The 56340-nt window shown below is 41.7% G+C and overlaps 2 protein-coding genes and 1 non-coding gene across 9 annotated transcripts; all 3 read left to right on the top strand.

Annotated features, from left to right (window-relative positions):
* The first annotated feature begins 2775 nt into the window (after positions 1 to 2775).
* MTRF1 (mitochondrial translation release factor 1) lies at positions 2776 to 36339 on the top strand. Of its 7 annotated transcripts, none has more exons than XM_089304103.1 (11): positions 2988 to 3036; positions 5262 to 5687; positions 7528 to 7619; positions 9351 to 9432; positions 9526 to 9669; positions 10000 to 10107; positions 17715 to 17887; positions 22488 to 22605; positions 26779 to 26915; positions 27742 to 27840; positions 36200 to 36339. In XM_089304103.1, exons 6-11 carry the CDS (start codon positions 10038 to 10040, stop codon positions 36311 to 36313), a joined length of 711 nt encoding a protein of 236 aa, XP_089160229.1. In that variant the 5' UTR covers positions 2988 to 3036; positions 5262 to 5687; positions 7528 to 7619; positions 9351 to 9432; positions 9526 to 9669; positions 10000 to 10037; the 3' UTR covers positions 36314 to 36339. The 7 variants fall into 7 exon arrangements, 5 of the variants coding, with proteins under 5 accessions (XP_017198992.3, XP_051705985.3, XP_089160229.1 ...); XM_089304104.1 differs by having other exon boundaries at positions 2997 to 3072; XR_016213226.1 differs by lacking the exon at positions 9526 to 9669 and having other exon boundaries at positions 2776 to 3036; positions 22492 to 22605.
* Positions 36340 to 41184: 4845 nt separating this feature from the next.
* LOC127492261 (small nucleolar RNA U3) lies at positions 41185 to 41393 on the top strand. Its single transcript, XR_007921399.3, has one exon. It is a non-coding gene; the product is annotated as a small nucleolar RNA U3 (small nucleolar RNA).
* Positions 41394 to 50345: 8952 nt separating this feature from the next.
* Positions 50346 to 55728, top strand: KBTBD7 (kelch repeat and BTB domain containing 7). The gene has a single exon (XM_008260021.5). The coding sequence runs from the start codon at positions 51387 to 51389 to the stop codon at positions 53442 to 53444; it is 2058 nt and encodes a 685-aa protein (XP_008258243.1). The 5' UTR covers positions 50346 to 51386; the 3' UTR covers positions 53445 to 55728.
* The last annotated feature ends 612 nt before the right edge of the window (positions 55729 to 56340 follow it).

Genomic DNA, 56340 nt, shown 5'->3' with positions numbered 1-56340 from the left:
TAAATAATTAAAAAAGAAAAAAGAAATGGAGCATCTGGGACTTGAACTGGCACCTATGTGGGATGCTGGCACCACAGGTGGCAGCTTAACCCATTACACCACAATGCCAGTGGCTAAACTTATTTTTAATTCTAGACAAACTTTTTGAAGTAGCCTCCTACATGGACTCTTTGGAATTGTTCCCTTCTGGAACAGGGGTTCCATGTGATCAAAGATTTTTGTCTTTTCTGTTCAATGCCAAAACCTCATACCTTGAGCACTCAATAGCACATAACTGGTGTTTCATATGACAGTGAATGAATAATTGAAAGTTTTCTTTTCTTCTTTTAAGGGGAGGGACCACTGCAGCAAGCTCAAGAGCCATAGATCACCGAGATAGATTGCCTGGCTTGCATCTGTGCTCCAGTACTTACTAGGTCTTCTACTTTGGACAAATTACTTAAGTTCTCCGTGCCTTTTTCTCCACTCCTCTGCAAAAGTAAGCATTTAGGGGGAGGGGTTGAGGGCATGAGAATTAAATGAATTACTAGAATTAAGTAATTGGAACCGGTGCTATGGCACAGTGGGTAAAGCTACTACCTGCAGTGTCAGCATCCTGTATGGGTGCCAGTTCTAGTTTCAGCTGTTCCTATTCTGATCCAGCTCTCTGCTATGGCCTGGGAAAGCGGTAGAAGATGGCCCAAGTGTATGGGTCCCTGCACTTGCACAGGAGACCCAGAAGAAGCTCCTGGCCTTGGATTGGCCCAGCTCTGACCCTTGTGGCCATTTGGGGAGTGGACCAGTGAATGGTAGCTCTCTCTCTCTCTCTCTCTCTCTCTCTGCTTCTGCCTCGCTGTGACTCTGCCTTTCAAATCAATGAAATAAATTTTAAAAATTAAGTAATTTAGAATATTATCTACTACAAAGCAGATAGCCGATACCTTGACTAGGTAATACTCATAAATGTTAGGTATTATTTCGTGTTTATGGCTAATTCTCCTATTAAGTATATGATCATAACTTAAGAAAACACTTATTTGGGGCCGGCACCATGGCTTACTTGGTTAATCCTCTGCCTGCGGCGCCGGCATCCCATATGGGCACCAGGTTCTAGTCCTGGTTGCTCCTCTTCAAGTCCAAATCTCTGCTGTGACCTGGGAGTACAGTGGAGGATGGCCCAAGTGCTTGGGCCCCTGCTCCCGCATGGGAGACCAGGAGAAGCACCTGGCTCCTGGCTTCGGATCGGCGCAGCGCCAACTGTAGTGGCCATTTGGGTGAACCAACAGAAAAAAGAAGACCTTTCTCTCTGTCTCTCTCACTGTCTAACTCTGTCAAATAAAAATAAATAAATAAATAAAACTTGTTCAAGAAAATATTTTAAGTCAGTAATATGGGTTATACTTTTAAAGTTTTTGTTAGAGTTTTATTTTACTAACTCCATTCAGGTCTCCCATGTGGGTGATGGGGGCCCAAGCACTTAAGCCATCATTTCCTGCCTCCCAAGATACATTAGCAGGAAACTGGATGGAAGCCTTAACCTCCCCTTGGGGTATTTTTGCCTTTGCTTTTTAGGCAGAAAGCAAAGAGAACAAATGACTTGTAAATGTGATAACCAATATTACACTGGAATATTCAAAGTAAGGCAATATATCTGCATTTTCCTGTGACTGAATGGCTTTTAAACTATTTAAACGGGGGCTTACAACCTATAAATTTCACATATGCATGCAATATTACCTATAGAACCACTAACTTATTTTTGCGTTCTATTATGGCCTTTATTTATTTTTAAGGATTTTATTTATTTATTTGAGAAGTAGTGTTACAGATAGAGAGAGGGAGAGACAGAGAGAAAAGTTTTCCATCAGCTGATTCTCTTCCCAAATGGCCAAGGAGCGGGGCTGGGCCCATCTGGAGCCAGGAGCTTACCCCAGGTCACCCATGTGGGTTCAGGGACCGCAGCACTTGGGCCCTCTTCTTCTGCTTTCCCAGGCCAGAGCAGAGAAAGTAAGTTGAGCAGCAGGGACAGGAACTGGTAGCCAAATGGCATGTCCTGCAGCAGACAGAGGATTAGCCTACTATGCCACAGCGCTAGCCCCTCCATACCGCTTTTATAGTCTCTCTTGTTCATTAGTTTCTCAAGCAATGGAAGCTGAAACTACAAGCAGTTACCATAATCTCCTGAATTCTGGTATGATGGAAAGGGGGTTCTCATTTTTAAAAGCCGCTGCTTTAGGGGCTGGTAGTGGGTAAAGCCACCACCTGCAGTGCCAGCACCCCATATAGGCACCATTTCGAGTCCTGGCTGCTTCTCTTCTGATCCAGCTCTCTGCTATGGCCTGGGAAAGCAGTACAAGATGGCCCTGCACCCATGTGGGAGACCTGGAAGAAGCTCCTGGCTTCAGATCAGCTCAGCTCTGGCCCTTGTGGCCACTTAGGGAGTGAACCAGTGAATGGAAGACCTCTCTCTCTGCCTCTGCCTCTGTAACTCTGCCTTTCAAATAAATAAATAAACTTAAAAAAAAAAAACACTGCCTTAGGGGTTCCTAATATAGAAAGGAAGTCTAGTAATTTTATCCATAATACTCGTGTGTTGTAAATCTTGATCTCTTAATCAGATCCAAGGAAATGCACCTTCTTAGTTTACCTGTGACTGTGAAAACCAAAGCTCCACCTTTGGTTCAGGTGGGAGTGGCGATGAGGGTGCCTGTGGCAGGATAAACTACAACTCCCAGGATTCCTTGGTAAGAACTACAAGGAGTTGTGGTTTATTCCTTTCTAGGTCCCTCTGTCCCTCCCACCATCTCAACTCATACCCTGGGCTCCCGCTCTGGAAAATATGGCAGGTGGCAGTCTCACAAAAATTTCTTTCTCTCCTTATCATTTTTCTCATTTTAGCGCATCGCAATGGCACACCCGCAACTACTCAGGAGAAAGGTCGGGACGGGTGAGGAGCCGGAAGCAAGTGGTAATCCGGAAGTAGTGGATCAGGAAGTGACAGTGACCTAGAGCGTCTCGGGCTGCAATGTTTGGGTGCCACGGAAGGTTCCGACCTCAGTAAGGAAAGCTAACCTCCTTTCTTCTTTTTCTTAGGTACTTACAACTCTTTCCTGATCTGAAGAGGACTTTTTTCTTTACCCATTTGCCCTCCACTGCCGTGTTGCTTCCTTGTGTAATCGCTCCATATATACTGAGTTATAGAATGAATTGCACGTGCGGCTGGTGCGCCGGCTTAGCGTCGCTTCAGACGTAGCCACGATGAGAATTGTTCCTAAAATATCAGGGTAATACTGGTACTGTGATGGATGATGGAAAGTTTTTGGTGTTCTCAGATATAGATAACTCTAGAGAATAAACGTCTTGTTTTGTTTCTAAATGTTGGTGTTCATGACCTTGAAAAGTTATACCGCTGTTCCCAAGATGGAAATCTTATCTAGAAGTATTGTAACAAAAATCAGTTTGCATCCCTTTGTTCTGTCAGCTCTCAAATGGATACACTTGCCATGATGAGCTTGAGTCTAATTGTAAAGAACAAAGAAACTTTTGCTGGTGCGTTAACATTTGTAGCTGCTGGGCTTTGATGCTTTCTTCCACAGACCGTTTGCAAATGTGATTCAGTATGTTTAATCTGTCAGTAGAACCTTGAAAACTTTGGATATTATAGAGATCATTCTGAATGATAATACCCAGCAGATTTAGGGATCAAATGAACTAATATATGAGTGTATCTCCTTGCATAATAGGAAGATCGGAGACAGTAAGGGTTGATTCTAATAAATTTTGACCCTTGTTTCAACTTGAACTGCAGGATTTTAGGGACAATGTATTTTTCCTAGAACACCTTTTTTTCCCATTTATCAATAAAACTATTGTGTGCTTTTGTTAGCTCTTGATTATTTCTGTTGAAAGGGAAGAGAACAGATAATTATTACATTATCGCACACAACCAATACTGCCTAACCTGTAATTTTTAAAGTACCTTTTTAATTCTTTTTATGAAAGCAATATGTGCTGGGACTGGTGCTGTGATGCAGCAGGTTACAGCCCTGGCCTACAGTGCCGGCATCCCATATGGGTGCCAGTTCGAGTCCTGGCTGCTCCACTTCTGATTCGGCTCCCTGCTAATGTGCTTGGGAAAGCAGTGGAGGATGGCCCAAGTACTTGGACCCTGTGCCCATGTTGGGACCCAGAAGGAGCTCCTGGCTTCAGATTGGCTCAGCTCCAGCTGTTGTGGCCATGTGGGAAGTGAACCAGCAGATGGAAGATGTCTCTGTGTCTCTACTTCCCTCTGTAACTCTCTTTCAAATAAATCAAATAGATCTTAAAAAAAGGTAATACATGCTATCTCTGTAGATTTGGGAAAGTTGAAAAATATGAAGTAGGCAAAAGGTATCCCATTGCTAGAGAGCAATTTAACATTTGATATGTTCCTTTTTAGTTTTTTAAAACTACATACTTTTTAAGGATACATACCATATATTGTAGAACTTTTGAAAACACAATTGAGATTTTACTGTTTTACACTGTGTTTTGACTTAATATAATTTTCATCATTGTCCTTTTTCTTAAGACCGCCTTTCTTGGTCTACTAGTATTTGAAGTTTCCTTCCTTTAGGATCTTTAGGCTAAAAGGGAAGTACCTTTGAAAACTGGTTCCAGAACTGAGAAGGAAAAGCACTGAGCTTAAAACAGGCATTCTGCATTCTACTGCCAGGTCTGCCTTTATCCAGTGAGTGAATGGTTATGGTAAAGTTACCTACCTTCCTCAAACATATAGATACCCATGAAGAATTAGATAGTAGTCAATGTTTCCTTCGACCTTTAGAGCACTATGACTGTGAACCATGTAACGTTTGCAGGATTGCTTTGTAGCTTTCAAATGCTTATTTACACACTCTCCAGATTCGGCATGCTTTCTAGTATATAGCTGATTTAACCCAACCTATTGGTATATTTGCTAGTTTTACTCATTTGTCTTAATTAATTATATCTTTTGGGTGGATAGAAAGCAGTGCTTTTAAAAAATATTTATTTATTTGAAAGGCAGAGTGACAGAAAAGTAGAGCCAAGGAGAGAGACAGAAAGAGATGTTCCATCTCCTGGTCCACGTCCCAGATGGCTGCACAGCTGTGATGGGGCCAGGCATCTTCTTTTTGTGGGCTATTGAGTTTGGAAGTGGCCGAGGTGGTGAACTAAATAAGATTTTTTGAAGCTCCTTCCTGTTTTGTGATGCCATGTATCTTTAGAGTTGATTTTCTCAGACTGTACTTATTGTATTTCAGATGCTGAGATGAATCGTCACCTGTATGTTTGGCTTTTTAGACATCCATATGTTAGTGGTTTCTCCCAGTGTCACGTCCATCTCTATTCTCATCAATTTAGACAGAAACATCTGGATACAAAGCTGTGGGTTTTTAGACAAAACAGAACTCACATTCTCCATCAACTGTTAAAGAAAAATTGGTCGAGGAGATACTGTCATAGAGACACCCAAATACTTTCGAAACACAAAGCACTACAGAAATATATGGAGGACCTGCATAAGGAGTACCAAACACTTGATGAGTGTTTGCAGCGGATCTCTGTGAATGATGGAGGCCGAAAGTCCTTGACCCGAAGACATGCTGAGTTGGCACCGCTTGCAGCCATATACCAAGAAATACTGGAAGCACAACAAGCAATTGAAGAATTGGAATCAATGTGTAAAAGTAAGTAAAAGATATGTTTGTGTAATATAGGATTGCTTTTCTAAATTAAAGTTTAATCAGACTCAGTATTTTTAAAAGCCTCCAAGTAATAAGCTCAATACTTGGAAAGGACAGGATTGTGTTCTCAGGGTCTTTGAGATACTTCAGGTACTAAAGATCAGCTATTAAGTGACAGGCTTCTTATAGTACGTCCCAAGAAGTTCTCAGGGTCTGGGAGATTTGATATTAGCCTTTTTAGAAGCATTTGTTTATTCAACAGATCTTTATTGGATGCCGCTTTACATACCAGAGACAGAAATGTATGATTATCAAATTGGAGTAGATTTTTTAAAAAATATTTATTTGTTTATTTGAAAGCCAGAATGAGAGAGAGAGTGAGCAAGAGAGCACTTCCATCCACTGGGTCACTACCCAAATGGCTACAACAGCCAGGTCTGAACCAGGCCAAAGCAAAAAGCCAGGAACTCCATCCTGGTCTCCCACATGGAAGGCAGGGGCCCAGGCACGTGAGCCACCTTCTGCTGCCTTCCCGGGAGCATCAGCAGGAAGCTGGCGCAGAAGCAGAGCAGCCAGGACTCACACTGGCACTCTGATATGGGGTGCCGGTATCATAAGCTGCAGCACCACATGGGCCCTGGAGTAGATAATTTCTGAAGACTCTGCTAGCTGTACAGTTCTGCTTTTCTATGGTAATAATAACAGTTACACTTATTATATCATACTGTATGCCAAGCACTAAGCTAACTACATTACTTTGCAAATATTTTTGCATTTGAATGGTCAAAGTAACTATATATATATATTTTTTAAAGATTTATTTATTTTATTTGAAAGATTTACAGAGAGAGGAGAGAGAGAGAGAGGTCTTCCATCCACTGGTTCACTCCCCAATTGGCTGCAATGGCCAGAGCTGTACTGATCCGAAGCCAGGAACCAGGAGCTTCTTCTGGGTCTCCCATGTGGGTGCAGGGGCCCAAGGACTTGGGCCATCTTGTACTGCTTTCCCAGGCCATAGCAGAGAGCTGGATCGGAAGTGTAGCAGCGGGGACTCAAACCGCTACACCACAGCGCTGGCCCCTATTTGGGTTTAAATTTAATTACTGAATCCTTTTGAAATCTGTCTGATTAATTATTTGCTTTCTATAATTCTGAACATTCAAATCAGAGGCTTTGAGGAACAAGATCATACAGTTTTTACAATGAGCTTTTTAGACATACTTACCAAATACAGGGGCACTTCAAAAAGTTAATGGAATAACTGAATTAAAAGGTACATTTATTTTGTTGCAAAAAATTTTTGAAATCCAGGCACTGTTTTTCATTATACACATTTTCTGTGAACATTTTGAAGACTCCTATGCATTTGTTGCCTTCCCAACTGAAATAAAAATTAGTAGGCTTGAGGCCGGCGCCGCAGCTCAATAGGCTAATCCTCCGCCTTGCGGCGCCGGCACACTGGGTTCTAGTCCTGGTCGGGGCACCGGATTCTGTCCCGGTTGCCCCTCTTCCAGGCCAGCTCTCTGCTGTGGCCGGGAGTGCAGTGGAGGATGGCCCAAGTGCTTGGGCCCTGCACCCGCATGGGAGACCAGGAGAAGCACCTGGCTCATGCCATTGGATCAGCGTGGTGTACCGGCCGTGGCGGCCGTTGGAGGGTGAACCAACGGCAAAGGAAGACCTTTCTTTCTCTCTCTCTCTCTCTCACTGTCCACTCTGCCTGTCAAAAAAAAAAAAAAAAAGAAAAAGAAAAAGAAAAAAGAAAAAAATTAGTAGGCAACACTGAGTTGGCTGTTTAAGAGTTTCTCTGTAATCATTTAAAAACTTTACTCTTACTGATTTTTAGGTCTAAATACACAAGATGAAAAGCAGTTACAAGCGCTTGCACTGGAAGAAAGGCAAACAATTGATGAAAAACTCAACATGTTATACTCTGAGGTATGTTTTAGGAAATACACCAATCTGAACAGTGTTAAAATAAAGGAAAGCTGTTCTTGCTAGACTAACTTTGGTGCTTTCCAAATCTTGGCTTCTTAAGGGTTATTTATAATACGTGATTAAGTTGGATTTTGTACTGTGATTGGTTGCAGAATGAGACTGAAGATATTGTTCTTTCAAAGAATAAAAGACCACCCTCCCCTCCAAATCAAATTTCAAAGCTGAGTCTATTAATTTGCCTGGCAATTTACTTACATGCTAGTGAAAAAATTGATTGGACATAGAGAATAATCAACATATTTTAAGTATTAGAAGGGTTGGGGTATCTGGGTTCATGGTGATTTTGTTCATTAAGGATTGAAAATACACACTCTGGGTAGAATGGGTTGAAACCAGTGGTGCAGAGGCAGTTGGTTAACACAAGTCGTTAGCTTGTACTAGTAAGTGTCTGGCATACTGAGGTCTCTCAAGGTTCGTGATACTGCATCAGCCTAGTTGCTGTCTTCTAGAGGTCTAAGTGGGAAATTCTGGTGTCTTCTTTCTAGCTCAGTGGGCGATTTCTCTATAAAGACAATGAAGAGCACAGTACTGTATTATGTATTTCCCTCTGTCCTATTTGCCCTCCTTCTACCTTCAATATTCTTACTCTTGGTATCCAGGAGAAGGACTTTTTGAGGGGTTAGAGGGCTGAAGCAGAGATATCAATTATTTTTATCGTGAATTTAACCAGTTAAGCAAAGACAGAAATAAGATATATGACTCTTAGTCTAGTATTTTCTCCCACAGACGATATAATTTCTAGCAGAGATGGAATATTTCAGAAATTGGTAATAGGGGGAGCCATGTCATAAAGGTACTTGAAAAACCTTTTAGTAATAATGAAAATGATTCTCTTTTCTTCCCAAGAGGAAAAGCCTTTTAGTAATAATGAAAATGATTCCCTTTTCTTCCCAAGAGGAAAGTTGATTCCTTTGTTAGGAAGCTTTTTTTTTTTTTTTTTGACAGGCAGAGTTAGACAGTGAGAGAGTGAGAGAGACAGGTCTTCATTTTCCATTGGTTCACTCCCCAAATGGCTGCTACAGCTGGTGCGCCAATCTGAAGCCAGAAGCCAGGTGCTTCCTCCTGGTTTCCCATGCGGGTGCAGGGCCCAAGCACTTGGGCCATCCTCCACTGAAGGAAGCTTTTTTTAATTTTTTTTTTCTGGTCATGGTTGGAAACCTATTTGAACCTTTTTTGGAGTCTTGAACACAGTCTTTTAAAAATGAGGGGCTCTGCTGAGAAAGCACGGCTTGACGTGGTGCCTGCTTTCATGTGTGGCGGGGAGGATGTGCAGTCACATGGAAAAGTCTTCATCTTCTTCAAATGAAGTCTTTCAAAGCCTTGCTTCACTCAGATGAAAGAAGCTACTGTTCAAAACTAATTATAAGAGGCAGACACTCTGCACTTTGATCTAAACTTCTGCATTTTAGAAAATTAAGATATTCTGATAGTATTTTAGAAAATACCCTGAAAAATAACCTCATTGTTAATATGAATTCATAACCTAGTTTAGGCCTAATTAGATTTACTTATTATAGCATTTTAAGACTAATCTCACTGGGGTACTTACTATATGATTTTGTTCCTAACTAATTTTTAAAAATATTTTGAAAGCTTTCTCTTAAGTTGAAATAACAATAGTACACTGAAGAAAATGCATACATCAACATTGATTTTTTTTTTCTTTTCCAGCTTTTCCAGAATCTAGTGCCAAAGGAGAAATATGACAAAAATGATGTTATTTTAGAGGTGATATCTGGAAGAACTACTGGAGGTCAATCAAATAATTTTATCGTAAATGATCTAAAAATACTTGATTTTAAAAATTTTTTAAATTTTAAAGATTTATTTATTATTTATTTGAAAGGCAGAGTTACAGAGGCAGAGAGAGAAAGAGAGAGGTCTTCCATCCACTAGATGGCCAGATGGCTACAACTCCCCAGATGGCTGCAATGGCCGGAGCTGGGCTGATCCGAAGCCAGGAGCCTGGAGCTTCTTCCAGGTCTCCCATGTGAGTGCAGTGGCCCAAAGACTTGGGCCATTTTCCACTGCTTTCCCAGACTATAGCAGAGAACTGGATTGGAAGTGGAATAGCCGGGACTTGAACCGGTGCCCATATGGGATGCTGGCACTGCAGGTGGCTGCTTTACCTACTTTGCCACAGCACCAGCCTGCAAATACTCAATTTTTACCTTGATTTGATATCAGTGTGATTTTAAAAGTCCATCAGGTGTATATAACTTCAGATAATAGTTACTCCTCATTTCCTAAGGGGCCTGTATCTGAGGATGGTGCACTTAGAAATTTCTGCCAACTGAGTATTTTTTCTGTTTTCTTTTAGGTGATATCTGCCAACAGTTTACCCGAGAAATATTTGACATGTACCAAAACTATTCATGTTATAAACATTGGAAATTTGAACTTCTGAATTATACACCAGCAGAATATGGTAGGCATATATGTGGATTGTGTCCATAAAAGATGTTGAAAAGTATTTTACCTTTGATGTTGATTAAAACCATGTTGTGCCTTTTTTTTTTTAAAGATTTATTTATTTATTTGAAAGTTAGAGTTACACTGAGAGAGAAGGAGAGGCAGGGAGAGAGAGAGAGAGGTCTTCCATCCACTAGTTCACTCCCCAAATGGCCACAACGGCCAGAACTGCACCAATCCAAAGCCAGGAGCTTCTTCCAGGTCTCCTATGTGGGTGCAGGGGCCCAAGGACCTGGGCCATCTTCTACTGCTTTCCGAGGCCATAGCAGAGAGCTGGCTTAGAAGTGGAACAGCCAGTACTAGAACCGGCGCCCATATGGGATGCTGGCACTGCAGGTGGCAGCTTTACCTGCTACGCCACAGCGCCGAACCCAATGTTGTGCCATTTTTTTTTTAGAAAAAATTTACTTATTTATTTAAAGAATTTATTTCAGAGCCAGAGATCTTCCATCCACTGGTTCATTTCCCTAATGCCCTGCAACAGCTGGGACTTGGACAGACTGAAGCCAGGAGCCTAGAGCTCAATCCAGGTCTCCTACATAGGTGATAGGGACCCAGCTTCTTGAGCCATCTGCTGCCTAGGGTGCGTGTTAGCAGGAAGCTGGATCAGAAACAGAGCCAAGACTTGAACCCATGGATTCCAGTATGGGATCCAGTTGTCTTAACTACTGCATCAAATGCCCACCCAGAGTCTCGTTTTGTTTTGTTTTGTTTTTTCTTTGTTTGTTTTTGAGGCAGTGAGACAAACAGGCAGAACTCTCATCAACTAGTTCAATCCCCAAATGCCTGAAACAACCAAGGGTGTGTTACTCCAAACCTGGGAGCCAGAAGCTCAGTATATGTCTCCCACATGGGTTGCAGGAGCTGTTACTTGAGCCATCACCACTGCCTCCCAGAGTCTGCATCATTAGGAAGCTGGAGTCAAGAACAGAAGCTGGGTACTGAACTCTGGTACTCTGATACAGGACATGGGCCTTTAAACTGACATCTTCACTACTAGGCTAAACATCTGCCTCTGTTGTCCCATTTAAAAATATTTGGTCTGTATTTGCTAAACACTGTGACATAGGCTCAACAATCACAATGGTCTACTATAGTAGAGTTCTTAGCTAGGGGAAGAGAGTAAAAAAAAAAAAGGGTAGCATACTCCTAGGAAGGAATTAGAGAAAATTCTCTTTTGGAAGATAGATATTTATTTTGCCTTGAAAAGTATTGCGGGGCCAGCACTGTGGCATAAGGGGTAAAGCCACTGCCTGCAGAGCTGGCATCCCATATGGGCGCCAGTTCAAGTCCTGGCTGCTCCACTTCCAATCCAGCTCTCTGCTATGGCCTGGGAAAGTAATAGAAGATGGCCCAAGTTCTTGGGCCCCTGCACTTGGTTGGGAGACCTGGAGAAAGCTCCTGGCTTCCAGCTTCAGATCAGCACAGCTCTGGCCATTGTGGCCAATTGGGGAGTGAACTATCAGATGGAAGACTCTCTCTCTCTCTCTCTCTCTCTCTCTCTCTGCCTCTCATTCTCTCTCTGTGTAACTCTTTCAAATAGTAGAAGATGGCCCAAGTCCTTAGGCCCCTGCACCCATGTGGGAGACACAAGAGAAGCTCCTGGCTCCTGGCTTCAGATCGGTCTAGCTCTGGCTGTTGCAGCCATTTGGGGAGTGAACCAGTGGATAGAAAAACGTCTCTCTCTCTCTCTCTCTGCCTCTCTGTAACTCTGCCTTTCCAATAAATAAATAAATCTTAAAAAGAAAAAAAAATGTTGAACAAGCTTTGATTGAAAAGGTATAAAGAATTATTGAAGATTTTATGAATCTGAATATTATTTGCTACAATATTTTTTTTTACAGGCAGAGTTAGTGTGAGAGAGAGACAGAGAAAAAGGTCTTCCTTCCGTTGGTTCATCCCCCAAATGGCCACCACTGCCCGCTTGTTGCACTGATCCGAAGCCAGGAGCCAGGTGCTTCCTCCTGGTTTCCCATGCGGGTGCAGGGCCCAAGCACCTGGGCCATCCTCTGCTGCCCTCCCTGGCCACAGCAGAGAGCTGGACTGGAAGAGGAGCAACCGGAACAGAATCCGGCGCCCCTACCGGGACTAGAACCCTGGGTGCCAGCACCGCAGGCGGAGGATTAGTCAAGTGAGCTGCGGTGCCGGCCTGCTACAATATATTTTTTAGGAAGATTACTTTGACATCAGTATGAAGGATAGATTAAAGAGGCTAGATTTACGAGAGACTGCAAAGAGGTGGTTAGAACAATCCAGGCGTGACTAAGCATTCAGAGTAGGGATACATGTGAAAAAAACTTTCAAAGGATGAATGGGCAAAGTTTGATAACTAGATACCAACGGGGCTGTTGCTTGCTCAGTGTGTCCTATATATATCCTTATAACCTTGTGAAATGGATATTATTAATCTCATTTTACAGATCAGAATCTAGGCTCAGAGAGTAAGCAACTAATCTAAGTTCACACAATAAGTAATGGCAATCCTGGGATTAAACTGAAATCTGTTTAGTCCAGAGCTATACTACATCCCATTAACCTGTTATGGCACACGGGAGATGAGCCACAGGGATTCTGATCTTTCTAGCTGAGAGGATTGTGATATTCATTCATGAATGGAATGGAAGTGGGAATGTAGAGCCCATTTGGGAAGAATAATGATGGGTGTTTTTTGAATTATTAAGACTGAGGTTATATTGAGCATCCATTTAGGAATACTAAGTAAATTTTTATGTTGTATAACTAGAGCTTTTGTGAGAGAACAGAATTCAGGAGAGACTTGATAGCTATTAGCACAGAGGTAATATCTGATTTTGGGAGAGCGAGTGAATAGAAGAGGGAACATTTAGGGCACCAAGCCCTGGAGAATGGCCAAATTTAGAATGATAGAGCCGTTGATAAAGAAAAACGAGTCAGATAAGAATAAAAAGGATGAGGACAGTATATTTTTATGGAAGCAAAGGAGAGAATTTCAAGAATATAATCAACAATATTATAAAAGAGAGAATAGAGGAGAATGTCATTAGTGACTTCTGAAATATGTATTTGAATAGAATCTTCAAGAATAAAATAGGGCTGGAATTGTGGTGCATCAGCTTAAGCTGCTGGTATCCTATGGAAGTGCAAGTTCAAATCCCAGCTGCTCCGTTTCCAATCCAGCTCACTGCTAATGCACCTGGAAAGCAATAGATGATGGCCCAAGTACTTCCACCCATGTGGGAGACCTGCATGGAGTTCTAGGCTCCTGGCTACCTCCTGGACCAGGCCCCTCTGTTGCAGCCATTTGGTGATTGAACAAGCAGATGGAAGATAACTCTCTCTCTCCATCTCTGTCACTCTGGCTTTCAAATATTTTTCTTTTAAAAAGAAGGAATAAAAGGGTCATGAGCTTAATAACAGGAAGAAAGATTGTGTTCTAGGTTTGTAGAACAGCATAAACAATAGTAGAGAGACTTTCAGATACACTGGTTCACTAGCAAAATAAAATAATATTTTAAAAAGTGAAAGTAAGATTTTTTTTAAAAAGATTTATTTTATTTATTTGAAAGGCAGAGTTACACAGGAAGAGTTCTTCCATCCTCTGATTCATTTCCCAAATGCTACAACAGCTAGGACTGGGCCAGGCCTAAACCAGGAGCTTCATCCAGGTTTCCCAAGACTTGGAGCCATCTTCTTTCTGCTGCTTTCCCAGGCAAATGAGCAGGGTGCTAGATCAGAAGTGTAGTAGTCGGAACTTCAGCGCCCTATGGTATGCCAGCATTGCAGGAGGCGACTTAACATGCTGAGTCACAATGCTGGCCCAAAAATTATTTTTTAAAAAGAGGCCTTTAAAATATTTCACTTGATTGCCTTTAAAATGAAAGACTAAGCATAAACATCTCTCATTGAAATTATAAAACAACTTTTTTTTTTAAAGATTTATTTTATTTATTTGAAATACAGAGTTACAGAGAGAGGTAGAGACAGAGAGAGAGAGAGGTCTTCTATCTGCTGGTTCACTCCCCAGATGGCTGCAACAGTTGGAGCTGCGCCGATCCAAAGCCAGGAGTCAGGAGCTTCTTCTGGGTCTCCCACATGGGTGCAGGGGCATTTGGGCCATCTTGTACTGCTTTCCCAGGCCACAGCAGAGAGCTGGATCGAAGAGGAGCAGCCGGGACTAGAACCTGCCCCCATATGGGATGCCGGCGTTTCAGGCCAGTGCTTTTTTTTTTTACAGGCAGAGTTAGAGACAGTGAGAGAGAGAGACAGAGAGAAAGGTCTTCCTTCCGTTGGTTCACCCCCGAAATGGCCGCCATGGCCAGCGCGCTGCGCTGATCCGAAGCCAGGAGCCAGGTGCTTCCTCCTGGTCTCCCATGTGGGTGCAGGGCCCAAGCACTTGGGCCATCCTCCACTGCCTTCCCAGGCCACAGCAGAGAGCTGGACTGGAAGAGGAGCAACCAGGAAAGAACCGGCACCCCAACCGGGACTAGAACCCTGGGTGCCAGCACCGCAGGTGGAGGATTAGCCTAGTGAACCGCGGCGCTGGCCCAGGCCAATGCTTTAACCCACTGCGCCACAGCGCTGGCCCACAACTTGTAAAATATTGATTTTTTTGGCTATTACTAATTAGGAGAAGAAAACCATGTTGCTAAGTAAAGACTGAAATAGAAAAAAGGAAAAAAATCTCTACCTTAGGTATTTACATATATATTATTTTTTTCATTTTAATAGTAGTTGCAATAGAGAAGAAATTACAGGTATCCACAGAAAATCACACAGCACTAAAAGCTGAGGCTTACTTGCATGCAAAAATTCATCTATGACACAACTTTTAGTCTTGTAGTTTTGTGATTAAGGAACAGAGACAATACTCAGCCATTATGTAAACAGTCCGAACTAAATGATTACAAGAAACTCTTTGTGGAATCAGTGGAGGGTTTTGGCTCTTAATAAATAGTATATATCTGATACAATTATTCTGTAAACCTGTTATCTAATGATTGAAATATTTTCGGAGTTAAAGAGATTCCTTGGGGCTGGGGCTGTGGTGCAGCGGAATAACGCCCTGGCCTGAAGCTCTGGCATCCCATATGGGCACCGGTTCGAGACCTGGCTGCTCCTCTTCTGATCCGGCTCTCTGCTATGGCCTGGAAAAGCAGTAAAAGATGGCCCAAGTTCTTGGGCCCTTGCATTCGCGTGGGAGACCTGGCTCCTGGCTTTGGATTGACACAGCACTGGCTGTTGCGGCCAACTGGGGAGTAAACCATCGGATGTAAGACCTTTCTCTCTGCCTCTCCTCTCTTTGTGTAACTCTGACTTTCAAATAAATAAATTAAATCCTAAAAAAAAAAAAAAAAAAAAAAAAAAAAAAAGAGTTCAAAAAAAAAAAAAAAAGAGAGAGATTCTATGGAATCTGTTGCATTGTCTCCCCATTCCCAACAGAGATGGTTATAATTGTGTTTTGTTATTCTCTACCCAGCAGTTGAATTCAAGAGGTCACTTAAATTAAGTCAGTTGATTCAGGGTGATGGTTAATTTTATATGTCCAGAAGTCATACCTTTTACCCTGACTGTGAAGAGTAAATTGAGGGGAGCTCCTAACATTATTATAGAGCTCAATGGTCACTCTTCTAAAGGTCAGAGCTTATAGTGAATGGGAAAACCTAAGAGCAATGAGAGTAATTGGATCCCAGGATGGCAGCACTCAACTGCCAAAGTGAGAGGTACACTGTTGCTGTGTTGGACATCAGAGTCAACGCAGCAATCACAATAGTCTGACTTTTGCAAACTTACAATGTTGATCGTGGTATTGCTAGAAGTAAAATATATAGAAAATCTCCTAATTTCTTATTTGATCTGATAAGAGAAAAGTTCTAGGTCAAGTGAACGAAAGTCAAACCTAAGTCATAAGATCAGAGCCACTGCCTCTCAGTTCCCAGACTTGAGCCTGTTTACAAACCCAAAACCCCTTGAATGAAGGGGGAGATGAGTCTCTTGAAGAAAGACTGTGGTACACTGCCAAAAAGCACTTTATACTACTAATCTTTCTTCCAGCCTCCCCAAAGGGACATATGGCATTGTAGCATAGCAATGAAATTATTTCCTGGGGAAAAAGGAAATCAAATTTTTTTAGGTAATAAAATTATAGTAAGGAAAAAAATAAAAGTCAACATAATGATTATTCATGGGGAAGGGAGGAATTATGACTGGAAAGGGCACTATGGGAGGGTTTATGGGGTGGGCAAATTTCTTTATTTTGACCAGAGTGGTTATCACGAAATCATGTTTGATTCTTATGATTTTCTCTATCTGTATATTATTGTATCATTCAAAAAGTTTGTTTGAAACATATTACCTAAGAAAAAGGTAACATAGGCATTAAGAATTTTCAGTGATAATCATTCTATTCCAGTTAAGCAAGAGCTAACTTTCAACAAATTCTTGAAAACTTCGAAGAACCTATAGAAGTATTCAATGTTATGACAGTATTGTGTTTTTGAGCATTTTTTTTAAATATGGCCCAAGATTGCACAGGGTGGTTCAATGCAGAAAAGGACCTAGTGTTTTTTTTTCTTGACTATAATAGAACTTGTTCATTATAGAAAATTTATTTTTTATTTTTTAATTTTTAAAAGATTTATTTATTTTACTTGAAAGAGTTACACAAAGAAGCAGAGGGAGAGAGAGAGAGAGGTCTTTCATCCACTGGTTCACTCCCCAATCGGCTGCAATGGCTGGAGCTGCGCTGATCCTAAGGCAGGAGCCAGGAGCTTCTTCCGGGTCTCCCACATGGGTGCAGGGCCCTAAGGACTTTCCCAGGCCATAGCAGAGAGCTGGATCAGAAGTGGAGCAGCCAGGACTTGAACTGGTGCCCATATGGGATGCTGTCACTGCAGGTGGCGGCTTTACCCACTACACCGCAGTGCCAACCCCTCATTATAGGAAATTTAGAACCAAACAGACAACAACAACATAAAAAGAAAGAAAGTAACATTTAAAAAAATCTGTTATTCTTGGATCAGCGCTGTGGTATAGTGGGTTAATTCACTGTCTGCACCACTGGCATCCCATATGGGGACTGGTTGAAATCCTGGCTGCTCCACTTCCAATCCAGGTCCCTGCTAATGCAGCTGGGAAAGCAACGGAAATGGCTCAAGTGCTTGGCCCCTGCATCCATGTGGGAGACCTGGAGGAAGCTCCTGGCTCCTGGCTTTGGCCTGGCCCAGGCCTGGCTATTATGGCCATTTGGGGAGTGAGCCAGTGGATGGAAGATCTCTCTCTCTCTCTCTCTCTCTCTCTCTCTCTCTCTGTGTGTGTGTCTTTGTCTCTTCCTCTTTCTCCTCTGTAACTCTGACATTCAAATAAATAAATCTTTAAAAAAAAAAAAAACAACTGTTATTCTATTCCACAGAGATAACCAGAACTAGTATTTTGTTATGTTTTCTTTTACATATTGATTCATGAACATTTGGATAATGTAGTTTTGTATCTCAGGCTATCTCACTTTCAGGCTTTAGGTTAGAGACATTTAGGATTTCAATCCCTCTGGAAGTAGAATTCATTACTGTTTCTGGATTTTTTCCCTAGGTGGACTACATCATGCAGCCGCTCGAATTTCTGGTGACAGTGTCTATAAGCATTTGAAGTATGAAGGTGGGATTCACCGAGTTCAGCGAATCCCTGAGGTGGGCCTGTCATCAAGGATGCAGCGTATTCACACAGGGACCATGTCCGTCATCGTCCTTCCTCAACCGGATGAGGTAACTACAACGACGCCTTGAAATCTCCCTCTATGAAAATGGGTATTGTGCTGAGACAACTTACCTCCTAGAAAAATCTGCTGTTGTTTTTTATGATCACAGATTAGATTTTTATTATTATTACTATTCTTTCTTTAATTGAGAGATAGAAATAGAGGGAGAGACAGAGAGAAAGGTCTTTCATCTGCTGGCCCTCTACCCAAATGGTCACAAAAGTTGGAGCTGGGCCAAACCGAAGCCAGGAGCCAGGAACTTCTTCCAGGTCTCTGATGTGGATGTAGGGGCCCAACCACTTGGGCCATCTTCCACTGCTTTCCCAGGTATAGCAGAGAGCTGGATTTTAAGAGGAGTATCTAGGACATGAACTGGTGCCCAAATGGGATGCTGGCACCACAGGCGGAGGCCTAGCCCACTCCTCCACAGTGCCAGCCTCTGTGGTTACACATTTAATTCAAGAATAGATTATAGGTGCAGTCATAGTCATATTGCATCTTATCAGAAAGCATGTATGCCAGATTGTCCCACTTTTAGTGAGGTTTAGTTTGATCATTTAATTAAGATGGAAACTACACAATTATCTCCATTGTAAAAGTATATTTTTTCCTTGGTAATTACTGAGTATTCTCTAGGGTACATATATCCTATTCCCAACCACCTCTCATTCATAGTTTCTATTTGTGTCATTCAAAAATTTATTGACATTCTACTGCCTTCTCTTTCCTACCTCCTTCTGCCTACTTTCTTTGTCTTTTGCTGGATCTCAGTGTAAACTGATGAATCAAGTTTTATGTACTGATCTTGAGATTCAGATTAATGTTATAATTCAGTGTGCTGTAATCATTATTCTTGCTGACATTCAAATAATTCCAAATTTGACTCTTAGTAGGCTTTTTAGTGTAACCCTTTTGTCCTCTTGAAATGACCCCATTACTCTTTGAATCTTGATTTTTTGGTTCAATTAGTTTCTCAGGTCATCTTGTACTATCTTGTCTCAAATCTGGAGTCAGTCAGGTCTTTATGGTGTGGGACATACACAGAAATCAAGATTTGGGTAGATATGCTCCTATTACTGGAGTATCCATTCTTTTTTTTCCCTGATTTTTGATTTATTCATTTGAAAGAGTTACAGAAAGAGAGGGAGAAAGAGAGAGAGAGAGAGAGAGAGAGAGAGAGAGAGAGATCTTCCATCTACTAGTTCCTTCCCCAGATGGCCACTACAGCCTGGGCTGAGCCAGCCAAAGCTAGGAGCCAAGAGCTTCTTCCAGATCTCCCGTGTGGGTGGCAGGGGCCCAAGTACTTGGGCCATTTTCCATTGCTTTTCCTAGGCCTTTAGCAGGAGCTGGATTGGAAGTGGAGCATCTGGGACTTGAACCGGTGCCCAACTGGGATGCCAGCATGCAGGTGGTAGGTAGCTTTATGGGCTGTACCAGTATGCCAGCCCTGGGGTATCCATTCTTACAGACTCAGTGAACAGAGCTTGGAAATACATATTTTTAAATCACTGCTTCATATTATTATTATTATTACCAGTTCAAATATAACATAGGCTTCTTCCCCCCCAACTGCTTGTATTTTTTATTTATATTTCTTTTCAATTAGAGTAAAAAGTCTTTCTTTTCTTTATCTTTTAAAGATTCGTTTTTATTTATTTGAAAGGCAGAGTGACAGAGAGAGAAAGGGAGAGACATTGAGAGAGAGAGACCTTATATCTGCTGGTTCACTCCCCAGATGGTTGCAATGATGTGCGTGCACACACACACGCACACAGACACAGTTTGAGAATAAGTTTTACAGTTAATTCTTATAATACAACTCATTGAGGACAGAGGTCATGCATGGGAAGTTAGTGCACAGTGACTCCTGTTGTTAATTTAACAATTAACACTCTTATGTATGATGTCAGTGATTACCCGAGGCTCTTGACATGAGCTGTCAAGGCTATGGAAGCCTTTTGAATCCACAATCTCCATCAGTATTTAGAATAGGCTATAAGCAAAATGGAAGTTCTTTCCTCCCTTCAGAGAAAAGTACGTCCTTCTTTGAGGGCCACTTCTTTCCTCTGGGGTCTCACTTACAGAAATACGTTACTTAACGCATTTTTTTGCCATAGTGGTTTGGCTTTCCATGCCTGAAATTCTCTCATGGGCTTTTCAGCCAGACCAGAATGCCTTAAGGGCTGATTCTGAAGTCAGAGTGCAATTGAAAGTGATTGTTATTCTATGAGTCAGCTGTGTGGATTGCTTCCCTTGTTGGAATATTCTCTCCTTTTAAATTCTATCTATTATTATTGCCAGACACTTGATCTATTTATGTAATCCCTTTAATACTTAATCCTATCTATATGTTCACTTTAACACTTAATGTGATCAATTTAACACTTAAGATGGTATTTATATTACCCAGCTTAATAGGATTTGTGGTCCCGTGACAAGCTTTTAAACTGTACCCTTAGAAGTAAGTCCATAATAATGTATGTAGAACTGTACAGCTTTACAGTTACAAACTTCCTCCTCCCTCTCTTACTTCCACTCTTATTTTTTTGAGATCTATTTTCAGTTGATTTTATACACATATGATTAACTCTGTGTTAAGTAAAGAGTTCAACAGAGAGTATCAAGAAGAAAAAAAAACACCTGTTCCTCTACAGTTAAGACAAGGGCTGTTTAAGTCATTGCTTTTTTTTTTTTTTTTTTTTTGACAGGCAGAGTGGACAGTGAGAGAGCAGTTAGAGAGAGAGACAGAGAGAGAGGTCTTCCTTTTGCCGTTGGTTCACCCTCCAATGGCCGCTGCGGCCGGCGCACCACACTGATCCGAAGCCAGGAGCCAGGTGCTTCTCCTGGTCTCCCATGCGGGTGCAGGGCCCAAGCTCTTGGGCCATCCTCCACTGCACTCCCTGTCCACAGCAGAGAGCTGGCCTGGAAGAGGGGCAACTGGGACAAAATCCAGCGCCCTGACCAGGACTAGAACCCGGTGTGCTGGCACTGCAAGGCGGAGGATTAGCCTAGTGAGCCACGGCACTGGCCATGCTTTTCAAAGTGTCAATTTCACTACTACAGATTTCTTTTTAGGTGCTCTATTAATTATCACAGATCAGAGAGAACATATGGTATTTGTCCCTTTGTGACTGGCCTATTTCACTAAGTATGTACATTGGTATATATAATTACTTAATATACTGTACCCACAAGAAAATGGAAGTTCCTCTTAATCTTGTTAAGTGTTAATTGAAATTTTAAGGTAGCCAACACAAGTATATTTTAACAAAAGTTGTATAATCTGTTTCTCCATTGTATATTAGTCATTTTAGAGGAAACCTACAAAAGAACAACCAACTAAGTGGTATATGACGGTGTTTAAAAAAATTCATGGAAAATGAAATGAAAATATGTTGATTTTGGTACATAAAAATTTTGAAATTCATGCATAGTTTTTCATGATACATTATGAACTTTTTGAAGATCCCTCTAAGAATACTGAACCATTTAGGAGCAGTGGTTTAGTATTTGCTACGTCAATGTTAGGAGTAATGGTTCAGTATTTAGTAAATCAATGTTTATAGATACACATACACATATCTCACATAGATTATAATCTTGTTTCATATCACAAAAATAACCCTTCCTGGTAGATGGGTTTGTTTACAAAAGAGAAAATGAAGCTCAGAAGTATCAAGTAACTTGCCTCAGGCTGCCCCACAGATACCAGTTGGGATTCAAACCCCATTCAACTGGCCCCATAGATGGAGCTTCTTTTTTACTTTATATTTATTTTCATTTATTTGAAAGGGAAAAAGAGAGAAAGAAAGGGACAGAGAGATATTTTTCTAACCAGTAGTTCACTCCCCACATGGTCCCAGCAGTTAGGGCTAGGCCAGGCCAAAGCCTGGAGCCTGGAATTCAATCTGAATCTCCCAGGTGAGTGATAGGGACTCAAATACTTGAGCCATCACCTGTTGCCTCTCAGGGTGTGCATTGACAGGAGCCCAGAACTAGAAGCAGAGCTGGGACTCATTCCCAGACAGGTGCTGGAATCCTTAGCAGCATCCTAACCATCACTTCAAACACCCACTGCGAGCTGGGGTATCTTCAACTACATGGTCCTGTCCTTTACATCTCTATTCCTTGGTCACCTCTGTAAGTGGGCTGAAACAGAAAGGCGGAATGTCACCTTGTCCAATTTCAGCTAGGAATGTACCAATGTAGAGCAACTCAAATTTCTCAATGTTCTGCAAGTGACAGTCAAAATGCCATAGATACTGGTTTAAGACATTCAAATAAATTTCATGAGTAGGCAAACTTGCAAATAGTGGTTCCAGAAACAGTAAGAATCAACAGTAATAAACATACATACTCTCTGATGTATTTTTTAATATAGTTTGTATGTTATATTTAATCTAACTGTGGGATAGTGAATGATGAACCTTATGAAAGATTACTTAACCCAATGGTCTCATAATCCTACAGGAATAGAGGTTATAGTTCTTTCTTTAGTGTTCGTTCTCTCTCCTCTTTGGCAGTTGATTTGAAAGAGTTTGGGCTGAATTTAGTATTAATGTATTCATGGAGTGCAGAATTTACTTATGCTGCGCCTTTTGTTCTAGGTAGATGTGAAAGTGGATCCCAAAGATTTGCGAATAGATACATTTAGAGCCAAAGGAGCAGGAGGGCAGCATGTTAATACAACAGACAGTGCTGTCAGACTTGTCCATATCCCCACAGGTAAGGAAGTCCCTTTGCATTTGTACTTTCTTTCTTTTTTTTTTTTTTTAAGATTTATTTATTCATTTGAAAGGCAGAGTTACACTGAGGCAGAAATAAAGGCAGAGAGAGAGAGAGGTCTTCCATCCACTGGCTCATTCCCCAAATGGCTGCAACAACTGGAGCTAGGCTGATCAGAAGCAGGAGTTAGGTGCTTATTTTTAATATGCATTTTTGGCTCTTTTTTTAAAGATTTATTTTATTTATTTGAAATACAGAGTTACAGAGAGAGGTAGAAACAGAGAGAAAGGACTTCCATCCACTGGTTCACTCCCCAGATGGCTGCAACAGCTGGAGCTGCACCGATCTGAAGCCAGGAGCCAGGAGCTTCTTCCTGGTCTCCCACGAAAGTGCAGAGGCCCAAGGTCTTGGGCCATCCTCCGCTGCTTTCCCAGGCTGTAGCAGAGAGCTGGACTGGAAGAGGATCAGCCAGGACTAGAACTGGCGCCCATATGGGATGCCAAAGCTTCAGGCCAAGGCGTTAACCCACTGCACCACAGCACCTGCCCCTAAAATATGCATTTTTAAAATTTATTTATTCACTTCACATACAGACAGACATAGAAAACTCTCATCCACTGGTTCAGCCTTGAAATGCCTGCAATGGCTGGAACGTGGCCAGATCAAAAGAAGAGCCGGAGGGCCAGTGTGGTGGCATAGCAGGTTAAGCTGCTGCCTGCAGTGCCAGCATTCCACAGAGGTGCCGGTTAGGGTCCTGGCTGTTCCACTTCTGATCCAATTTCCTGTTGCACCTGGGAGGGCAGTGGAGGATGGCCCGGGTGCTTGGACCCTTGCCACCCACATAGGAGACCCAGAAGAAACTTCTGGCTCCTGACTTCTACCTGGTCCAGCCCTTGCCATTGCGGCAATTTGGGAAGCGGACCAGCGGATAGAAGACCTCTCTCTCTCTCACTCGCACTCTCACTCTCACTCTGACTCTCACTCTGTCTTTCCTTCTTTATCTGTAACTCTGCCTTTCAAGTAAATAAAAAAAGCAAAAGACAACTTAGGGAGTGGGGCTACTTTCATTATATAATGATTAGAGTAGAGAAAATTATTAGAAAACTGAGTAACAAGTAAATAAAAAAATTTAAAAATATAAAAAAAGTGGAAAAGCCAGGAACTCAATCCAGGTCTCACACAAAAGTGGGAGGGACCCACCATTTGAGCCATCACATTAGCAGGAATCTGGAATTTGGAACAGAGCAGGACTTAAACCTAGGCACTCCAGTATGGGATATAGGCCTCCTAACTGGCATCTTAAGTGCTGTGCCAAAGGCCCATCCATTGCTTTTATACTTTTTTTCATGTCTTATAAAACCATTTAGCATTTGAAAGGAAATAGTCCTATGGTAGTGTGTGGTTCCTTACACAAAGCACTAAAGGTTGTCACTGGGATTGTTGATCTGAGGTCCCTGTTGTGTTCACATTCTCCTTCGATTAGGATGGGTATCTCTCACAGAGTATGCAGATGGTGGCCAGACCGATTCAGAGAAGCTGCCTTGGTCATGCTGAACAGGAGTGAGTGTCCAGAATTGCTCTAGCCTAAGTACAAGTGAAACACAGAACCAGTATTGGATATGTCACTGCTAGGGATCTTTTGTTGCCTTATGCATTAACTGCTAGCTGAATGTTGGTAATTTTGATTTACCACGAAATAGATCTGTAGTCCTTTAATGTAATTTAAAATATTTCTATCATTTTTAGATTACAAAAAAAAATCTTTTTTGCTTTTTCTTTCCTTTTTCATGTTACATGCATATGCCTTTAAAAGCACAATGGTAAAGTCCTGTGTCAACAAACAGAAGCTCCTTGAACATTTTACCTCTCCCCCACTCATCTTCCTCCTACTTAAATTCCTATTTCCTAGAGACAACAATTTTAAATTCTTTTAGCTATTTTTCTGATAATTTCTGATAATTATTTCTAAATAATAGGCAAATAGTGCTCTTCTGATTAAGTAATTATAGAGATTACATATTAACTTCTTAATATGGTAGGTGAATATTTTGGTTCTCTTTTCCTCTTTTAAATATTTGTATTTTGGCAAAACTAATCTTTACTGTTTTTGTATAATGAACAGGTAAATAGCATTTGCTGCTTATCCAAGTAGTACTCTATGAGTTCATTTGGTAGAATCAATTAGGAATATACTTCAATATATACAGCGTTCCAACAGCTAAGATCATACTGAGTGGGGAAAACTGAGTTTTTCTAAGATCTGAAATAAGACATGGATGCTTACTTTCTTTTTTTTTTTAAGATTTATTTATTTATTTGAAAGAAGGAGTTACACAGAGAGAGAAGAGGCAGAGAGAGTTCTTCTATCCGATGGTTTACTCCCCAGATGGCTGCAACAGCTGTATCAGAAATGGAGTAGCGAGGTCTTGAACCGGCACCCACATGGGGTGCCGGCACTGCAAGCTGCAGCTTTACGTGCTGTGCTACAGCATCAGCCCCTACAGATAACTCTTTAATATCCTGATTTCTTTTGCTTTGGGTAAATTCCCAGGAGGGAGATGGCTGGATATATGGTAGGTCTATATTCAGATTTCTGAGGTATCTCCATAGTATCTTCCACAGTGGCTGAACCCACCAACAGTGGATTAGGATACCTTTTCCCCCACATCCTCACCAGCATTTGTTGTTTGTTGATTTGGGTATGAGAGCCATTCTAACTGGGATGAGGTAAAACCTCATTGTGGTTTTGATTTGCATTTCCCTGATGGCTAGTGATCCTGAGCATTTTTTTCAAGTGTCTTGGCCATTTGGTTTTCTTCTCTTGAAAACAGCCTGTTCAAGTCCTTTGCCCATTTCTTAACTGGATTGTTTGTTTTGTTGTTGGTGAATTTCTTGAGCTCTTTATAGATTCTGGAAATTAACCCTTTATCAGTTGTGTGGTTTGCAGATATTTTCTTCCATTCTGTCAACTGTTTATTCACTTTGCTTAGTGTTTCTTTTGCAGTGCAAAAACTTCTCAGCTTAATGTAATCCCATTTGTCAATTTTAGCTTTGATTGCCTATGCTTCTGGGGTCTCTTCCAAGAAATCTTTCCCTATGCCAATGTCTTGCAGAGTTTCCCCATTGTTCTTTAGTAATTTGATGGTTTCAGGTCTTAGATTTAGTTCTTTTATCCATCTTGAGAGGATTTTTGTATAAAGTATATTTATTTTTTTAAATTTTTTTAAGGTTTGTTTAAACCAATTAATTTATTTTTAAAATCTTTCCCAGCATCCTTTTTATTTTTTTAAGATTTATTTATTTGAAAGACAGAGTTAGAGAGAGAGGTAGAGCCAGAAAGAGAAGTCTTCCATCTGCTGCCTCACTCCCCAAATGACTGAAATGGCCAGAGTTGAGCTGATCCAAAGCCAGGAGCTTCCTCTGGGTCTCCCATGTGAGTCAGGGGCCCAAGGACCTGGGCCATCTTCCATTGCTTTCCCAGGCCATAACAGAGAGCTGCATCAGAAGTGGAGCAGCAGGGACTTGAACCGGTGCCCATATGTGGAGCCAGCACTGCAAGTTGGGGCTTAAACTCATTGCGCCACAGTGCCGGCCCCAAAACCAATTTCAACTTTACTCAATGTGTTCATGTATTGAGATATCATATGGTATTCTTTAAGTATGTGTATTTTTTCCCTGTCAGTTAAAACGTGAACTAAGGAGGGAGAGTCGGAGCTCAGGGAATGAAAATATAGGTTGAGTATCTTTTATCTGAAATGCTTAGGACTAGGAGTATTTCAAATTTTGGAGTTTGAAGATTTAGCAATATTTATATAGACTTTACTGGTTGAGTATCCCTAATCTAAAAATCTGAAGTGCTCCAATACTCTTTAAGTGTTATATCAGTGCTCAAAGAGTTTAGGATTTTGAGTGTTGGGTTTTCAGAATAGGACTGCTCAACCTGTGTGTAACCATCTGCTCTGTCTTCTCAACCAGAATTTAAATAGCCATCTACAGCTTTGATCATCAAAACCCAGGCACAGGTCCTGAGGTATGCTGGGTATGCTGAATCTAAGATTTTTGTATGTTTTGTGATCTTTTCCTGGTTAGCCTTTCCTTTTCAATGTTCTTCCGATCTATCTTAATTTGGACTGTGGAGACTATAGTTAATCTCTGATCCTTCTTATTTTTCAGGACTAGTAGTAGAATGCCAACAAGAACGCTCACAGATAAAAAATAAGGAAATAGCTTTGCATGTGTTGAGAGCTAGACTCTATCAGCAGATTATTGAGAAAGACAAGTGTCAACAACAAAGTGCTAGAAAACTGCAGGTAAGATTCATTTCCTGTAATCGTTTAGTAACTCTGGATAAAAAATCATTATTTTATGTAGGAGATGTAATGTTTGTTCTTGATCAAATTGAAATGTCTTAGAGCATAGGGAAATGTACTCATTTTTATGTAAGCAATAACTTATAAGCATGTATATTGACAAATTATGGCTAAATTGGGCATGCCAGTTTGCAAATGAGTGGGTGAAAGATGTAGAAATTAAACATGAATTCCTAGGTATTTCCTATCAGTGTTTATATCATAATTGTCATAAAAGACAAAAATTCTTTGGAAGTTGACATTTTCAGATTTTTTAATTTAAAAACCTATGTTGTTTTTCTTTTTATAAAAATGTTATCTTTATTTGAAAAGCAAAGAGAGGATATGAGAGAGAGAGAGCAGTGGAAGAACTCTATCCTGGGTCTCCCACATGGGCAGTAGAGGCCCTAGTACTTGAGCCATCTTCTGCTGCCCTCCCAGGTACTGTAGCAGGGAGCTAGATCAGAAGTAGAGTAACCAGGATGTAAACCAGTACCCTGATATGAGATGCTGGCATTGCAGACAGTGGTTTAACTCGTGCCACAATGCCAGTCCCAATATATTTGGAGTTTGGAGTATCAAAGAAACATCCACTTTAATTCCATAACTAAATGCTACAAACCTATAGTCTTAAACATGAAGCTCTGCTCATGCTTCTTTGTTAGTTTATATATATGACTATAAGAAAATACTTAAACTGGTAACAGGAAATCTACTTTTAAGTAGATTCATTTGTAATGAAGGTTATTATAAACTTAAAATATGAATTGCTTTTGCTGTGGTGCAGGTGGGAACCAGAGCCCAGTCAGAGAGAATTCGGACATATAATTTCACCCAGGATAGAGTCACTGACCACAGGATATCATATGAAGTTCGTGACATTAAGGTAATATTTACTGAATATTCTTCATATATCCTTAATTTTCAAAGACAGTATAGTCAAATTCTAGAGAGTTATATGTAAAATATTACCAATTTAAAATCATTAAGCCAGTTTATATTAGTACCCTAAAATTTACAAACATGTTTGTTTGCAGATAAGAAATAAGATCTTTATGCCAGTCTGAAACAGCCATCTTTTTAAGTTCCAAATTCTTTTTATTCAGTCATAATGTGTTAGCATATATTCAATATACATATACAAAAGGGCATCAAATGTGGAAAAGGGCATCAAAATGTGGCATTGTGTTGCAGTGGCTTGCCTCACCATCTGAGGCACCGGCATCCCATTTGGGAGTGCTAGTTGAAGTCCCAGCTGCTCCCCTTCTAGTCCAGCTTCCTGCTAATGATAGCCCAAGTACTTGCATCTTTGCTACCCACGTGAGTAACCCAGATGGAGTTCCTGGCTGCTGGTTTTAGCCTGATACACACCTGGCTATTGTGCCCATTTGGAGAGTGAGCCAGCAAATGGACAATTTATGCTCTCCCCCTGTCATTCTGGCACTGTGGTGTAGCTGGTGCCAGTTTGAGTCCTGGCTGCTCCACTTATTATTTTTTTAAACTGTTCACATGACTTTTTTTTTTTTTTTTTTAGATTTACTTCTTTATTTGAAAGTCAGAGTTACATAGAGAGAGAAAGAGAGGCAGAGAGAGAATCTTCCATCTGCTAGTTCACTCCCCAACTGGCCACAATGGCCAGATCTGCGCTGATCCGAAGCCATGAGCCAGAAAGACTCTCTCTCTCTCTCTCTCTCTATCTCTGCCTCTCCTTCTCTGCCTGTATAACTCTTCAAACATGTATAACTTCAATCATATATAACTGTATAACTTTCAAATAAATAAATAAATCTTTAAAATAATTTTTCTATTGCCAGGTAAATTACTGCAAACTTAGCAGCTTAATACAATACCCATTCATTGTCCCATGATTTCCATAGGTCAGAAATCTGGGTACAGTTGAGATTAGTTCTGCTCAGTTTCACAAGGTTGAAATAAAGGTGTTTACTGGGCTGCACACTTTCCTTAAACTTAGGTCTTCTTTCAAACTCATGTGGTGGTCAGAAGAATCCATTGCCTTAGTGGCAGTACTGAGGCCCCATTCTCTAGGTGGCAGTACACTGAAGGCTGTTCTTGGTTCCTGCCATGGAAGTTACTTACTGTGTGGCTCCCTCCAGCTGCCCTCTCCCACTTTGAATCTCTCTTTGCAGGAATAACTCAAGCCTTTTTAAGGATTGCCTGGCTAGGTTAACCCCACCTGGTTGAGTTTTTAATTAACTCAGAACCAACTAATCTGAACCCAGGAGCCAGGAGTGTCTTCTGGGTCTCCCATGGTGGCTGCAGGGACCAAAGCTCTTGGGCCATCTTCCACTACTTTCCCAGTCCATAAGCAGAGAGCTGGATTGGAAGAGGAGCGGCTGGGACATGAACAAGCATCCATATGAGATTCCAGCACCGCAAACAGATGCTTAACCTACTACGCCACAGTGCCTACCCCAGGAGAGGGAATTATACATGGTGTGTGCGCCAGAAGGCACCTTAGAATTCTGTGCACCACAAAAATGTGCATTCTGTATGTCTCTTTCATTAGATTCAGGTGTTATAATTAAGCTGCTGGGTTGAACATCTGCCTGCCTGAATCCTGACTAGCCAGGACTTTTTGACATTAGTACATTAATGACGAAGCACTGGAAAATTCTCCTTTTGCTGCCAGTGAAGGGGAAAATGAACCAGTTCCTGTGGAACACTATATGGAAAAGGCAGGATACAGAAAGTTTTGACCCTTTGCGTTGGTTCTTACACTTGATTCTGTCCCATTCTATACTCAAAGTTCTGGTTTGACAAGGAGAATGTTTATGTTTTTAATATATTTATAAATTTCATGTATATTATGCCACTACCTCTGTCTCCTTAGTAGTGTAAGTCTATGTTGTATAGGATGTAGGAGCTGTGTAGGAAGAAAAAATATTTGCTAACTTCATTTTCCCCAGGAAACACAGTAGTAGCCAAATATGTTCGGCTGTATTCTTCTAATGATTCCATAGTCTTTCAGTTTTTCTGGTCATGGTGTCAGTTTCCCAGTGACAGCCACATTGTTATGGCCTCTGGTATCTTTTGGATAGGCATAAAGGTATGTAGTGTACTGTTCTGTCATGGAACAGAGGCATGGTAATTGGCCTTTTTGGTTATAAAATATCTGAGTTTTGCTGTAATATTCGTATGTATTACCATCTAAGCTAGCATACCAGACTCAGAAGTAATTAGGAAGATTATATTGATGGGTTTCAGTAATCACTAACCAGCCTCTTGGAAAGAAAGAAAAATAGTCTAAATTATTAAAAAAGAAATGATTTGAAAACAACATGGGTAAAAAGCAGTAAAACATGAAAATCTATGAAGGGGGCAGGAAGGGAATAGGGAAAATTTATCAAAGGGTACAGTTTCAGTTCGACAGAAGGAATACTCTTTATTGATCTATTATGCAGAATGATGACTATAATAAATAATATATTGTATATTTCAAAATTGCTTAAATAGTATATTTTAAATATTTTCACTACAAATAATAGATAAATGAGTGATTTGTAAATCAGCCTGATTTCATTATTCCCCACTGAAAACATATATCAAAACATAACAATGCACCCCATGAATATATATATAGTTCCCAACTTATGGTGGTTCAACTTACAATGGTGTAAAAGTACATCCATATGGCAACTCTGTTTTTTCCTTTCAAATAGTAGTCAGTAAATTACATGAGCTATTTAACACTTTATTATAAAGTAGGCTAGTTATTAGATGATTTTGTGCAACTATAGGCTGGTATAACTGTTTTCAGCACATTTAGGGTAGGCTAAGTGAAGCTATGGTGTTCAGTAAACTAGGTATAAATGCATTTTTTATTTATCATATTTTCTAATAATTATGGGTTTACTGGAAAATAAACTCATCATAAACTGAAGTGTATTTGTAATTATTATTAGTCAATTAAAAGTAAATTTTTTAAATTAAAAAAAATCTGTATGAAGGCCAGTAAAGAGACTAGTAGAAATGACTAATTTAGGAGTGAATCATTATAAGTAAGCCTGAAAGAGTGATAAGAATCTTAACTACAGGGCAACAGATAGTGGAAAGACAGACGAGGTGGACAGGAAAGAAAGTGAACATCTTTGGGACATTTTGCTCAGATCTCCTCCCTTGTTCTAGAGCTTGCCCTTCTTTATGCTCCATCCACATAGTTCCTGATGAAGTAGCTATGATGTGATGTGATCATAATCCTGACAATTGATTTGTTTGGGGGTGGACATCTGAATAGCCCCAGCCAATGTGTTCCTTCCCAGGATTGTTGAACTGGAGTTGCTTTTGAACTGTCTTTCTTAGTGGCTACAGCTGCAGTATGTAATGCTTATAGAGGACAGAAGCCACATTTGTAGCCTTAAGGAGAAAACAATCTTCAGTGAGAGAAGAATAAAGTTGAGATATTGAGAAAAGCAAAAATAAGAAACTGATAGGAAGGATCCCAATGACATGAAGACCCAGGCTCATTTATTCATGAGTTCCCAGGGAGGTAGTAGTAGCTTGTACATTCCTCTGCTTGGGTTCTGTGAGATCACTTGATATTCTTATGAATTCTCCTTAACATTATTTTTATTTACCTAGACAGATTACCATGTAATACATTGTTTCACATTTTTATTCTATTTCTCAAAGTCTTTATACAGATTTCTTAGCATCAGTCTTACCTCCTGCTTTTTATTCCACTTTTATTGGAAATTTCCCCTTGCCCTGGACTTTAAATGTATGTGTTTCTGTGCCTATTTTCTTTTTTTTTTTTTTTTTTTATTTGACAGATAGAGATAGACAGTGAGAGAGAGACAGAGAGAAAGGTCTTCCTTCTGTTGGTTCACCCCCCAAATGGCCACCACAGCCGGCACTGCACCGGTCCAAAAACCAGGAGCCAGGTGCTTCTTCCTGGTCTCCCACGCAGGTGTAGGTGCCCAAGCACTTGGGCCATCTTCACTGCCCTCCCAGGCCGCAGCAGAGAGCTGGACTGGAAGAGGAGCGACCGGGACTAGGACCCGGCGCCCATATGGGATGCCAACGCTGCAGGTGGAGGATCAACCAAGTGAGCCACGGTGCCGGCCCATCTGTGCCTATTTTCATACTTAATCTTTTTATTGAAATGCCTCATTTATTTGAGGAAATACTATTCTGTTTTTTTTTTTTTTTAAGTAGACTTTTTATTTATTTGAAAGGTAGAGAGAGAGAGAGAGAGATCTTCCATCCACTGGTTTACCCTTCAAATGGCTGCAACAGCCAGGTCTGGGCCAGGCTGAAGCCAGGAGCTAGAAATTCCATCCTAGTCTCCTACACGGATGCCAAGGGAGTACTTGGTTCATATTCTGCCTTCCCAGGCACATTAGCAGGAAGCTAGATCAAAAGCAGTATAGCCAGGACTCAAAAGAACACTCCAGTATGGGATGCTGGTGTCTCCACAATGCCAGCCCCATGATGATGATGATCACTGCTACTACTACTACTACTGCTGCTGCTGCTGCTGCTGCTATTTTTAAGATTCAATTCAAATGTTTTCTTCATAACTGATTCTGTGCTGGGTGCCACTTTCTTGTCAAAGTGAATAACTCTTCCCAACCTTTGGTCTCTTCTCCATTATTTTTTAATTGATTTAATTGTTTTATGATGTTTATTTACTTAATCTATCTCTCCCACTAGATTGTTAGCTTCTGAAAGTTACAAACTATAACTCATTCACCTTTGATATTCATATCTCTATCACTTTTCTTTTTAAAGATGTATTTATTTATTTGAGAGGCAGAGTTACAGAAAGAGAGAGAGAGAGAGAGCAAGGTCTTCCATCTGCTGGTTCACTCCCCAAATGGCCACAATGGCTGGAGCTGTGCTGATTTGAAGCCAGGAGCTTCTTCTGGGTCTCCCATGTGGGTGCAGAGGCCCAAGCACTTGGGCCATCCTCTGTCACTTTCCCAGGCCGTTAGCAGAGAACTGGATCGGAAGTGGAGCAGCCAGGACTCAAACAGGTGCCCATATGGGATGCCGGCACTGCAGGTGGAGTCTTAACTTACTACACAACAGCGCCAGCCCATCTAGCACTTTTTAAAATTCAACTGAACTCTGAATGTGTTGTGATTATTATCAAGAGTGATGATACCTGGGGCCGGTGCTGTGGTGTAGTAAGTAAAGTTGCTGCCTGCAGTGCTGGCATCCCATATGGGTGCCAGTTCAAGTCCTGGCTACTCCACTTCCAATCCAGCTCTCTGCTGTGGCCTAGGAAAGCAGTAAAAGATGGCCCAAGCCCTTGGGCCCTGCACCCACGTGGGAAACCTGGAAGAAGCTCCTGGCTCCTGGCTGCAGATTGGTGCAGCTCCAGCCATTGTGGCCAATTGGGCAGTGAACCAGCAGATGGAAGACCTCTCTCTCTCTCTCTGCCTCTCCTTTCTCTGTGTAACTCTGACTTTCAAATAAATAAATAGCTCTTAAAAAAAAAAGTAATGATCCCTTTTATATCAAAAGATATAAGCACCTTGATGATACTATAATAATGTGAGCTCCAGGTGTATTTATTTTATAAGCAATTTCCTATTATATTCAAAATGACATTCTTAATTTTAAGATTATGTCATAAATACTTTTGTTTTCTGTTAGTTTTGCTATACGCTGGTGTTTTGAGGAATACAAAGATATTAAAACATATCATTTCCGGCCGGCGCCGCAGCTCACTAGGCTAATCCTCCGCCTAGCGGCGCCGGCACACCGGGTTCTAGTCCCGGTCAGGGCGCCGGATTCTGTCCCGGTTGCCCCTCTTCCAGGCCAGCTCTCTGCTGTGGCCAGGGAGTGCAGTGGAGGATGGCCCAGGTACTTGGGCCCTGCACCCCATGGGAGACCAGGAAAAGCCCCTGGCTCCTGGCTCCTGCCATCGGAGCAGCGCGGTGCGCCAGCCACAGTGCGCCGGCCGCGGCGGCCATTGGAGGGTGAACCAACGGCAAAGGAAGACCTTTCTCTCTGTCTCTCTCTCTCTCACTGTCCGCTCTGCCTGTCAAAAAATAAAAAATAAATAAATAAATTAAATAAATAAATAAAACATATCATTTCCCTTACGGTTTAGCTCAAGAGATGAATATGTGTACTTATCCAAAGTTCAACTTTAAGACCATTCAAGACTAAATATAATATTAGTTCATACTTACGTAAAAACTTTCAGTGTTCTATGTTCCACATATCAGCATTAAAGTCTTTCCATTAAGCCAATGTCTAAATTTTGAGCATTTCTAAAATATAAGAATGTGTGAATTCACTAATCCAAACAACTCTATTACCCAAGAAGGGTACTTGAATTCATTATTTTAGTCATTTTTCAGAGAGAAACTGTGGGGAAGACTATAGGAAGTCTAAATGAAACAGTTTTTACCCAGTGGAATTATTTGGAGGTAATCATAATAGCAAAATTTTTTCTCAACTTTATATTTTAAAATTTGTCAAGCATATATAATGTTTAAAGACTTCTTCAGTGAACCCTTCACAGCTTGTACCTGGGTTTAACTGTTATTAACATTTGCTATATTTGACATCTCTTTCTTCTATACCTCTTCCTTCTGTCTGTAAACATCCATGTTACTGTTGAACCATTTGGAAATGAGTTGCAAACCTCAAGAAACTTTTTCCCTAAATATTTCAACAAAAATATTATTTGATTACACAAGACTTTTAGATTTTAAAACCATTGTATTTCCAATATAATAAGTAAACTCATAAATTAGTAACAGATTAAATAATCTAAATCTAGAGTTGACACAAGAAAGAAAACCTGAATTAGTCTGAGTAGACTCCGTCTGAGCCAGATCCAGAGGATGTGTCAACAAAACACCTGCCAGACTGAGATATTTCAGTTAGTTGCAGGGAAATAACATGATATGAGTGAGTAGGGTAGAATTCTCAGGGCAAGAATGAAAAGCCATTTTTGTAACATACAAAAGAAGAAAGAATTCAGCAAGTGTATCTTCCCCAAAATGGTTTGGGAACCTAGAATTGTGTTCTCAAAAAAGTCAAGCAAAAGAATTTTCAAGAGAGGGTGGTGTTCAGCTTCGCAAGTTGGTTCAGATTTCTTTGTTTTGGTGTATCCAAACAAATCTCAGAAGATTCATTTTAAGGCAAAATACTAATTTAAGCAATTTGAAAAAAGGAAGAATTCTGTTTACTCTTTGGGATTCATTTTTCAAAATAAAAAGCCAGAAAAAATTGTAAATCCTCTCAAGTTAACAATTGTGCTTATTATATTATAAAACATGAGCAATCCTTTGTTGTTACTAAATAATGACTGTAAAGAAATGAAATGAGAGTGGGCATTTGCTCCATCACTTAATATACCAGGTAAAACACCCAGATCTCGTATCAGAGTGACTGTGTTTATCCTGGTTTTGCTTCCAATTCCAGTTTCCTGATAATGCAGATCCTTGGACAGCAGGTATGGCTCAGGCTGATGGGTCCCTGGCACCCATGTGGGAGACCTGGATTAAGTCCCCAATGCTAACTTCAGCTTGGCCCAGTCCCAGCCATTACAGGCATTTGGGGAATGAGACAGCAGACAGGAGCTGTGTGTGTATGTCTTTATCTCTCTGTTTTCCCCTCTTTCTGGCTCTCAAATAATCTTTTAAAAGATATAAATATACCCTAAACTCTTTGTTTCTTACCTTTCTTGCTTTATCTTGTTCTTTTTTAGATTTATTTGGGGCCAACACTGTGGCACAGCGGGTGAAGCTGCTGCCTACAGTGCTGGCATCCCATATGGGTGCAGGTTTGAGTCCCAGCTGCTCCACTTCCAATCCAGCTCCCTGCTAATGAACTTGAGAAAGCAGTGGAAGGGTGGATGGAAGACTTCTCTCTGTCTCTGCCTCTGCCTCTCCCACTCTTTAACACTGCCTCTCAAATAAATTTATTTGAGAGGGAGAGACAGAGATCAAGATCTTCCATCTGCTGGTTAACTCCCCAAATGGCCTCAACAGCGGGAGCTAGACTGATCCAAGGCTGGGAGCCAGAAACTTCTTCCAGGATTCCCACATGGGTACAGGGGCCCAAGCACTTGGGCTATCTTTTGCTGCCCTGTCAGTTGCATTAGCAGGGAACTAGGCTGGAAGTGAAGCATCTGGGACTCGAACCAATACCCATATGGGATGCAGGTGCTGCAGGCAACAGCTTTACCTGCTATGCCACCATGTCGGCTCCCTTCTTTATTTCTAATAATCAAGTTTCATAATAACTTTGTCTCCTACCAGGAATTTTTATGTGGTGAGAAGTGCCTGGATCAGCTAATTCAGAGACTCCTTCAGTCAGCAGATGAAGAAGCCATCATTGAAATTCTGGATGAAAACCTCAAATCAGCTAAATAAATGTTAATTTATTGCTTATTATATAATGAAATGGGTCTGTGTCAAGAAGTACATTAAAGCATGGATGTCTTAATGTATATTCATAAGATGCAGCTATAAATAAACTATACATACAAATATATATATATATATTGACAGGCAGAGTTAGACAGTGAAAGAGAGAGAGACAGAGAGAAAGGTCTTCCTTTTGCTGTTGGTTCCAAGTGACCGCTACGGCCAGCACGGTGCGGCTGGGGCGCTGCGCTGATCCGAAGCCAGGAGCCAGGTGCTTCTCCTGGTCTCCCATGTGGGTGCAGGGCCCAAGCACTTGGGCCATCCTCCACTGCCTTCCCGGGCCACAGCAGAGAGCTGGACTGGAAGAGGAGCAACTGGGACAGAATCTGGCACCCCAACCGGGACTAGAACCCGGGGTGCCAGCACCACAGGCGGAGGATTAGCCTAGTGAGCTGCAGCCCCGGCCCTATATTTTAATGAATCAGAGTTACATATATTTTTTAAAGATTTATTTATTTATTTGAAAGGTAGAGTTACAGAGAGGCAGAGGCAGAAAGAGAGAGAGAATCTTTCATCCATGGTTTCACTCCCTAAATGGCCACAACAGCCGGAGCTGGGCTGATCCGAATCAGGAGGCAGGAGCTTCTTCCGGATCTCCCACGCAGGTAAAGGGGCCCAAGCACTTGGTCCATCTTCTGCTGTTTTCCCAGGCCATAGCAGAGAGCTGGATTGGAAGTGGTGCAGCCAGGACCTGAACTGGTGCCCATATGGGATGCTAGCACTGCAGGCAGTGGCTTTACCCACTATGCCACAGTGCCAGCCCCCAGAATTACATTTCTTGACCTAAAGGCTTATTTTTAATTTCCTGTATATTCAACTCCTTAAGTAGAAAACAAGCATGCATCTTTGAAAAGAGAAATATGTTGATCAACTTAAGTTCAGGAATTGCAAAGGAACTATAGTCGGAGTCTTAGGAATTGCAGTTTAAGAGACAACACATTCAGATGGCTCTGAATGAGTGTTTTCACAGAAAGAGGCAAAGTAGAGAGTTATATAAAGAAGTAGTACTGATTTATTACAGAGCAGTAAAAATTCTTTTGTTAGAATCTTAACATTATGAGAGATCAGGAGTTACATGACCAATTAAATATAAGAAAAGAATGCTTATACATAGTGAACATGTTCCTAGAGAAGACTCTAGAGGCCGGTGCTGTGGTGTAGCAGAAAAAGCTGCCACTTTTACCTGCTCCGCTTCTGATCCAGCTCTGCTATGGCCTGGGAAAGCAGTAGAAGATGGCCCAAGTGCTTGGGCCCTGCACCTGCGTGGGAGACCCAGAGGAAGCTCCTTGCTCCTGGATTCGGATCGGTGTAGCTCTGGCCATTGCAGCCATCTGGGGAGTGAACCAGTGGATGGAAGACCTCTCTCTCTCTTTCTGCCTCTCTGTAACTCTGCCTTTCAAATAAATAAATAAATATTTTATGAAAAAAGAAGAGTCTAATATCCTTTGGATATGCATCCAGAATCTCCGAATACAGTGTAATTATTTCATCATTCCAGATGCCTGTAGTCAAAGGGTGAAGGGGACCATAACTTCATATTTCTTTTTCTTAAAAAAAGATTTATTTAATTTTTGAAAGGCAGAGTTACAGAGAGAAAGAGAGAGATTTCCATCCGCTGGTTCACTCCAAATGGCCACATCAGCCAGAGCCAGGAGATTCATTCACGTCTCCATGTGGGTGCAGTGGCCCAAGCACGTCAGCCATCTTCCACTGCTTTCCCAGGTGCTTTGACATGGAGCTGGCTTGGAAGTGGAGCGGCTGGGACTCAAACCAGTACCCACAGGGGATGCTGGTGCTGCAGGCAGTGGTTTAACCTGCTGGGCCACAGCGTTGGCCCTCATAAGTTCATTATTTCAAATAACCACTTGGGACATGTACGTCTTTTCTTTTGAAGCATCCCAAATCCATTTTGAAAAGCTCTTTATTTTTTAAGTTTATTAATTTATTTTATTAATTAATTAATTTTATTAATCTGTTTCTTCATATGGCTTACCAGGTGGGGTGATAATGATTTATCAGGTATATAGAAACAACATTCTAACTGAGTAATAGCACAAGTGCCCTTTGGGAGGCAGTGATACTGTTGAATGTTACATGGTTTTGCAAGACCACTTTTCTTGTTAAGGAATTTCAGTATTTACCAAGCTTAATGTTTGTTGACTGTCATTTAAAGCTTACTGGGTGGGAAGCATTATGGCGCAGTAGGTTAATCCTCCACCATTGGTGCTAGCATCCCATATGGGTGCCGGTTCTGGTCCTGGCTGCTTCTCTTCTGATCCAGCTCTCTGCTGTGGCTTGGGGAAGCAGTAGAAGATGGCCCAAGCTCTTAGGCCCCTGCACTCGTAGGAGAGACCCAGAGGGAGATCCTGGCTCCTGGCTTCAGATCAGCTCAGCTCTGGCCGTTGGGGCCATTTGAGGAGTGAACCAGCAGATGGAAGACCTTTCTCTGTCTCTCCCTCTCACTGCCTGTAACTCTACCTCTCAAATAAATAAGTAAAATCTTAAAAAAAAAAAAAAAAAAAAAAAAAAAGGCTTATTTTGTAAATTTGGTTAATGCCTCTAATGTGGGCATTTACATCTTCAAGTCCTAAAGAAGGAAGAAACACAGAAAGTATATGGCCATACCACTGAAATACTTAGCAAACCCATTTGGCCTTTAGAGTGGAAAGTTAGTAGGGACAATATCAAGGATGGATGGAACATGGTCCTGTGTCCCTGGAAAACCAAAGTGCAATGTCGTATCCAACTGGGGTAAAAATTAGAGGCAAAGATTGGCTCCACAGAGGCACTGAGTTCCATTAGGTACTACCCAGTACTGGTGGTCTCAAACAGTTTCAAATCATTCAGAGGTTTTTAGGGTTATTATATTGGTGTAGGACTTTGGTGGACACTACCTAAGGTGATGAGTATCATTTGATTGATTGGTTTTAGTGTCATTATCTTGTTTCCAGTGGAACTTCCCTAACAACAAGCCACTTCAGTGTGTCCCAGGGGCCGGTGCTGTGGGATAGCTGGTAAAGCCACCATCTGCAGGGCTGGCATCGGCATCCCGTATGGGCACCATTTCAAGTCCATTTCAAGCTGCTCTACTTCTGATCCAGCTTTCTGCCATGGCCTGGGAAAGCAGCAGAAGATGTCCCAAGGCCTTGGGCCCCTGCACCCACGTGGGAGACCTGGAAAAGGCTCCTGGATCCGTGCTTCCAATTGGCACAGCTCTGGCCGTTGTGGCCAACTAGGGAGTGAACCAATGGATGGAAGATCTCTCGCTCGCTCGCTCTGTGCCTCTCCTCTCTCTGTGTAACTCTGGCTTTCAAGTAAATAAATAAATCTTAAAAACAAAAAAAGAGTGTCCCATAATTCAGAACTATTGGAACTACTCACAGTTCAACCTAAGAGGTTGGTGAAGTCATCCTGAGTCTTTTATTCTATGCTTTTTATTGATGATCTTAGGGTTTCATCACATGAAGATGTAAGGTATATGAAGACATCAGAGTCATCAAGAGTCAAAGGAGTCTCGATTAGTAATATCAGAAAACCATAAAAATAGGAATGGCCTCTTTCAGACAAAATATAGTTTCTTTCTTTTTTATTTATTTATTTATTTTTATTTTTTTTAACTTTTATTTAATGAATATAAATTTCCAAAGTACAGCTTATGGATTACAATGACTTCCCCCCCATAACGTCCCTCCAACCCGCAACCCTCCCCTCTCCCCTTCCATTCACATCAAGAGTCATTTTCAATTCTCTTTATATACAGAAGATCAGTTTAGCATACATTAAGTAAAGATTTCAACAGTTTGCTACCACACAGAAACATAAAGTGAAAGATACTGTTTGAGTACTAGTTATAGCATTAAATCTCAATGTACAGCACACTAAGGACAAAGATCCTACATGAGGAGTAAGTGCACAGTGACTCCTGTTGTTGACTTAACAAATTGACACTCTTGTTTATGGCCTTCAGTAATCACCCTAGGCTCTTGTCATGAGCTGCCAAGGCTATGGAAGCCCCCTGAGTTCACCGACTCTGATAATATTTAGACAAGGCCATGGTCAAAGTGGAAGTTCTCTCCTCCCTTCAGAGAAAGGTACCTCCTTCTTTGATGACCCATTCCACTGGGATCTCACTCGTGGAGATCTTTCATTTAGGTTTTTTTTTTTCCCCAGAGTGTCTTGGCTTTCCACGCCTGAAATACTCTCATGGGCTTTTCAGCTGGATCCGCATGCCTTAAGGGCTGATTCTGAGGCCAGAGTGCTGTTTAGGACATCTGCCATTCTATGGGTCTGCTGTGTATCTCACTTCCCATGTTGGATCGTTCTCTCCCTTTTTTATTCTGTCAGCTAGTATTTGCAGACACTATTCTTGTTTATGTGATCCCTTTGGTTCTTAGTCCTATCATTATGATCAATTGTGAACAGAAATTGATCACTGGGACTAGTGAGATGGCATTGGTACATGCCACCTTGATGGGATTGAATTGGAATCCCCTGGTATGTTTCTAACTCTTCCGTTTGAGCATGTCCCGAATTGCACATCTCTTCCCTCTCTTATTCCCACTCTTATATTTAACAGCAATCACTTTTCAGTTAAGTTTCAGCACTTAAGAATAATTGTGTATTGATTACAGTATTCAACCAAAAGTATTAAGTAGAACAAACAAACAAAAAATACTAAGAGGGATAACATATTAAGTTGCGCTTCCCAATCATTCCCTTATAATGGGGATATCCACCAAGGAAGTCCAGAGGTGCTAGACATAGGTGAGTGGCCACAAATACAGCAGTTGCATTTGTTCTTGAAAGTAGCATATATTAAGACTTCTTTCAAGGACCATGTCTGTATTTTGTGACTAGGGAAGTTTCTTTGAGTGTGTAGAGCTGCAGAAACCATGAGAAGGAGGGGTAGTGTTTCCTCCTGAGTGTGAAGCAGGCGCTTCTTGTTGCTCCGCTGCAACTACATCTGCCGTAGATGATTTTCTCCTCCGTTAGTAGAGTAAGAGGGAGAGAACGCCGACTGAGCGCTCACCATCTAAAGGAAAAATAGAAAAGCACTGGAGTCAAAGATACCTGTGCATGGTGTGTGTGTGTGTGTGTATGGAGAGAGAGAGAGAGAGAGAGAGAGAGAGAGAGAGAGTACTTATAAAGCCAGTTCATGATTCTTGGAGACCTGATGCTGTGTGCTTAATTTTTCTAGGTCTGGTGAGTTACTTGCCAGGCATCTAGTAAACTTGAATAAATGGTCTTCAGTAAACCATTCAGGTTGGGTAGCCACCTGTTAGTCTTATTTAATTTTTCTCTGAGTCCATATCCCATAGTTTAGAAGCACAGAGTTTGTTGATAAACCTGACGTTCCAACATCATTGGAAACAATTTTTGTGAAGATGTTTCTGGGATACATAATCACCAGGTTAAAGATTGTGTGATGAGGTTGCTTTGTCTCTGGGTTATGCTGTGAAAAGACTGCTCTACAAATTACAAACTGCTCTACACTTGACAGTAAGTAAGACCTCCTTTAATCACAGCAGTTTCGTAGACTCTTTCATTTAGTCTCATAGGCCTGCCAGGAACATTTCAAAGAATGACAGCTGGCTTTTTACCTGAAGGAGCAGATGTAAGGTTAAGTAATACTGAGATTAGAGCCATAGGCCAAAAGAGAAGAAAGCTTTCTATTAGTTTAGCCAATTGAGTTTTTATTATTCCATAAGTACATCCCATTAATCTTGAGGACTGAGTATGGTATGTGCAATGGAAGTGTTGGAATATAGACTAAACTGTGCAAACAGATTGTATTGCTTGTCCAGTAACATTAAATTCTCTCTCACTTTGCAATCAAAGAATACTCATCCCTGAGAAAGCATTATATTTTCTAATAGTATTTTTCTAACTGCCATGACTATGGCCCTGTGCCAAAGAATCCACCCAGTGAAAAAACTTAGAAATATAACTCGTAAGAGGTTGAACATCATTTCTTGTTTGAAAATACTTTTTTTTTTATTAATTTAACATTTCAAATAAGCCTAACTTAGTATCTCTTTTGAAATTCTAGAAGTCCTCTGGTATATCCAAAGTTAGTCTGAGGTCAAAAGACTCAGTTTAGAATATTCTGTTTGGTTTTGGGGAGTTTGTTAGATATATCAGAGTTTAAAACACTTGATCAAAATTGGATCATGGATCATTATGAATTAAAGGTGACAAAAGATTTTAAAGGCACAGGCATTTGTCACAGTCATTGAGATGCCACTTGAGGTATGTGCATCCCATATAGCAGTGCCTGATTGGAGTCCTGGCTCCTGTACTTCCAATCTAGCTTCCTGCTAGTGCACACTCTGGGATGCAGCAGATGATGGCTCAAATATTTGGGTTCCTAACACCCACCTGTGAGACCCAGACTGAAGTCTGGACCCCTGACATTGGCCTGTACCAGCCCTGGTAGGCATTTGGGGAAAGAGCAGATGGAAAAGATCTCTTTCCCTCCCTTCTTCCCTCTCGCTTTTAAATAAAATGAAAATTAAATTTCTTTTTTAAAAAAGAAATTTCAGAATTCTTAAAAAGTACATTTATAAACTTTTATCTCAAATCTTAAACAGCTAATAGAGACAGAAGTTGTCTGGATTACATTTAGTCTTAATAGATATGTCTGTTTTAATTAACCAATAATGTTTTTATTTATCAAGGATTATTAAAGTTGTATGAACTTGGAAAATTGGGTTATTTATGAGTATACAGTTTTTTAAAAGTTTGGTACTATGTATACCATTCATGCATATACATGTATATAGAAAATACAGAAATAAAGGCCTTATAGCCGTTATTTAAAATTTTTGCCAGGGCTGGCACTGTGGCATAGTGGGTAAAGCTACCTCCTTCAGTGCTGGCATCCCATATGGGCACTGGTTCAAGTCCTGGCTGCTCCACTTCCAACCCACTCTCTAGTATGGCCTGGGAAAGCAGTAGAAGATGGCCCAAGTCATTGGGCCCCTGCACCCACATGAGAAGACCCAGAGGAAGCTCCTGGCTCCTGGCTTTGGATCGGTGCAGCTCTGGCCATTGCGGCCAATTAGGGAGTGAATCAGCTGATGGAAGACTTCTCTCTGCCTCTCTTTCTCTCTGTGTGTATCTCTCAGCCAGGACTTGAATCAGCACTCTGATATGGAATGATAGCATCACAAATGACACCTTAACCCAATGCACCACAATGCCAACCCTAGGGAATTTTTAACTAAAGTACTTAAATCATCCCAAAGACTAGCAAAGAAACTGGAATCAAATAGGCTTTTAGTTTCATCTGTCATATATTTAATGCCAGCATTTTGAAAGAAGCTTTTCTGAAACTGGGCATAATAATTGTAAGTGGGTTCATCAGGCTATTGAAAACATGTTAGATAATGGACTAATAAATGCATTTGAGATTTTTTTATTAAGATATCTGGCCAATTTTTTAGCATTTGTCCTGTGATACTCAACTTTTAAAAAAATTTCCAGTAGGGCCATTGCAGCTAGCCAACTAAGTCCATTCCTTAGGCATGATATCTCCATAAAGTAGAATTTATTGGTCTGAATCTGAAAAGTCAGGCTGATGGCTTTTGATTAAGAGATCAAATTATTGAATGAATTCAATTGCATCTTCTTTGACTTTCGAAAACCATTCACAAAAGCATGCAATTCAGCATTTGTCCAAGGAACAGAAGTAATGGTTTTAGTACAATCCTCATTAGACTTAATTTTAGATGGAGACATGAAAATAGGTGGGGTTTTAGAACTCAGTTTTGAGGGGCTCAATTTCAGTATTATAAAAAGGCAGCTCAGGCCGGCGCCGCGGCTCACTAGGCTAATCCTCCGCCTAGCGGCGCCGGCACACCGGGTTCTAGTCCCGGGCGGGGTGCCGGATTCTGTCCCGGTTGCCCCTCTTCCAGGCCAGCTCTCTGCTGTGGCCAGGGAGTGCAGTGGAGGATGGCCCAGGTGCTTGGGCCCTGCACCCCATGGGAGACCAGGAAAAGCACCTGGCTCCTGGCTCCTGCCATCGGATCAGCGCGGTGCGCAGGCCGCAGCGCGCCGGCCGCGGTGGTCATTGGAGGGTGAACCAACAGCAAAGGAAGACCTTTCTCTTTGTCTCTCTCTCTCACTGTCCACTCTGCCTGTTAAAAAATAAATAAATAAAAAAATAAAAAGGCAGCTCAGAGACAGAGAAGGATGGCAAGGAGAAGAGCAAGCTGGGGAATAGTCAAGGGAACAAGAGCGAGCAGAAGGCACCGAGAAACAACTCAAAATCTTCCAATTTGGAAACTGAGACAGTTGTGAACTTGTCTGCCTAAGAGAGGCAATAGTAGATTCATTATTAGTGGTCTCCCAATTTAAATATATTTCCCTTTCAAATTATTGAGTTTTTAAAGCTTTTACTAGTTGAGCCTGCAAATAAACTAATTCTGAATTCTCAAAAGAGCCCCAAGTGAATCCAGAAAGTTTCAAGTCACCATAACTAATTTTAATCCATCCTGCCTGATAGAAATCTACAAGAGGGCCTATAAGTTTTAACCATAAAAGGGCATGCATCCCACCAGAGCACAGGTCTTCACCTGATACAAGGGCAAATGTAGAGATTCCATCCACAGCTGCTTGCCTAGGAATGGATGCCATTAGAAAATGCTCACAATTGGGCTTTATCAACTGAGTGCTGAGTCTCAAGAAACAGTCTTTTTTTAAAAGATTTATTTATTTATTTGAAAGTCAGAGTTACACAGAGAAAGAACAAGAGGCAGAGAGAGAGAGAGAAGTCTTCCATCAGCTGGATCACTCTCCACTTGGCCGCAACGGCCAGAGCTGCGCCAATCCAAAGCCAAGAGCCAAGAGCTTCTTCCATATCTCCCACGAAGGTGCAGGGGCCCAAGGACTTGGGCCATCTTCCACTGCTTTCCCAGGTCATTGCAGAGAGCTGGATCGGAAGTGGAGCAGCCAGAACTCGAACCAGTGTCCATACAGGGTGCCGGCACTGCAGGTGGCGGCTTTACCCGCTATGCCACAGCACTGGCCCCAAGACACAGTCGTGGTCCTTGCTGTCTGTGCCAGTTTGGAGGAGGGATGATAAAGGTAGCCGGTTTTGGCCACTCAGACTAGGACTAGGCTGGGTTATACCGAACTCTCATAAATAACAGGGTGATACAAATTCTCAGGGTGCCACTTTGAGACAGGCAAAATACACACTGAAATCTGTCCATTGCAGTACAGTTATCTGGCCAATGAAGGTGCAAGTCTAGAGATTTTATCTGTGACCACTGGGCTGAGATAAAGGCTTTTGGGCTTTATCCGGTGCTGGGTCACACAGAAGAGAACCTGTCCCTGAGTTCCCTAAGATCTCTCTTCTAACCCCCTCCTCAGTGACTGAAGTATTGCTTTGCTTTTTCCGCTGGATGTTGAGAGAGGTATAGCTCTCTACTATGGAGGATCCAAATACTCAGCCTGCGTAGACCTGTGGCAGAGTTGGCCCCATCCAACTCTGGATTATATCACTGGGGGTCTGGCACTGGGATTCAAGCCCAAGGACTAGACTTAATTCCTCCTCACTCCTCCATGCTGCACTACTGAAATCTGAAAGAGGGCTCACATGGGCCATTCTTTCTTTTCTGTTTTTTTTTTTCTTTTTCTGTTTTTGAAAATTTTGCCCATCTATTTTCCTTTTTTTTATTTTGCAAAAAAAGAAATCTATTTGAAAGGTAGGGAAATGGAGATCTTCTATCTGCTGGTTCACTCCCCAAATGGCTGCACGGCCAGGCCTAGGCCAGGCTGAAGCTGGGAGCTAGGGACCCAATCCAGGTCTGTCATATGAGTGGCAGGGACCCAACTACTTCAACCATCATCTGCTCCCCACCTCCCCCCAGAGTGCACATCAGCAGGAAGCTAGAATCAAAAGTGGAGCCAAGACCTGAACCCAGGCACTCTCATGTGGTATGTGGGTATCCTAACCACAAGGCCAAACAGCCACTCTTACTTTTTAGTTTCACATAGCCCCATTTGTCAGCTTTTTAAATTTTGTTGTCTGTGCTTTTGGGGTGTCTGTCAGTATCCGAAGACTACATGCGTAACTTCCTGTGGCGTCTGTGGCCAACCTTCTCCAAGAGGTCATCCTAGCTTCTTCCCAGGGCCAAGAGTCGGGGTGGGGGGACAGAGCAGAGCGTCTGCTTCTCAGGGTCTCAGTGGGCCGAGCATCAAGGAACAAGTGCTCAGCTGCTTCTTGGGTTCACAGGAGGGTAGAACGACCACCAGCTGTCTGCCGGGGGCTCAGCGGGCAGAGCCACTCTAGGAAGGCTGGTTGGCTGCTTCCTAGTGCTCTGAGGGGGTAGCTGGGGCTCCTTACCTGCTTCCCTAAGTCTCTCCCCCCCCTTCTCCATCTCTCTCAAATATGTATAAAGAACTAGAGTAAAAACAATATTGATGGTCACAGGATGTAGCGCTGGCAGCGACTGATGAGTAACTTTTGCTGGCTTGGGTGCAACAGGGAGTAGGGGACGGCGGTCAGCTGATACGGAAGGAAGTTTTGGTGAATCACATATAAATGGTAGCGAAGCCTAAATTCTGGGGTGAGTGTGCGCTGTGCTCTCATGGGTCTCTTTATGAGGCAAAGTATGTGAAGATTTCCATAAAGGCCGAACAAGTAACGTACTTTATACATTATGGATGTCGGGATTCAGAACTGGGATGAATGAATCCCAGAAAGTAGACTACTCAGATATGTGGAAACCAGGATTGAGAAACAGAACCTCGAAAAGCTAATTAGCAGCAAAATTCAGAGGGAAACATGAGAGAGACTGCCTCAGGAGAGACCTCTGATCTGAAAGAGCAAACAGGTAAAGCCAGGAGACAGCCGTCTTCACTTCAGAAGATCCCGAGTAGATTACGTTCACACACAGCACTGAAGTTAAAGATTCCTGAGGAACTAAAATCTCGGCGTGTTGATGACCACGATATAACCACCAGGAAAAAAGAGTGAGTGTTTTATCTTTTATCTTCCTGCCGAGAATAATGTACATTCCAATACAGACGATTATGCAAATTGCAAAAAAAAAAAAAAAAAAAACTTGAGGAAACACAGAAAATAAGGAGAATGTGATTAGCAAGTTGTGACTGGCAGGAATAAAATAGTCCTGGAATGGAAGGTGCGGCACTCAGCTGCTCTATAAAACTGAAAGACCAGAATGGGGCTGGCACTGTGGCATAGCAGGTAAAGCCACTGCTTGTGGTGCCAGCATCCTGTATGGGTACCAGTTTGAGTCCTCGCTGCTCCACTTCCAATCCAGTTCCCTGCTCATGTGCTTGGGAAGGCCACAGAGGATGGCCCAAGTGCTTAGGCCATTTAGGGAGTAAACCACCAGATAAAAGATCCCTGTGTGTGTGTGTGTGTAAACTCTTCCATTCAAGTAAATACTCTTAAAAAAAAAAAGAAAAAGAAAAAGACTGCAGTGTGCTGATCTTCTCAGAGTACATATGCTGGGATGATTTGTGTGACTCAGAGCTGAGGAGGATTCCTTTATGACTGACCCATCTTCATTATGATTTCCTGGCAAAAAAATTCTATAACTTGTTTAGTGCCAGCAATTATGTGGTGGGTTCTCTTCAGCAGAACATAAAAGCATAGATATGAGTAATACAGTGCATTGAGTACAGCAAATGCATTCACCCATGTAACCAACAAGCCCAATCAAGAAGAAAACATTTGCCTCACATCTGAAAGTTTCTTCAGCTTTCCTCCCAGTCTGGTAAGTTTTCAAACCCCATCCGTCATTCCAAAGGCAGCCTATATTATCATTTTTAGTCGCCAAAGATTGTTTTCCCTGTTCTAGAACTTCACATAAATGGTCATACTATCTGGACTTTGTTAACTGGCTGGTTTTTGCTTAACAAATTGAGAAACATTTACATTATTACATGTATCACAGATTGTTTCTTTTTTATTACAGTAGTATTACACTATATGAACATATGACAATATTTTTATTATCTTGATATATACTTGAATTGTTTCTATTTTTTGTTATTATAGCTAAAGCTATTATGAAAAAATTTTTAAAAATTTTAAAATTAGTCATAGTTTTACACAGAGAGAAGGAAAGGCAGAGAGAAAGAGAGGTCTTCCATCTGCTGGTTCACTCCTCAATTGGCCACAATGGCTGGAGCTGCACCAATCTGCAGCCAGGAGCTAGGAGCTTCCTTGGGGTCTCCCATGTGGGTGCAGGGACCCAAGGACTTGGGCCATCTTCCACTGCTTTCCCAGGCCATAGCAGAGAGCTGGATAAGAAGTGGAATAGCTGGACTCCAACCAGTGCCCAAATGGGATGCTGGCACTGCAGGCGGCGGCCTTACCTGCTATGCCACAGCGCCAGCCCATAAAAATTTGTCTAAGAGACTTTGTGCTTATACGTTTTCATTTCCTTTGTGGAAATGCCCAGGAATGAAATTACTAGGAAATTAACTTTCAAATAAATGATCAAAGATTTTTTTTTTAAAGATTCATTTATTTTATTTGAAAGTCAGAGTTACACATTGAGAGGAGAGGCAGAGAGAGAGAGAGGTCTTCCATCCGCTGGTTCACTACCCAGTTGGCCGCAGTAGCTGGAGCTGTGCTGATCCGAAGCCAGGAGCCAGGAGCTTCTTCCTGGTCTCCCACGAGGGTGCAGGAGCCCAAGGACTTGGGCCATCTTCTATTGCTTTCTCAGGCCATAGCTGAGAGCTCGATCAGAAGTGAAGTAGCTGGGACTTGAACCGGTGGCCACATGGAATGCCGGCACTGCAGGTGGTGGCTTTATCTCCTATGCCACAGCGCTGGCCCCCAAAGATTTTTCCAAAATGAATATGCCAACTTATATTCTTATTATAAAAACATACATACTCCAATGCCTCCATATATTCACAATATTTAGTATTGTTGATCTTCAGTTTAGCCATTCTAATGGTTGTACAATTATTTCTTCATTGTCAATTTAATTTCCTAACTGTCTTTTCACCATCAGGTAAATGACATTAAACAACTTTTCTTATTATTATTGGCCATTGGTTATATATATTATGAACATTTTTCCTAATTATGGATTACATTTTTATTTTTCACTTTTAATGGGCAAAAGCTTGTAATTTTAAAATTCATTTCTTTTTTTTATGATCAACTTTTTTGTATACTAAGATCTTTTTCAACCCCAAAGTCAAAGATGTTCTACATTTTGTTTTAAGAGATTTAAAATTTTAGCATTTGCATTTATAATATAAAGTAGGGGTCAAGGTTAATTTTTGTCTTACAGCCTGATACAGTTGTGCCAACACCATTGTTTGTAAATGATATCTTTTCTCCAATAGATTCCTATCAAGTCATTTTCTAAAATTTAAAATTCAGGTCCTCAGCTTCATCTACCACCCGATGCCTCACTCCTTTATTGCATAGACATTTCAAGTACTCAAGAGCTATAGGTAGCTTCTGACTGCCACAAAAGCACAGATATCAAACATTTTCAACATCACAGAAAATTCTGTGGACAGTACTTCTGTATGTCTTATGGACTAATATTTTTGATTCTGTAAAAAATAATGTGGCCAGTGCCGCGGCTCAATAGGCTAATCCTCCACCTGCAGCGCTGGCACACCAGGTTCTAGTCCCGGTCAGGGCACCAGATTCTGTCCCGGTTGCTCCTCTTCCAGTCCAGCTCTCTGCTGTGGCCAGGGAGTGCAGTGAGGGATGGCCCAAGTGCTGGCTTCAGATCAGTGCGGTGCGCCGGCCGCAGTGGCCATTGGAGGGGGAACCAACAGCAAAAGGAAGACCTTTCTCTCTGTCTCTCTCTCTCACTGTCCACTCTGCCTGTCAAAAATAAAAATAAAAATAAATAATGTAAACCAAATGACCATTAAGAACAGATATGTTTAAAAAAATCAACCATTGAGTTTATTAGTCTGTTTTCTATTACTATAAAAAATACTCATATGAGGCAGGCTACTTTATAAAGGAGAGAGGTTTATTTTGACTCACAATTCTATAGATATAAGGTCTAAGGGGCCTTTTTGCTAAACTGGCACATGGCATCATCACATGGCAGGAGATATGAGCACTGTGCTTGTGTGGTTTCTCTCCCTCTAATTATAAACTCACAAGCAGTCAATTATGCTGCCTCCACCCTAATGGCCTTTTCTAATGTAATCACTTCCCAAAGACCACACCTCTAAATACGTAGTCAGATTAGATTTTTAACCCTCTCAATACCTCATAACAGGGACTAAATGTGAATACAAGAGGCTTGGGGGACACTCCAGCTGTTTTTATCCCTGGCGAATAAGAGGTTATCCTTTAATAGAGTTTCAGTTTTGATAGAGTTCTGGAGATGGGTGGTGGTAATGGTTACAACACAGTGTGATTCTTCGAATCCTATGTAATTTATATCATTCAATTCTCAACGTTATGAAATGTTACCCTCAATTTACAAAGAATGGAACATTTTCAGAAAGAGTTCGTAATGGTAAATCGGGGCCTCTCCTCTGGACTTCAAAGCTCTTGCTCTTAACCATCAAATCCAGGGGAATTAAGGCTTTCTAGTTGTTAGAAAAAGCAGCCGACGACGGAAAGCTCGCGATATTACATAAACTACTACTCCCAACATGCAAAGCGGCTTCCGCCAGTCACTCTCTTCACTGGGGACTGGAAGGCCCCAGCATGCCTCGAGGCGCGAAAAGGAACCTGGGACCGGTAGTTCGCCTGACGACTACTGGTTTCGCCAGCGCGGCAGTGGCGGCTCTGGGCTCCAGCCAGCAGGTCCGGTGAGGGCAAGCTGAGTCAGAGAAAGGGCGCGGAAGTTGAAGAGGGTGAGTCAGGCACTGTCTACGCGATAAAGGGACGAGGCGCCGGGCGGTAGGGCTGACTTAGAGCGGCCCGTGCGGCCGTCTGTTCCGGGACGCTGCTGTCCTAGCGTCAGCGAGGGAAGGGTGAGGAGGAGCCTGAGCCGCGTCCCTGCAGCCGTTCTCGCCCTCACGCTCCGCCGCCATCTCCACCATGCAGTCCCGGGAAGACGCTCCGCGTTCTCGCCGCCTCGCCAGTCCCCGCGGCGGGAGGCGGCCCAAGAGGATTTCCAAACCCTCGGTTTCAGCCTTTTACACGGGTCCAGAGGAGTTAAAGGACTCGGCCCATTCTGCAGCCATGCTGGCACAGCTCAAGTCGTTCTATGACGCGCGGCTGCTGTGTGATGTGACCATCGAGGTGGTGACGCCTGGCAGCGGGCCTGGCACGGGCCGCCTGTTCCCCTGCAACCGCAACGTGCTGGCCGCCGCGTGCCCCTACTTCAAGAGCATGTTCACTGGCGGCATGTACGAGAGCCAGCAGGCCAGTGTGACCATGCACGACGTGGACGCCGAGTCCTTCGAGGTCCTGGTGGATTACTGCTACACAGGCCGTGTGTCCCTGAGCGAGGCCAACGTGCAGCGCCTGTACGCCGCCTCTGACATGCTGCAGCTCGAGTACGTGCGGGAAGCCTGCGCCTCCTTCTTAGCCCGCCGCCTTGATCTGGCCAACTGCACGGCCATCCTCAAGTTCGCCGATGCTTTTGGCCACCGCAAGCTGCGATCTCAGGCCCAGTCCTATATAGCTCACAACTTCAAGCAGCTCAGTCGGATGAGTTCGGTTCGGGAGGAGTCTCTGGCCGACCTGACGCTGGCCCAGCTGCTGGCCATCCTGCGCCTGGATAGCCTGGACATAGAGAGTGAGCTGACGGTGTGCCACGTGGCCCTGCAGTGGTTGGAAGCTGCGCCCAAAGAGCGGGGCCCCAGTGCTGCAGAAGTCTTCAAGTGTGTCCGCTGGACGCTCTTCACTGAAGACGACCAGGACTACCTGGAAGGGCTGCTGGCCAAGCCCATTGTGAGGAAGTACTGCCTGGACGTTATTGAAGGGGCCCTGCAGATGCGCTACGGAGACATGTTGTACAAGTCACTGGTGCCGGTGCCGAACAGCAGCACCAGCAGCAGTAGCAGCAGCAGCTCTGTTGTCTCTGCAGGAGAAAATCCACCCCAGAGGCTGGGTATGTGTGCCAAGGAGATGGTGATCTTCTTTGGACATCCCAGAGATCCCTTTCTTTGCTACGATCCATACTCAGGGGACATTTACACAATGCCTTCACCTTTAACCACCTTGGCTCACACTAAGACTATAACCTCCTCTGCTGTCTGTGTCTCTCCAGACCATGACATCTACCTAGCTGCCCAGCCCAGGAAAGACCTCTGGGTGTACAAACCAGCCCAAAATAGTTGGCAGCAACTTGCAGACCGCTTGCTGTGTCGTGAAGGCATGGATGTGGCATATCTCAATGGCTACATTTACATTTTGGGTGGGCGAGACCCTGTCACTGGAGTCAAGTTGAAGGAAGTGGAATGCTACAGTGTTCAGAGGAACCAGTGGGCCCTGGTAGCTCCCGTGCCCCATTCCTTCTATTCCTTTGAACTAATAGTGGTTCAGAACTATCTTTATGCTGTCAACAGTAAGCGCATGCTCTGCTATGATCCTAGCCACAATATGTGGCTGAACTGTGCTTCTCTTAAGCGCAGTGACTTTCAGGAAGCATGTGTCTTCAACGATGAGATCTATTGTATCTGTGACATACCAGTTATGAAGGTCTACAACCCAGCCAGGGGAGAATGGAGGCGGATCAGTAATATCCCCTTGGACTCAGAGACCCACAACTACCAGATTGTCAATCATGACCAAAAGCTGCTGCTCATTACTTCTACCACCCCTCAGTGGAAGAAGAACCGGGTGACTGTGTATGAATATGATACAAGGGAAGACCAGTGGATTAATATAGGTACTATGTTAGGTCTTTTGCAGTTTGACTCTGGCTTTATTTGCCTCTGTGCTCGTGTTTACCCTTCCTGCCTTGAACCTGGTCAGAGTTTCATCACTGAGGAAGATGATGCCCGAAGTGAGTCTAGCACTGAATGGGACTTAGATGGATTCAGTGAGCTGGACTCCGAGTCAGGAAGTTCAAGTTCTTTTTCTGATGATGAAGTGTGGGTGCAGGTAGCACCTCAGCGAAGTGCACAGGATCAGCAGGGTTCCTTGTAAATATTTTGAAGTGCTAAGATGTTTCTCCTGCTTTGTGGAATGTATCTTAACAAGATCCTTTCCTAAAAAAAATTGACTAGAACCACAAATTTGATTTAGAAAGGGTAATATTTTGAAATACTAATGTAATATTTTAAAATGTAAACAGTCCATAAATCAGCCTGCTTAATAATTTACTCTGCTAAAAGTCCAGATTAAAATATGCAAAAAGATCTTAATTGATTAGTATCCTTTGTGACTTTTGTTCATTATTCAAATATACATTGTGCAAATGAGTTTTTTTGATTAGTATATTTTCAGTATCAGTTTACTCAATTTTTAAATTGTTTATTGTTACAAGAAATTTAGTTTTTTAATTTATTTAATAGTAAATCAGACTAGGAGTTACTGGTAGGGTTTTGAAGGTATATACATTCCTTCAGAATAATGAAAGCAGATTTCCAAAAGTTTATTCTAGTCAATTTCTTGTAAGTTAAAGGTAGTTTGTTAAAATTGTGATTGGGTTTCTTCCCTTCTGCAAGGAAAAAAAAATGAATATGTAAAGTTTTACCGAATGGTGGTTTCATTTTGGTTATATGTAGAATGGCTTTACAAGTTCATAGAAAGCTTTAAAAATCAGGATTTCACTGTTTTAAAAGATTTGCATTTTTATTTTGGAATTTAAAATGCTTATTTGCTAAATGTGACCAATATCTAATTAAAAAATGCATTCTAGTGTCACCAAAATACTCTTCTAAACTGGCCCCCTACCCCTGAAAAGAAAATTTTGTTTTGTAAATTCCTACTGTTGATCTGTACCTGATACATGCCTCATTGAGTCGGAGGAACAGTCCTTTTTCACTGGAAATACAATTGGGTAATGTAAATTTTTATCTGTTGGTCATGCCTTGTCTTAAAAAAGTTTATTTGCTTTCTTTATATAGTTTTGCTGTTTCTCTTCAGTAGGAAACAATTTATTCTTTACTGTTTTGTGAGGTAATATTGGTTTTGAAAATATGTATAAGCTAAAAACAGTATTTTATTGATATTAGTGGTCATTGTGTCTATCATCTTTAAAATTAAGTGCCAGCAAAGACCTTCAAACTTTAAGATGTATATAGAACTGTTTTCTGTAGTATTGAAATATTCTGTCAGTTTTGTAAGTCATGTATATGTTCTTGATTATCAGCTTGGAGGTATTTTTGTATTAAAAGTTGACAGTTAAAGAACTTAAGTGGATGTGGCATTTGGGGCCAATAGTGAAAGTATCTTTCCTCTCAAATATTTCCCTAAGCTGTAGTATACATGTTATTTTATTATGGCATTTGTATGTGTTTTGTGTTTCTCTGTGAACTATACTCTAGTCTTTGATTCTGTCACCATATGATAGGGGAAGTCCAGAAATAGAGACTAAGTCGCACAAAACTGACACTGTTAAATATGAGAAAATATAGGTGCTTACCTTTTGAAGCTTTATTAATACACGTTTATCAGAATACATGTACACACTAAATGGTGTACATATGCTATACAGATGTTTATGATGTATAAATTTTTCTATAACTGCTTAAAATTATCTTCCTGAATCTTTGTTAAATAACATGCTAATTCTTCATCTGTGTTTATTCTCTATAGACAGATTTTTGATACCCTGTCAGAGGGCTGAGGAGTGTGACTGGGATGGGGAACTGAATTTTGGAATAAAAAACAGGCAGAAAGAAAAGGATAAAACAGATACACACACACACACATACACAGAATGCTTGCTTAGCCATTTTGATTGGCCATTTTAAGAATCTACAAGACATTCCTGTTTAACATTTCTACCAAAAGAAGACCTGCCCTAGCATTTCATGTTCCTTCAAAAAGGTTAACATGCTTTTAGTGGCCTATGGCTAAAGTTTGTTTCATTTGATATCAGGGACGTTATGAGTACTGCTGTTAACATAGAAAACTATTTGTCAATAATGTTACTTTTCGGCCAGCTTTTTCTTCATCAACATCTTGTTAATAGCTTTTTGTTCTGTAAGGTAGAACCATAGCAATGCTTATTTCAATGAGATTATCCCTCTGAAGAATTAAGGTGTGCAACTCATGTAAAAAATGCAAATTCTCCAATTTGTCATTCTTAATCTTTCAGTTAAAGCCTAGGCTAAATAATAGTAATATCTTGCTTTACAATAAGGTTTTCTTGGAAAGAATTTTGGTTCTGTAATTATATTTGTGAAATAGGGAGTAGATGTGAACCATTATTTTCTAAAATGATTTGTACATGGTTAGTTACAAATAAAATTGATAACTAGAACCCAGGCTTCCTGACTTTCTAATTCTGTGGTTTTGCTAAATGTGTAAAACCCTTGCTTCATAATGAATGACACAAGTAGCAGTGTTGAAATCCCTTCATGACAAGCAGATACCTGCATCTCAGGTTTCAGTTAATCTGTGTGCCTTTTATCAAATGCTCAATATAATGTTTTTTTTTAAGATTTATTTATTTGTCAAGGCAGAGGTAGAAGGAGAGAGTGAGCGAGCGAGCGAGCTTTGATCTGCTGGGTCACTCCTCCAGTGGCTGCAAAGGCCAGGGGTAGACTAAGCTGAAGCCAGGAGCCAGGAGCTTCATCTGGGTCTCCCACATGCATGCAGGGGCCCAAGTACTTGGGCCATCGTCCACTGCTCTCCCAGGTGCATTAGCAGGGAGCTAGATCAGAAATGGAGCAGCCAGGACTTGAATGGGCACCCATATGGCAGAGGCTTAACCTTCTACACCACAGCACTGGCCCCTATCAAATGCCCAGTATAATTTAATTTGCAGGAATACCATTTGTAACAGTTAAAATCACCTCCATTGTCTTTTACACTTGATCTTAGTCAAAAGGCTAAGCAATCCCATTATCTTATATCTGTGTGGCAGTAGTCT

Source organism: Oryctolagus cuniculus, chromosome 9, assembly GCF_051225735.1.
Source record: "Oryctolagus cuniculus isolate XC-2025 breed Fujian yellow rabbit chromosome 9, ASM5122573v1, whole genome shotgun sequence".
Taxonomy (NCBI): Eukaryota; Metazoa; Chordata; class Mammalia; order Lagomorpha; family Leporidae; genus Oryctolagus; species Oryctolagus cuniculus.
This window is presented reverse-complemented; position numbering and strand designations above follow the sequence as displayed.

What these genes read in the sequence shown, in the direction of transcription:
- MTRF1 (XM_017343503.4), top strand. Translation starts at nt 5,270, where the DNA reads ATGAATCGTCACCTGTATGTTTGGCTTTTTAGACATCCATATGTTAGT. An exon ending in TCAACATGTTATACTCTGAG is followed by an intron (nt 7,620 to 9,350) that starts GTATGTTTTAGG and finishes TTTCTTTTCCAG; the next exon opens with CTTTTCCAGAATCTAGTGCC. An exon ending in AAAGTGCTAGAAAACTGCAG is followed by an intron (nt 26,916 to 27,741) that starts GTAAGATTCATT and finishes GCTGTGGTGCAG; the next exon opens with GTGGGAACCAGAGCCCAGTC.
- KBTBD7 (XM_008260021.5), top strand. Translation starts at nt 51,387, where the DNA reads ATGCAGTCCCGGGAAGACGCTCCGCGTTCTCGCCGCCTCGCCAGTCCC.